The sequence below is a fragment of the Malania oleifera genome, chromosome 13 (genome assembly GCF_029873635.1).
Source record: "Malania oleifera isolate guangnan ecotype guangnan chromosome 13, ASM2987363v1, whole genome shotgun sequence".
NCBI lineage: Eukaryota > Viridiplantae > Streptophyta > Magnoliopsida > Santalales > Ximeniaceae > Malania > Malania oleifera.
Genome location: NC_080429.1, coordinates 4417499 through 4489587, shown reverse-complemented (window position 1 = coordinate 4489587; position 72089 = coordinate 4417499). Strand labels below are relative to the sequence as shown.

Genomic DNA, 72089 nt, shown 5'->3' with positions numbered 1-72089 from the left:
CATTTCCCTCATCTTATCTCTTCATTTATAGCTTTGATTTTTTTCCAGATCGACGATCGGAAGGTACCACACTACTCCTGGGAAGATTCTCTTCAAATCTACTGGAGTGGTTCGTTGGTTAGGCCAACTAAGGCACCATACCAAAATCAGGGTAAGTAAGAGATTTAAGGGTATTATGAGTTGTTTGGAGTATTTGAAATGTAGATAGTATTATACTAATATTTTGTGGGAAATGAGGTGAATAATTTGGTTAAAATATGAATTTTTTTTTTTTTAGGCTTTTGAGTTGGGAATGCCGAGGAGAGTCAAATTGGGTGTTTTTTTTTTTAAATGGGTTGGAAATTATGTGAAAATGGTATATGATAGTTTACCTGAAATTTATTAATAATATAAATATCAGATGAAATTTGTGTGGCATATGAATTATATTGGAAAATGTTTAAACTAGGATAATCGATTTATCCTATGGAATATGTGATATTGAAATGTGTTATGATATGAGAATTGAATTGTGGGAAAATGTTGAAAGAAAAATATGCAGGAAATGTATTTTTTGAGAAAATGAGGAAATGTGAAATATGTGAATGCATTTGAGAAATATTGAATATTTGTGAAAATAGATATTTATATGATAAATATGATGAAATGATTCATGAACTAAGAAAGGATTATTGAAATGATAAATGTGTTAAGAATACTGGTTTTGAAAAGTGTATATTGCAATGTAAAATTTTGCAATATGAAAATGCAAAATATGATTATGGGAAATGTAACTATGTGAATTGTAAATATTGCATGTTAAATTTGCATTATTTATTCTAAATTGTGAGAAATGAAATGAGGAATTCCGCGCGGGGAATACATACATGCAATGGATGAAATTCCAATACCACAAAATGATTGTTGGTATTTGGCAGTGAAACCTTGATGAATGGATATGAAAACCCTAATGATGGGTTATGATATTGAGAGCACGGTACTTGTAACAACCTGCTTATTCAATCATATAATTAAACAAATTTAATAATAAGATAAACTCGAACCTGTGGATAACGAGGACACATATGACATTCACAGCAGAAATTTAAGCAGCAGTAAATGTAAATCACATTCTCATAACCACAAAATACATAATACCAGAGTTAACTATAATCCAAATCACTGTGTTTATATACAATCTCCCAAAAATACAAAAATATCTCTAGGATCCCACATCAAAATCTCCTTATCCTAGCTCAAACTTTCCCTTCTAACGGGGTTGCACAACAGAATCAATGGGGGCCTCAATCTGCCCGTCATTTTGGGTTTCCTGAAAATTATTTAAGTTCGGGGGTGAGACACTTCTCAGTAAGGGGAAATAAACTAAATACAGTTATGTGACAACATGAATATTTGATGCAACTATATATATATAGAGTACATTTCATATACTTGAAAACATTCATCATAACATACTGAATAATCATATACTTTTGTATTTTCTAATAAATCATATAGGTCATAAAATGTCTGATATAACTGGTAATATTGAAAATTCACCCAGGATGTATAATTAGCTGATGTTATGTATTAACCCCCATGACGGGTTGTGCAGCCCGAAGGCGGGACCCGACAATGGCTGGCCGACCACAGCCGAGTCAAAAATGTTTGTAAGTACAATGGGCCCGCCACACCCCGGTCTGGATTTCCAGGTGGACGTCTACAACTCTACACTGAAAGTCATATCGACTATCCATCTTCCATCCCCTTATGTGGCGGTTAGCACAAGTTTAAACATAGTAATCTAATCTGTATAGCTACAGTACCGTGCTCCTATAACTGAACTGAACTATCATCTGGGTTTTGATAACATGTAATACATGATAATGTATTTGTCTAACATAAATAGATTGATATCATTTTCTAAAATAACATACATACATATGGCCTTACACCAGTTTCTTTCATATCTGCGGCCTTGCGCCGAAATCATACGTAAAACACGGCCTTGCGCCAGCTATCAATCACGGCCTTGCATTGAATATTTCATACATATCATTCTAAATAAATAATTCATTTATCATGTATTTTAAAATCATGATGTGCTGCATTATTTCATAATCTTGAAAAAACATGATTTATTCATAAAATTGACATATCATATTACTTCTTATATAAAATTTTATTCTTGCCACACATTGCTGTATAAAATCATACATTATATTCTAAAATCATAATTCTGGCATTTCATACATATATATACATTTCAACATAATAGTAGTATTTTCTTAATTATGCATTTTATCCATAATATACAAAAATAATACATGCTTTCATGAACATAATTCTTCTAATTAATAATAATTTTCATGAAAAAATAACTGTTTTAGTTTATTCTCTTACCTGATTTTGAAAATAGACCCCCTAAAAATACGCTCGTCCTACACCCGCAGGATTCCCTGTTCAACACCCAGAATCCAACAATTCCCAGAACTAAATTTTGGTATTTTTCCGTGAATAACATTTCCTATAACTATGGTAAGACCAAATTTTGCATAAAAAGTATTACCTTAACCCAGGGATGAATTTCAACTCAGTCCCACCAACGATCTACTCCGACAAATTTGGAGAGAACTTTCCCAAGAGCATCGTGGTGGCCTCAAATCATCGATCCAGCGAACGACGGAGCAGAAATCGAAGAGAGAGGAGAGAGAAACCGTAGGGAGGAGAGAGAGTGAAGATTTTCTAATTATTCTACATAAAAATCCGAGTTTTAAGCTATCTATACTATGAGATTCATCGACAAGCCATGTCACCATGTCGACAAGGTCAAGAGGCAACTCGTCGATGAACTCTCCCCTTCATCAACGAAATTCAGAGTCGCCCAAAACCTGCTGCCTCCTTATGCTACTGTTTCCTATTTACCCTTTTCTTTATTATTTAAATACCGTTATTGTTCTAGTCATTACATTCTCCCCTCCTTATAAAATTTCGTCCTCAAAATTTACTATTCATATAATTCATCATCCCTTAAGGCAAAACAGTATACTTATTTTATTATTTACCCTCACTTATGGCGGAGGAATACCGTGGTTACATTCTGAGTCCTAGGAGATAACATGTCACGACCTGCTCATTTTCCATATTTTTTTTATAATATCATTATAAAATCAATACCACACATCTCACATTCCAGCTCAGCAGGTCACAATCCACCTGGACCCGTGGGTACCAGGGATACATCAAAACATACAGCAGAAGCCTAAGCAGCAGAAAATATACAATCATATACATACCGTCATATCATACATCACAATACCATAGTTACTACAACTACTATATCTCAATGTATACATTCCAAAAATGAAATCTAGGGATAATTCCCACAAAGCCATACTATCCCTACCAAAAACTTACCCTTCAAAAAGGGCAAATAAACCACACTATGTCAACATGGCTTTTCCTGCTCTCCTATCTGGGGCTCTTGAAAAATTTGTAAAGTCTAGGGGTGAGACACCTTTCAATAAGGGAAATAAACTAGTACTAGTGTGTGGAAAGATGAGTATTCTGTGTTCAACATATATCATACATAACATGCTCAGTACTGTTTATCAAATATGGGAAAACATACATATAACATCAAAACATGGCAGAACATACTGCATTTTTCATAATCATATTTCATCTCATATAATAATAATAACATAAAAACATTCCTAGTAAGTTAGCTAACTGTTGTCATGTATTACCTCCACATGACTGGGTTGTGTGGCCTGAAGGCGAGACCTGACAATGGTTGGCCAACTACTGCCAAGTCAAATAGTAGTCTGTAGGTCCGATGGGTCTGCCAGACCTGGTCCGTACACTAGGGGCGATCAGCACACTTCTTATAAACCACATCGACCATCCAATCTCACACTACTGCATACAGCAGCGTTAACACAAATATCATGATCACGAAGACTATGGACACATAGCAACGATACCATGCAAGTGCTAGCCTAAACCAAGCCAACCAGGTTCTGATATCATATACATACACTAAAACCGTAATACATAGATATCTCATATCATTTTTTTTCACATCAATCATATCATTTTGCATACATATACGTGTATCATGAAAATCATCGGCCCATACGCCGGTATTATGCATTTTATCATAACTCGGCCCGTACGCCTGCAAATCTCATAACACAGCCTGTACGTTGGCAAATCACATAGCTCAGCCCGTACGCTGGCAAATCTCATCCACGTAGTACGGCCCGTACACTGGCAAATATATCCACATAGCACGGCCCGTACGCCGGAAAATCATATATATATATATATATATCTTAGCCCATACGCCGGTTTTCCATCATAAAAACCCGTGCCATAATCACATTCCCAGAAAAAAATTTCCCATACATTTTATACTCATACCATACTGAACATATTTTCCACATATTCAATATATCATCATTTAACAGTATTTTTCCAAACATAAATAATATATATATAAATATATTTATTTTTCCAGAAACCAGATGCTATATATATATTTACATGCATTTTCTCAAAAACAAAACTAACTTAGTTTATCCCTTTACCTGATTCCTGCAAAGTTCTTAAGAAAATCTTCCCCGCACCAGCAAGGTTCCTAACTCAACACCCTGAAAATGAAACCCCCCCACTATTAAACTTCAATATTTCTACATGCATAACATTTCTTATAACTACTGTTAAGTCAACTTTGGCTTAAAAAGTCTTACCTCAACTTAGGGATGATTCCCAACGTTTTCAATCAACACCCCTAGAAACGAAAACTCCCAATATTAAACTTTAATATTTCAACACGTATAAAACTTTTCTCAACTGCCACAACTTCAAATTTGACTTAAAAAGCCTTACCTCAACTTAGGGATGATATCCAAATTGCTTTCTCCAACGATCTGCTCCGACAGATTTACAGAGAACTTCGCCAGGAGCGTCGTGGTGGCTTCGATTTGTCGATTCAACGTAAAACTAGCCCGAAATCAAAAAGAGAGAGAGAGAGAACAATGGGGGTTATATATATATATATATATATATATATATATATATATATATATAATAATATATATTAATATCATAATTACTTACTAGTTGAAGCAAAGCTTCTTGGAGAAGCTTATGCAACTTTATATATATATATATATATACCTTTAAGTTATATATATTAAATATATATCATAATAACTTACTTATATATATATATATATATTTCTTATCATACTATTCATTTTACTTGTTAATTTAATTAATTTATTTTATTTTATTATTTTATTATTTTATTATTATATTATTTTTTTAAAATTTTATTTTTTCCCGGTTATTACATAACATATACAAAAGAAAATTCTCCCAAAACTAAAATATCACTTACTAACTAAGGTATTACATGTATCTGTAAAAGAAATACTACATATTTATTTACATTTCCTAATTACACCTGAACTTCTTAGAACAATCGTGGGTATTTCTGTCTAATCTGTTCCTTGAGCTCCCAAGAAGCCTATTCTATTGCATGATTTCTCCATAAAACCTTTACCAGAAGAATATTCTTATTATGTAGTTCATATTCTCTTCTATCCAGAATCTGCACTGGTACCTCCTCATAGACTAACAAATCACCAAGCTCTAATTCACTATAACTGATAATATGAGAAGGATCTTGGATGTATTTTCTCAGCATGGAAACATGATATACGTCGTGCATCTTGAATAACGCATGTGGTAAAGCTAACATGTAGGCAACCGGTCCCACTTTTTCTAGAATCTTAAACGGACCGATATACCTAGAGCTAAGTTTACCCTTTCTTCCAAACCTCATGAACCCTTTTAATGGAGCTATCTACAAGAATACATGATCACCAATGTCAAATTCTAATTTCCTGCGGCGATTATTGGCATAACTCTTCTGTCGATTTTGAGTTGCACTAATTCTCTCTGATGAGCCAAACCTTATCGTATGCCTACTGCATAAGCTCTGGTCCCACAACTTATTGCTCACCCATCTCGTCCCAATACAAAGGAGATCAACATCTCATACCATATAAAGCCTGAAATGGTGTCATGCCAATGCTGGCCTAATAACTATTATTATATGCAAACTCTACTAGTGGCATGAACTGAGTCAAACTACTCCTAAAATCTAATACACATGCTTGGAGCATATCTTCTAGTATTTGTATCATCCTCTCAGTCTGCCAATCTGACTAAGGATGGAATGTCATGCTAAATGATAACTGAGACCTTAAAGCTTCCTACAAGCTTCTCCATAACCGTGAAGTGAAACGTGGGTCTCGATCTGACACTATGGACACAGGCACTCTGTGAGAACGGACTATCTCCTGGATGTAAATCTTTGCCAAATGGTTAAGGGAGTAGCTGATCTTGATAGGAAGGAAATGGGCAGTTTTAGTCAACCGATCTACTATCACCCAAATCGCATTCTGACCATGCGATGTCAACGGCAGCCCTGAGACAAAATCCATAGATATATGATCTTACTTCAACTCTGGGATAAATAGTGGCCGCAACTAACCCGCCGGCCTCTAGTGTTCAGCTTTTACGTGCTGGCATGTTAGACATTATGCTACATACTCAGTAATTTCTTTCTTCATACCACTCCACTAATAAAACTCTCACAGACCCCTGTACATTTTCGTACTGTCAAGATGAATTGTATACAAAGATTTGTGAGCTTTCTCCAAAATAGTCTTCCTGATCCCAACATCAGAAGGAACACACAATCTGGAATGGAACGGTAAAGCCCCGTCATCCGAAATGCAGAATGCCTCTCCTTGACCAGTTTGCACTATATTTATCACCTCTGCTAATTCTGGATCTTCCTTATAAGCAGTTTTAATTCTTTCCTGCAGAGTAGGCGGTACTACTAAACCAGCGATACATACTAGAGGATCACTCTTTACTAACTTTATGCTGAGTCTCTCCAGATCCATCATGATTGGATACTGGATCTCCACAACTGCTAACACTAGTCTCTCCGACTTCCTACTCAACGCATCAGCTACCACATTTGCTTTCCCTGGGTTGTAACTGATAGTGCAATCAAAATTTTTAATAACTTTAACCACCTTCTCTGTCTCATATTTATTTCCTTCTAAGTAAAGAAATACTTTAAACTCTCGTGGTCGGAGAAAATCTCACCCCGCTCGCCGTACAGGTAATGCCTCTAAATCTTCAATGCGTGTACCACTACAGCCAATTCAAGATCATGGGTAGGGTAGTTCTTCTCATATTCTTTCAACTATCTAGAAGCATATGCCACCACCCTGCCATGCTGCATCAATACACAGCCAAGTCCCTTCAAGGATGCATCACTCTAAATGACATAACCCTCACCCCTGATGGGATGATCAGCAATGGTGCTATGACTAGCCTCTGTTTCAATTCTTGAAAACTCTACTCACAACTATCGCCCCATTCAAATCTGGCATTCTTCCTAGTCAATCACGTTAGAGGCCCTGATAAAGCTGAGAACTCCTTGACAAAACAACGGTAGTAACCAGCCAACCCCAAGAAACTCCTTATCTCTTGGATGTTCTTCGGTCTAGCTTAATTCACTACCGCCTCAATCTTATTGGGACCCATAGAAATTCCATCTCCTGAAATAACATGCCCCAAAAATACAACTTTCTCGAGCCAGAAGTCGCATTTATTGAACTTGGCATACATTTCCTTCTTCCTGAGTGTCTGTAAAACTCGCCTGAAATGTATCTCATGCTCCTCATGGCTCCTTGAATAGACCAGTACATCATCAATAAAAAAAAACAATAAACTGATCTAACTATGGATGAAAAATTCTATTCATCAAATCTATAAATATCGCAGGAGCATTCGTCAGACCAAATGGCATAACAAGGAACTCGTAATGCCCATATCTGGTCCTAAAAGTCGTCTTCGATACATCTTCTGCTCTTACCTTTACTTGATGGTAGCTTGACCTGAGGTCGATCTTAGAATATACCCATGTACCCTGGAGTTGGTCAAACAAATCATCGATATGGGGTAGAGGATACTTGTTCTTGATTGTGACTTTATTAATCTCCCTGTAATCTATGCATATCCTCATAGACCCCTCCTTCTTCTTCACAAATAGTACTGGAACTCCCTATATAGATACACTAGGTCATATGAAACCCTTATCAAGTAAATCTTGCAACTGATCTTTTAGTCCTGCCAATTCTGTTGGCGTCATTTGATACGGTGCTTTAGAGATCGGCACTGTACTTGGAAATAGATCAATGGGAAAATCAACCTCTCACAATCAGGTGGCAAACCCGGTAATTCATCTGGGAACACATCTGTGAATTATTTCACTACTGGCGTGTTAATAAGCTTCAATTCACCCTCCGATATTTCTTTCACAAAGGCTACAAATCCATGGCAACCATTCTGGAGCAGTCTCCTTGCCTATACAGCTGAGACCATATGGGATAGAGATTGTACTCATGACCCTGTGAATCTAAATTCTGGTTTTCTTAGAGGTCTGAATATCACTTCCCTCGCACGACAATCTATAATGGCAAGATTAGGTGCTAGCCAATCCATGCCGAAAATAATATCAAACCCATGCATATCCAACACTACCAAATCAGCAAATAAAATTCTTCCCTGAACATCAACTGGACAACCATGGAGCATCCTACTACACCTCACCGCTGACCCGGTTGGTGTAGTCACTAATAATTCAATATCTAATAATTGTGTGTCTGCCCCACACAATTTAACACACTCCATAGATGCAAATGAGTGTGTGGCCCCTGAGTCAAATAGTGTAATAATTTTAAATGAAAACATATTAATTGTACCTGTCACCATGTCACTGGCTACCTCAACATCACCCGTCATTAGAACAAAAACCCTGACTGGAGCCATATTCCTTTGCCAGCCTCCACGTGGCACCTAGTAGCCTTCTCAAGTAGGTCTAGGAGAAGGAGTAGCATCAATCTGAGCCTAATAATCCCTCACCATATACCCTGGCTCCCCACACTGGTACCAGATACCTCGCTCGGCACGACACTCCCCCGGGTGTCTTTTCCCACAAGTCAGCAAACTGGAAGTGGCTGAATACTCGAGAAATCATGTGTCTTTTCCCACAAGTCAGCAAACTGGAAGTGGCTGAATACTCGAGAAATCACGAGTCCATATCTCCTGCCTCTAGTCTCTGCAGTAGCCACATCTCTTCCGCGAACCGCAACTGACTCCTTGCTAGAAACCAGAAGGTGTAGATCTCTTCTTCTGTCTTTGCTCCTCAGCCTCCAATCACCCCCCAACCTCTGCTATAGTGGCCCTATCTACCACTTCAGCAAACCTGCAATTTTAGTATCGACACATGCTTATATATTTCTCTCCTCATACCTCTTTCAAATTGCCATACCTTATTCGCCTCATCTGGAATAATGTACGGGGCAAAGCGAGATAGTTCGATGAACCTTGCCGCGTACTGCTGCACAGTCTGTTGTCCCTATTTCAGATTCAGGAACTTCTCTATCTTAGCTGCCCTGGACGAGGCTGGAAAATACCTATTGAAAAATGTCTCCTTAAACTGCTCACACGTCATTTCCACAAGCACTGTCCTCTATTGCTTTAAGAGTTTCACTGCCGTCCACCATCTCTCGGCCTCTCTAATCAAAGCGCCCTATCACTCCAGCAGCTAGTTTCCCACAACCAGCTGGGCCCAGCAAGCACAGCCACCTACTCCCGCCGCTGCCGCTCTCCACCGAGACACTAGCACAGGCAGCGACGCCATCTCCTCCAACAACTCCAGCGACTAGCCGAGGAGGCCAGCCACCATTGCTCCACAACAACACTAGCAAACCTTTGGCAACGACCCAGCGTTATCTCCTCCACGCATAGGCAGCAGCGGCAGCATCCTAGGCAGCAACCACCACGGCCAACCTTCTCCCAGCCTCCCTCCAAAAGCACCCCGCGGTAGCCACCTGCACACACACACACACACACACACACACACACTGTACATAGATAGAGCACACACGCACTCACACTGTCACACACATGCCTATATACATATACATATCTTTTTTTAGATTTGTTTGGGGTTTTGACATGTAAAGTTTAAATTTTTTTATTGTTCATTTAATTGGTGTTTTATATATGTGTATATCTAACATTAATCAATTTTTTGCAGCATTTTTCCACCTTTTGCAATAATATTAATTCAGGTTTCATATATATATTTGACGTTGTTTTATTTTTTGCAGGGTTTATTTTTTGTCACAGTATTCATTTAGGTTTAAATTTTTTTTGTTTATATTAATGCATGCTAAATAATGAATATTGTTGTCTTTTAATGTGATAATATGCTATTCGTGTTTTTTTTTTTGTAGGATTTAAGTTCATTCTTCTTAGAGTTGTATACTAATTTTGGTGATTATGCACATTTTAAAATGTAATATATTCATTATTTCCTTACCCTTTCATTAGTTTCCATGTTTTAATTCTAAACTTGGTTTATTTCCTTCATTAATTATTTCCCTATTAGTGTAGTGGTATTTATAGGATATTAGAGTTGTGTATCATTTGGAGAATTATTATCATTATTTTTTTTACTTATTGTGGTATTTTCATTATTGTGTGATGTTTTGGTATTTTGTTTTATAATGTTTGTTATCATGTTTATATCGTTCTTATGTTCATCTTATATATATTGTGGTATTTATTAGGTTTATCTTTATCATTATGTTTACATTACTCTTATGGTGGTATTTATATTTTAGTTTATAATTATTAGTTTATTATTATGGAATTTTAGTATTATTATTAGTTTATATGGTATTTTTAGTATTTAAGTTAATATTATATGTTTATTGTCATTATTATGAATTATATGGTATTATTACTTTGTTTATATTTAGTATCACTATTAGGGTATTTTTAGTATTTTAGCATATAGGGTACTACTTAATATGGTATCTTTAGGATATTTAGTATTACCTATTAGGATGTTTTTAGTATTTTCAATATATAAGGTATTACTTTTTTTTTTTATAGTATCTTTAGTATTGTAATATATATGATATTTTATTGCCTACTTTGACATTTGTAATATGTTGGTAGATATGTGTTATTATTAATATTATATGCATTGTGATATTTTAATATCTTAACTTATTATCCTATTAATATATGTTAAAACCCCTCATACTAGTATTTTCCTATGAATTTTTTTTTTTAATACAATTTCAAAATTTGGGAGTGTATTTTCTTAAACATTTTCTTGATTTTCAATCTCTATGATTGCAATTAAAAAATGTACAAGTTTTTTAAAGCTTCATGTACTTCAGTTCTGAGGGAGTATATATATATATTACATATATTTTTGTATTATTTATTTATTTATATATTTTTGTGTGCATTTCAAAATTTCTCTAATAGGAAGTAATTTTAAAGACTTTTTAAATTAACTAGGAATAATTCCAAATTAATTAGGTATCGTTCGTAAGAACGGGCACGTAGAGAGTGCTAGTACCTTCCCCTCACATAACCAAACTCTCGACCCCATCTTTGGTAACGTAGACCCATTCTACCCTCAATTGGGTAGTAATTATGTGTTCTAAATTAACCATACTAAAAAGTTAGTGGCGACTCCAACCAATATTCCTATTTTTTCCTGAAAATTTAAACCACCCATTTTATTTCGCCACCTCAAGGCACCCGTGCTCCGGGACGTCGCGACAACATGCATGATATAGATAAAAGCTTAGTGATGACCATAGACTGACCATAGGGGGCTACAGAACCTTAGAGATCACTTTTTGGTCGACCGACGCCAGATTTTAGGGGTTATCTCATAAAGACCATAGTTTGTCTTTAGGACCCTAAATTTTGCATAAAATTACCCCTCATAGTCTTGAAAATAAATATGATATAAATAGGGACAATTTAATAAAGGAAAAAAGATCGGAATGCCCAAGGATGGTATATTCAATCGATCGAACTCAGTTATACTGAGATCTTCGGTTAATTGAACCCCCACTAGGTCAGCATGTTGACCGTTCGATCGATCGATCAGATATATATAGGCAAGACATGGTTAATCGAACCCCCATCGGGTCAACAAGTTGACTGCTTGGTCGACTGACTAAGATTATATGGGCAACATCCTGGTCGACTGAACCCCCACGTGAAAAATGCTCCCGCCCGGTCGATCGAACCTGCTAGTTCAAAAAGACCCGTTCGATCGAACCACGTGGATCTGAAAAATTGCCCTTGAATCATGAAAATTCGGTCGACCATCCTTTCAGTTCAAATTTCTCCCAGTCGACCAAACCCAGTCACTTGGTCAACTAAACCTCAAGTTTGGTCGACAGTACTCTTGGGTTGGCGAGAATTACTGAGGTTGAAACATAGTTAAATTTTATTAACCTCGGTTAAACTTTTTCAAAAAAAACACTAATATGTGCTCAAAGATTATAATTTTGGGGAATCCAATATATACCCCCTCATTTGCAAAAATTAGTCAAGGATTAGCAATCTTAATTAGCAAAAATCCTCTAAAATTCAAAAAATCCTACTTCCATTTTTAAGCCTCCTACACTCATTCTTACTCATTTTTATTGCTTAAATCTCTTTGTAAGTGTGAATGAGTGTTCTTCTTATAAGGCTTACACTCTCACTTGTTTGGTGATTGATTGAAATTTCTTTATCTTAAAAGTAAGCCATAAGTATTTTTAGGAGACTTTGTTAATAAGTCTTCCCTAGGAATACTTCATTGAGCCTTTGAGTTTTGCATGGTCATTGCAATACTCAAGGTGGTCACATTGGATTTTGATTGCTAAAAATATTTTACAAATCATTTTAAGAAATATCTTTTGTGCTTATCATTGAGAATTATATTTTGAGATATTTGCTTAAGTGCTAAAGATCTTTGTTGGTATACCTTTTAATAGAGATTATCATTTTAATACAAAGATCAAATAAGACTTTACATATCTTTTTTGAATATCTTTATGGTTTATATTGAGAAAAACATTTGTTGTGATATTTGAAGCATACTTGTGATCTTTGTTGCTGCATTGTGATTGAGAATATTATTTTGACACAAAGATCTTATCACTTACACTCTCACATACTGATTGCAATATTTGCATTAATCTTTGAGAGTAGATACTAAGGCTACATTGAGTTTATCTTATCATATCATTCAGTAGTATATTGATTACTTTGGCACATAATCTACTTATTTGAGAAGCATATTTGTTGTACGATAATTTTATTAAGAAATCTGTTGTATTCCAGGTGTGACCTGAGGGGGCGGTAATCTAACCCGGTAAGGATTAGTTGTTAAAGGTTGAGGTCAACCTTGTGTTAATTTGATCTGGTTGTAAGGGTTGAGGTCGACCCTGTGCTAATTGACCTGGTTGTTTAGGTGTCGCTCCACCTGTGAAGTGAGCTTATAGTGATAATCCTTGTACTTGTTAGCCAAGGCGGGGATGTAGGCAGTTTGCCAAACCATGATAACATTTCTGGTGTCGTCTCCTTTATTGCTTTATTGTGCATGCTTGGTTAAATTTTTATATATTGTAGTTTAAATTTCGCTGTATATTTACATTGATTTATTTTATATACACTAAATTGACCTTAAGCTTGTGTAATATTGTTATTAGTGGATTGACCTAGGGGATAAAATTTTTAAATACCAATTCACTGCCCACTTGGGATTGCACCAAAGCTAATAAAAAATCTGCTCTGATTAAAATGACGAGAATTAGAGTGAGGACCCCATGGTGGTGTTCGATCATCGATTTGGCTAAAGATTTAAGGAGAGAGAGAGAGAGAGAGAGAGAGAGAGAGAGAGGAGAGATAAGAGAGAGAGAGGTTACCTTACCTCAGAAGTGATGCCTACGTTGCTTCTACGACAAATCCACTCCGGTTAAAATGTTAATGGCCGAGAATGGAACCCAGTGATATTTTCTGTTTTTCAATCAGTGCACGTATCGGCGAGAAATTGAGAAGAGAGAGGGGGTTGAACGGGGAGAGAGAGATTGGCGTTCATGGGGGGCGTCTCAGCTTATGAGATTGTAAATTTCAATCTCTAGAGAGAAAGATATATATATATATATTAATTATTATAATATTATATTATTTAACTAATAATAATAATTAATTAATTAATTAATTTTTTTAAATCACTACATTCTCTTGTAATAATTATTTTTGGGGTGTTACAGTGCAAGTACCTTCCTCTTGCATAACCGAACTCCTGAATCCTACTCTGGTAATGCATATCGATTCTACTCTTAATTGGATAGTGATCAAGTGTTTTAACCACACTAAAAGATTAGTGGCGACTTGGTACACATTGTTTTCCACAAAATTATATTTTTAAAATCCACCTTTTACACTTTTTTCAGTTCGCCTCACTCCGCGCAGGAACGTCACGACAGGGACCTATTGAGATGTTTGGTAGTTGAGAAGTAACCTATGAGCTGTACATCTTCAGTGGGGGATGAAAATATTACATCTACCCTTTGACACATTCCTAGTAATTTACGAAGCAAACCGTGGCGGGGAATCAAACTTGGGGTCTTGAGATTATCAAAATTCAACTTCACCTTTACCATTTAACCAAACCTAGTTAAGTAGTAATATATATATATATATATATATATATATTTTTTTTTTGATGACCTAGAACTCCAACCTGAATAAGCCCTTTAGATCTACCCAAGTGGCATTAAATTGGGAGATGAAAACATTGTCGCCCTCTCATTGACACGTCCGTGGTAATTTATCAAGTAAACCACACGCAAGGAATTGAACCCGAGACTTTGACATCACGAACGCTCAACTTTATTCTTATCATTTGAGCAAACTCAACTGAGCAAATATGTTAAATAATTTTCAAAACCAAGTTATTTTTTCAACTAAGTAAATTATCCATATTCATGTCCCCTTACAAATATTAGGTGATCCCTTCATGCACCCACTCAAATTATTGCAAAATTTACAATTATTTAATAAAAAAATTTATTCTCCACATTAATGCATTTGAAAAATATTTTTTTAATTGCAAGAAATGATAAAAAAAAATAATGGACATTGTTAGTATGTTTAATGTAACACTTGATGGATGAGTGAAAATTTCTCCTATCTTTGATTTATGTTGCAAAAATTTTATGAAAAAATATAAAATAGAATTATAATATGAATGTGTATATTTTATGTGTGTCATACATGTAAATTTAGAAAATATGTGGCTGTTAAAAGGAAAGGAAAATCCTATTTAAAAATTCATATTTTCTTACTATGTCAATAAGTTGCTCTTTTTTTTCAAAAAGAAATTAATATTCACTTTATATATATATATATATATATATATGTATGTATATTGCCCTTCAATATAAAACTTCTAATTTCTCAATATTTTTAATTAAAAGGGTAGAGAATAAAAAAGAACAAAAAATAATGTGTCATTTTTGTAATTTAAAAAATTAAAAACAAAAATTAATTTATTACCCGCAAGTAGTGACAATTTTTTTTTATTGTTTTCCACTTTTATACAAATGCGTAAAACTGAAAAAATAAGTTGGGCTTTTTTTTCAATTTTTTGATAAATTAAAAATTAAAAATATTTTTTGCTCTTGTACCTACTTAAATTATAGTAAATTATACATTCTTCTCAGTAAAAAAAGAAAAGAAAAAAAAGACCATGTTTATTCCCTATACTAATATGCTAACACATTTCATAATTTCTAAAAACTAAAATATTCTTTGGTTTGTGTCCCACAAACACCGACATAATAATAAAATTGTGAAAGAAAGGTATGTGCAGACATGGGAGAAGCCTGAAAACACAGTGGAGCTATTGCCTCTGCCGGATTAATCGCCACCTACCATCTCGGGAATTTTCATTTACTGTCTGAAATATGATCAGATCTTTTGACAATGGAATGGTTTGATGATAGGCGGCAAGAAGGAAGAATAACTCATTGTGCATATATATATTGCAGGTACGACGTCTATTTTTCTGAAGATAATTTTGTCGTCTTTCTTTTAGTTCATTCACTTTCGAGAAATACTTGGGCGTTAATTCAGAGCATTGCTTAGAAATATTCGGTTAATTTTTCTGTGCATACCAGGTGTTTGATGCATGGTTTATATGAGTGCTGATTGTTTCCCTCCAATATAGTTGATTTTTCTTTTTCTTTGAATCTAATTCTAGCTGCAAATGAATAAAAGTCTAAACCCAAATGCAGCAAAAACAAGGCAAAGAGACATTTGGATCCAACTAACACGACAGACACAGGGAAGGTTAAGTTGAATCCTCTCTTTGTTCCACAATTTCATCAACTGGGCACTTCTCTCAAGCCCATTAGATCATTACAATTTAGAACAACCAAGCTTCAATGATGAGCGTTTTCTTCAACCCCACGTTCAAACAGATGCTATTTTGCCCAAAAAAAAAAAACCCAAAGTAGACCAATCAAATAGGTGATGGCTGCTGCCACCATCAACATTGTACCACAAAAAATCAAATTTTCTTTTGGGCGTCAAAAACTAATAAGAAACAGAGTAGCTCATCTGCTTCTTAAATTTTCACTACGAAGTTATTGTGAAAGAAAAGCAAACTTGCCCAATCTACCCTACTTAGCAAATACCAAAAGATTGAAAGATCAACTTTACTCTACTTAAATTAGCCTGGTCAAAGGAAAAAAGCCTACTCGACTCGGCTAAATGCCTGCATAGTTAGAGGTAAAGGAGCATTGTTCAGCTTAGGCCTTAGGGACAAGACGCCAAACAGAAATGAATTTGGTCAAATTTTATTATGCTTAACTTATTCATAAAATAGTTTATCCAAAGAAGAAGAACCTAGTCGGCTCGCTTGAAAAAATAGAACTTGGTTGTCTTGGTTTATTGGTAGAGCCTGGTTAGCTCAGTTGAATGATAGGGCCACTGCCACCATCAACATTATACCACAAAAAATCAAATTTTCTTTTGGGTGTAGAAACTAATGAGAAACAGAGTAGCTCATCCGATTCTTAAATTTTCACTACGAAGTTATTGCGATTATAAATACTTAAAAAAAAAAAAAACACAATGGACATGGTGGTCAACTTTGTCTCTTATTAGTTTTCTTGGAAGACATCAACAAAAGATTGGCACCTCTTATACATGCACATTATGGGGTTTTTTTTTTTGTTCATTTTAGTTCTAAAAGTTCAACAAAACTATAAACTATGTGTACTCATTAATCAAAATGACCATTATGTTGTTATCCTAATTACAAGAAGAATTTGAACAAGTTTTTGAAAATAAAAATTACAAACAGCAAAGGGATAATATACAAAGTGCTTGCTATTTACATTCCTTATTATAGCAACATTGTCTCCAATGGTCAAGAAATACTGAAGACACTTGGTCCAAGTAAATAGTGAGAGAATTAATTGCTTTTGTAGATTGAGAAGGTTGGCTTTTACTGACATATCTTGTACAGTGTTCAATACTAGACTCCTTAATTTTCACTTGTATCATTTTCAATAATATCTAAGCTTATAGAATCTATAGAACCACTCGGTGGAACTTGTAGTTTTGTATGGTTTGTGTTGACTCCATTATCCTCATTTTGCATCTCTTGCGGAGAGATGAAAGGTTTGGGAGGCATTTGCAATGCTTCAAGTGTTCCTTCAAGCATCTCCACAGCTTTGTGCATTGAAGGACGATCACTGGGCTTCATCTGTATGCACCACAAAGCTACAATTATCATTTTCTTCATGATTTTCTTTTCCTCTTCTGTGGCATCTCTTATTTCTATGTCCTTCCCTTTACTAAACTGATCATATACCCAAGAAGGGAAGTATATTTGGCTTGCATGCTCTTCAAAAGCATTCAAATTCTTCCTTCTACCTGCCATTTCCATCAACAACATTCCAAAACTGTAAACATCAGCCTTATATGAGATGCCACCAATGTTTTTGTAGAATAGTTCTGGTGCCATGTATCCCATTGTACCTCTTGCTGCCGTAAGAGATACAATACTATCATCTGTTGGATATAGTTTCGCAAGCCCAAAGTCTGAAACTTTTGGAGTGAGATTCTCATCAAGAAGGATATTGTGGGGTTTGATATCAAAATGCAAAATCTGCATTGCACATCCTCGGTGTAGATATTCAATCCCACGAGCCACGCCTAAAGAAATCTCATACATCTTGTCATTACTCAGGGAGATATTTCCTTCTTGAGGAAAGATGTACTTTTCAAGAGACCCATTGGGCATAAAATCGTATACAATAGCACGCTTAGATTGTTCTGCACAAAAACCAATGAGGCGGACAACATTGACATGATGAATCCTTCCAATGGTAGCGACTTCATTGATGAATTCTTGCCCATTAGCTTTGGATTTACCCAACATCTTTATTGCTACATCATAACCACTGCGGAGTTTTCCTTTATATACAGAGCCATAACCTCCTTCACCTAGTTTGTCCTTAAATTTATTGGTCATCTTCTTGATTTCTGAGTAAGAGTACCGTATTGGCATGAGGTTATTTTGATTCTGTAGGAACTCTTCAACATTGTCATACATTGATAAGTGCCTTCTTCGAAACTTATAGATAAAAAATGCGAACATACATGAAATTCCGCAAAAAGTTCTTATTCCAAAATATACTCCTATCGCTCCTGTTCAAGAAATTTAGAAAATAAATAGTAAGGAAGATTTATATAAATTATTTTCTTTTTCAATTAATTTGGTTGTTTTATGCTAATTCATCCTCCATACTACTATAGTATACATGAAGTTTCTTATTGTAAATTGCAACATCTTGCGTCACTCAAGTTTGAGGTTTTGGCACATCTCTTTGAATTTGTTATTATTTTGTTTGTATTTTGACTTTTGATATAAATTTAATCCCAATAGATTTAATTTTGGGTAGGTTGTGAACAGATCCATTATTTTATATTTTAAAATTTGGATTCGAAATACTTGATAAGAACTTATATTAGAATGTTATATATTTAGTGGATATTTAGTTTTAGTATCCAACATGGAGAAGAATTGTGTTGATTCATGAAGAATGTATGTTGTCTCTATGTTTCCTCTAGTCGTAACATCAGCAAACTAGTGATGCTAATGAGCGTTGAGTTTCATCTTAGTGCAGGTGATTTTAGTGGGAGCGCTTTTAAGGTAAAAATGTGCTTGTGTATGTTATTCATTTTTTTTATTAATAATTTTTAATTATTTATAAACAAAAATAAAATACTAAAGTTTTTAATTATTTTAACAATTTATTATTACAACATTTTAGTTTTCAAAATTAATTTTTTGATTAAATTATTTAGTTTATTTATAATTTTTAATAAAATTAATATAAAGAGATTGTATAAATTTTATTATATAATTAGAATAAAATCTATTTACAAAATAATTTCACTATGATATTTTTAATTTATATTAATAATTAAGCATCATAAGATTGTTCCTGTTAAAATACAATAATTAAGCAAATAATTATAAATTTTTTATTATGGTATTTTTAATTTAAATTTTATTTTGGATGCTTCTAGTTGAAGAAAATGAATATTATGGTTGGAAGTACAGGAGCCCTAGACCTATTATGGTGTGAATTTTTAGTTTTATTTTTTAAATAGCAAGTATGACTCTTTTGCTCAAAGTTGTCCAATCCCAAATTTAAAGGTTAAATTTCATTCTTCCAAACACAATAGCAAGTATCATTTAGTACTACCCCCATGGTGTGGCTTAGGTGGTAGTACGGGTTACGGGAGTGCCTCTCACGTAATATTTTTTGAAGAATGTATGTTGTCTCTATGTTTCCTCCAGTCATAACATCAGCAAACTAGTGATGCCAATGAGCTTTGAGTTTCATCTTAGTGCAGGTGATTTTAGTGGGAGCGCTCTTTAGGTAAAAATGTGCTTGTGTATGTTATTCATTTTTTTTTTTTATTGATAATTTTTAATTATTTATAAAATAAAATAAAAAACTAAAGTTTTTAATTATTTGAACAATTTATTATTACAACATTTTAGTTTTCAGAATTAATTTTTTGGATTAAATTATTTATTTTATTTATAATTTTTAAATAAAATTAAGATAAAGTGATTGTATAAATTTTATTATATAATTAGAATAAAAGCTATTTACAAAATATTTTCACTATGATATTTTTAATTTATATTAATAATTAAGTATCATAAGATTGTTCCTGTTAAAATACAATAATTAAGAAAATAATTTTTAATTTTTTATCATGGTATTTTTAATTTAATTTTTATTTTGTATGCTTCTCCTTGAAGAAAATGTAAATTATGGTTGGAAGTACAGGAGGCTTATGGTGATTTTTTTTTTTTGAAAAAATAGCAAGCATGATTTTGTACTTGTTTTGCTCGAAGTCTTTTTGAAACTCAACATGCTCAGTTGGAACTCTCTCCATCATTAAGTTTGATAGTGAAGGATAAGAGAAATGTCTTACTAGTTATCCAAACTCCAATTAGCCAAATTCCTGTTAAAAAAAAAAAAAAAAAGGAATTAAATTAGAGCTGGAATTAGTAATTTCTTGAAGGGTTCAGAGAGAGAAAGAGAGGGAGAGAGAGAGAGTGGTTACTATATGAGACATAAATCTCCGTGTTCGACCATGGAAGCCGAAGAAGCTATGTCGGATGCTCAAAGGACGATCCTGCAAGCCGATCGAAAGAAGGATTGCAAGACGAAGTCTATAATCTACCAAGGCCATGATGAGGCCACATTCGAAATCATCGCCTTCGCCTAGACATCCAAAGAAGTTTGGGACTCTCTCCATCGAACACACAAGGTGCAGACAAAGTGAAAAAGATTTATCTTCAAACATTGCGAGGTAAGTTCGAATCTCTAAAAATGAAATCTACTGAATCTATTGCTGACTACTATATACAAGTTAGGGTAATATCAAATCAATTAAGAAGAAATGGAGAGACTCTCAATGATAAGAAAATTTGTGAGAAAATTTTGCGATCTTTAGATCCAAAATATGATTATATAGCTGTGACCCTAGAAGAAACAAAAGATTTGGAAACAATGTTCATAGAAGAACTTATGGGCTCACTCCAAGCTCATGAGCAAAAAGTCAACAGAAGGAGTGATGATAAAGCACTGAAGCAAGCCCTCCAAACGAAGTTGTCCTTCACTGTAGATAGATACGACAAAGGGCGGACGTCACAGTAAGGAAGAGGACAAGGTTGAGGATCTAGTGGATGAAATTCTAGAAACTTTGACTCCCGAGGAGGTGGCAGAAGCGGAAGAGGTCCCACTAGAGGAAGACAAAATCAACAGAACTATGTCCCACGAGGCAGAGGACAAGGAAGAAGAGGAGGATACAATAACCGCTCGAATGTATACAAAAGAAACATTCAATGCTACAACTGTCATAAGTATGAACACTATAGCGATGAGTGTTGGGGACGACAACAAGAAAAGTTTACCAAGGAGGCTAACCTTACTGAAACTGAACCTGTAGATGGAGAGTCGTTGATGTTGATGGCATACAATTCAACTCCCTAGGACCAAAGTGTTTGGTATCTTGATTTTGAAGCCAACAACAATATAACTCGTAGAAAGAACCTATTCTTTGAACTTGATGTGAAAGTTCAGGGGAGATCTCTTTTGGCGATAACTCTAAAATCCTAGTCCGAGGGAGAGGAGATATTTTGATCAAACAAAAGTCTGGAGATCATGCTTACATCTCCAACGTCTATTACGTGCCAAATATGAAGACTAACATACTTAGTCTTGGACAGCTCGTGGACAGAGGCTACCGAATTAGCCTTAGTAATAAATAGATGGTGATTACAGACGCTCAAGGAAAGCTTGTTACTCAAGTTCAAATGGCAAAGAATTGAATGTTTCCGCTTGCCATCCAACATGATATGCCAAGGTGTTTGAGCGCTATCATTAGCGACAAAGACTGGCTATGGCATCTAAGGTATGGGCATCTAAATTTTGAAAGTTTGCAACAATTGGGAAGCAAGAAGATGGTGAAAGGCTTACCCAATATCCACCATCCAAATGTAATATGTGAAAGTTGTATTCTGAACAAGTAACATAGAAACAGTTTTGGAAAACAAGCCGACTGGAGATCTACTATGCCGCTCCAACTAATACACACAGACATGTGTGGTTCACTAAGACCATTTTCAAATGGACAGAATCAATATTTCCTAACCTTTGTTGATGACTACAGCAGGAAGACCTGGGTCTACTTTCTGAAAAGGAAGTCAGAGGTGTTCGACAAGTTCAAATAGTTCAAAGCTCTTGTGAAGAAACAGAGTGGCTACCGCATCAAGTCACTTCGGTCAGACCAAGGGGGAGAATACAAAGACGAAGCTTTCCTGGAATTCCTTAGGCATCAAGGGATTCAAACAAAATTCACACCGACCTACACTCCCCAGCTAAATGGTGTAGCCGAAAGGAAGAACTGCACAATCCTTAACATTGTCAGAAGCATGTTAAAGGATAAAAATGTGCCCAAGAGTTTTTAGGCAGAAGTAGTGTCATGTGCAGTCTATTTGCTCAATTAGTGTCCTACAAAGAGTCTTTATTCAAAGACACCCGATGAAACCTGGAGTACTCACAAGCCCAGTGTGAGTCATTTTAGGGTGTTTGGCTCCATAGCCTACGCCAAGATCCCAGAAGCAAGAAGGACAAAGCTGGATGATAAAGGAGAGAAGTGTAACCTTGTAGGATACGGCGATAGCACCATGGGATATCGACTCTACAATCCAATCAACAAGAAAGTCTTTCACAGTCGGGATGTCATCTTTGAAGAAAATGAATCCTGGAAATGGGACTAAGATGAATGTTCCAAAGATGTGAAATTGACACTTGAAGGAGAAAAACCTACACAGACAAGAGAAGTGGCTATCGAACCACAAGTTCCTGAGCTGCAAACACCTCCACATGGTTCATCATAGAGGAATGAAGCTCCATCACCAATAGAGCGTGCAATCTCAGACATGAGACCTAGAGGAGCTTGAAATATAGTTGATCTGTATCAAACTACAAAACCAATAGAAGAGTTTGTTACTCTATACTATCTATTGTTGACCAGCGACCCGGTTAGCTTTGAGGAAGTTAACGAAGAAGAAAAATGGAGAAAAGTGATGGATGAGGAGATTCAATCCATCAAGAAGAACAAGACTTGGGAGTTGACAAATCTCCAGAAGGGCCACAAAACTATTGGAGTGAAATAGGTCTACAAGACCAAGAAGAATGCTTAAGGAGAAGTTCAAAGATACAAAGCAAGACTTGTTGCCAAAGGCTACAAGCAAAAAGAAGGGATTGATTATGGAGAAATATTTGCCCTGGTTGCCAGACTTGAAACCATCAGATTACTAATTTCACTATCAATACAAAATGGATGGAAGATTTACCAGCTGGACGTGAAATCAGTATTTCTGAACGGTTTTCTAGAAGAAGAGATCTATATCGACCAACCACTTGGATATGTGAAGAAGGGCAAAGAAGATAAAGTGTATAAGATGAAGAAAGCACTCTATGGCTTGAAGCAGGCATCTCGTGCATGGAACATGAGGATTGATGACTGCTTCCAGAAGAATGGATTTGAGAAGTGTCCCTACGAGCATGCGCTATACATGAAGATGGAGAGAAATGGAAGCATGCTGATAGTCTGCCTATATGTTGATGATATGATCTTCAACGACAACAATCCAGAGATGTTTGCCGCTTTCAAAAGGAGCAAGGTCAAATAATTCGAAATGACATATATTGGCCAGATGACTCATTTCCTTGGCATAGAAGTCGTGCAAAGCGAGAAGGGAATCTTCATCTCCCAGAGCCACTATGCAAAAGAAGTACTGAAGAAGTTTGGAATGGAAAAATGAAATCCTGTGACAACTCCGGTTGAAACTGGATTGGAATTAAGAAAGAATAAGGAAGGAGATGTTGACCCCACATATTTCAAGAGTCTGGTTGGAAGCTTGAGGTATTTGACATGCATTAGACCAGACATACTCTATGGAGTTGAACTTATCAGCACGTACATGGAGACTCCTGACCAGTCTCACCTGAATGTAGCAAAAAGGATACTCCGATATGTCAAGGTTACCATCACCGATGGTATGTTCTATTCATCAAGAGGTGATTGCAAACTTATTGGCTATTCAGATAGTGATTAGGGAAGAGATCTTGATGAAAGAAGAAGTACGACGGGATTCACATTTTTCATGGGAGATACAACATTTACATGGTCTTTGAAGAAGCAACCCATCGTAACGTTGTCTTCATGTGAAGCTGAGTATGTTGCTGCCAGCTCAATTGTTTGTCACGTTATATGTATTAGAAATGTACTGAAGTATTTGGGATTTCTTCAAAATAATCCCACTGAAGTCTACATCGACAATCGATCAGTGATTGCACTTGCGAAAAATCCAGTTCACCATGAAAGAAGCAAACATATTGATACTCAGTATCATTTTATCAGAGAGCATGTCAAGAATAAAGATGTGGAATTGATATCTTGCAGAACATATGATCAGATTGCTGAAATTTTCATGAAACCACTCAGGTATGATATTTTTACGAGACTGAAGAAAATGGTGGGAATGAAAAAGTTTGGAGAGTCAAGTTTAAGGGGGGATGTTGAAATAATAAACTTGACGGTGGACGGTGGCAGCAATGGTTGACGACGGCTGTCGACCAGCCACTTTTGTTGAACGACGGTCACCAACCTCACCTACCTGCAACTTATGTTGATTATTTTGTTTTTATATCTGCTATAAATAGGTGTGTGTATGTAATGTATTGTGTGGTGTGTTGAGAGTGAAAAACCAGTGAGCGTGAGAGAGAGTTTTATTTTTGAAGTTCTCGGTATCCATTTTGAGATTGAAATACATTGTTGTTGTATTTATTCTCACTGAGTTTCAGTTACAACTAGTAACTGAGTGTCCCTCTCCACCCATCAGTGGTATCAGAGCGTTCAGATACGCCGGCATTCGCTAAACAAAGGTGAACAGAGGAGAAATTCAATTTTCTTCCCAGTTTTGAAGTTGCTCAAAATCCAAAATTGAGTCTACCATTGTGCAATTTGACTTGAGACGATTCCAACGGTCGAAACCACATCCCAAAGGGACTTCGGGAGGCTTTGCACGCGCTCACACGTGCCTAAGATGGTTTCAGCGCCTTTCCTATGCGCTACACGAGCCGATGAAGACTCCGGCCTCCGGCGACGCGCGCCCACACGCTTTGCACGCGTCTTCCTCGCTCGCTTGGTGAGATCCAACCCGCCAGCAAACCGCAACCCGGCTTCACGACCTGCAACTCGGATCCATACCTGAGACCCGACCTGCTTCCGAATTGTGTCCCAACTGCCGACATGCGGCACACGCAAATACGACCACGTGGACTAATGGTTAGCATAACGCCGTTAAACGGCCGTTAAATTGAACCGGCCAGTTTAAAAACCACCCAAAAATTCCTATATCTGGTTCAGTGGATTTTGAACCAGTTCTTTGCAACCCAAAATCGGTTCCTAAGGTTTTTCGACCTTATGAACACATTGGTGGCATTAGATTTGCCAAAATCAGCCCTCATCTCTTTGTTTTTATATATTACACTCAATGGCTAACAGTACTACGAAAGCGGTCATTCCAAAGTTGACCCGGGAGAATTATGACAACTGGTCGATTCAAATGAGAGCCTTTCTAGGTGCTCAGGATGTCATGGACATCGTTGAAGATGGGTACAGAGAAAGCCTATCAAAATAAGCCGAAGCAGTTATGTTGGATGCTCAAAGGACGATCCTGCGAGTCGATCGAAGGAAGGATTGCAAGGCGAAGTCCACAATCTACCAAGGCCTTGATGAGGCCACGTTCGAAATCATCGCCTCTGCCTAGACATCCAAAGAAGTTTGGGACTCTCTCCATCGAACACACAAAGGTGCATACAAAGTGAAGAAGATTTGTTTTCAAACATTGCGAGGTAAGTTCGAATCTCTAAAAATGAAATCTACTGAATCTATTGCTGACTACAATACACAAGTTATGGTAGTATCAAATCAATTAAGAAGAAATGGAGAGACTCTCAATGACGAGAGAATTTGTGAGAAAATTTTGCGATCTCTAGATCCAAAATATGATTATATAGCTGTGACCCTGGAAGAAACAAAAGATTTGGAAACAATGTCTGTAGAAAAACTTATGGGCTCACTCCAAGCTCATGAGCAAAAAGTCAACAGAAGGAGTGATGATAAAGCACTAGACCAAGCCCTCCAAACGAAGTTGTCCCTCACTGCAGATAGATATGACAAAGGCGGGACGTCACAGCAAGGAAAAGGACGAGGCCGAGGATCTAGTTGAAGAAATTCTGGAAACTTTGACTCCAGAGGAGGTGGTAGAGGTGGAAGAGGTCCCACTAGAGGAAGACGAAATCAACAGAACTATGTCCCACGAGGCAGAGGACAAGGAAGAAGAAGAGGATACAATAACCGCTCGAATGTAGACAAAAGAAACATTCAATGCTACAACTTTCATAAGTACGGACACTATAGCAATGAGTGTTGGGGATGACAACAAGAAAAGGTTACCGAGGAGGCTAACCTTACTGAAATTGAACATGCAGATGGAGAGTCGTTGATGTTGATGGCACACAATTCAACTCCTTAGGACCAAAGTGTTTGGTATCTTGATTTTGGAGCCAACAACCATATGACTCGCAGAAAGAACCTATTCTTTGAACTTTATGAGAAAGTTCAGGGGGAGATCTCTTTTGGCGATAACTCTAAAATCCCAGTCCGAGGGAGAGGATGTAACGACCCGACCCTTTATATAGACCCAGGTGTCACTCATTCATACATAATACCTATACCTGTTCAAGATATGGAAACAACCCGCCCTTAACAGGGACATACGGGTGTAAAACATACATAATCATGATGTAAATGTCGCAGAAAAACATAAACATCCATTGGGATTTCTACTAGCCTTATACCAGAGTTCACTATTACATCCATAATTTATATACATTCGGTCTTAGAATAATCGTCATATTACAACCCTCCAAAAAGGACTTTCATCAAGTTTAATACAAGATTTAGATGCTTACGTAAGCTAACCAAAATAACCTCCCCAATCCCTTTATATACTAGGACCGACGCATGAACGGACCTGAAAACAAAGGTTGTAAGATAGGGTGAGACACCTCTCAGTAGGGAAGAAAGAGTTACAACAGTGTGTGACTACATACATGCATATTTTCATTCAACATCTAGAATATAAATCAAATATTTTCAATACAGTATTGCATCAGGTATATCATTATTCATATTACAAAATTCCCACATCTGTCTTTCGACCATTTAATGATTTATCAGATGCCCAACAGCAAAATATCCCTATAACCAGTGTTACCCTGTGGCTCGGGTTGTGCACTCGTACTCATCCAATGCCCTGTTTGTGCAAACATTGTCGAGTACCTACATACGATCCGACTGCCTCCATTGGCCCAATATCAGCCAATGGTTTCACCCTGTTAGCCGACCATCTTGGTACCCACATCGTTTAATACGTGTGGTTGCACGTGTACATCTAGTTACGATATCATGTCGTATCATATAAGAGTGGTTTCATTTCACCCTGCAAAAAAAGTATTTTTCAACCCTCTCGGGACTCTTAAGCTGTGGTTCCGTGTGTTATAAATTCAATTTATACAAATATGATTTATTTCCCATAATCTATATCAATAGTATAGAAATAATCCCATTGTGTTCAAACCGGCATCTTTCCACTCAGTTTACCCCTCTTTGTTTACTGATTTAGTTCGATGTATCACCGACCTCTATTTTTCACATTCTCAGTATAACAAATTGGGATTTTATTCCCATATTCCATATCAATAGTATAGAAAATTTCATTCATTTCCATTTCAACATATATCACACAAGTTTACTTCAAGAACCAGCTAAATGATAAAAATCAATGGTGGAAACCACATCAAAAATGGACTTCAGGAGGCTTTGCATGCACTCACATGTGCCTAAGACTGTTTCAGCACCTTTCCCATGTGCCGCACGCGCCGACCAAGACTCTAGCCACCGGCGACACGTACCGACGCGCTTTGCACCCGTCTTCCTAGCCCGCTTGGCGAGATCTGACCGGTCCAGCAACCCACAATTCGGCTCCGCAACTCGCAACTCGGATCCGTACTCGAGACCCGACTCGCTTTCGACCCGTGTCCCAACCGCCGACATGCGGCACGCTCAGATACTACCATGTGGACTAACGGTAAGCATAACGTTGTTAAATGGCTGTTAAATTGAACTGGCTAGTTTAAAAACCACCCAAAAATTCCTGTAGCCGGTTCAGTGATTTTTGGACCAGTTCTTTGCAACCCAAAACTAGTTACTTAGGTTTTTCGACCTTCTAGACACGTTGGTAGCATCAGATTTGCCAAAATCAGCCCCCATCTCTCTGTTTTTATATATTACACTCAATGGCTAACAGTACTACCCAAGCGGTCATTCCAAAGTTGACCCAGGAGAATTATGACAACTAGTCGATTCAAATGAGAGCTCTTCTAAGTGCTCAGGATGTCATGGACATCATTGAAGATGGGTACAGAGAAAGCCCATCAAAATAAGCCAAAGCAACTACGTCGGATGCTCAAAGGACGATCCTGCAAGCCAATCGAAAGAAGAATTGCAAAGCGAAGTCCAAAATCTACCAAGGCCTTGATGAGGCCACATTCGACATCATCGCCTCGACCAAGACATATAAAGAAGTTTGGGACTCTCTCCATCGAACACACAAAGGTGCAGACAAAGTGAAGAAGATTTGTCTTCAAACATTGCGAGGTGAGTTCGAATCTCTAAAAAGGAAATCTACTGAATCTATTGCTGACTAGCACTACCATACATATCTGCAACAATATTGTGCCTTTTTCTAGACCACCAGAGTTCTCAAACCATACATTATAATTTAACATTATCAAACACATGCAAAATAAATCATATCACATTTTAATTCTTAATACATTTCTAGTATTTTCTGCATCTCATACATATATCATAGTTCAACACAGAAACTTCATATTACTCATGCCACACAATTTAACAACATATATTTATACGTTCACTGAAAATAAGCCAACCCATAATCATTGTTGTCAGGATCAAGCGCTACCGGTTCTTTTAAAACCAATTGATGGTAAAAGGGGCGCAACCTTTTCCTTTAAACAGTAGTGCAGAGCCCCGCACTAAGCGTCGGGTGGACATGAGGGGCTGCACCAATTCTAAGCAGGGGTGCCGACGGCCTGGCACACCAAGCACTGTCGAGCTGAGGCCCACTGCTACAATCCCTCGCAACAGGGTTGACTGCTGACTTCCCATAAAGCCAACAATCACCCCCCCAGCAGCTACCCTGGGAGCGCTCGAACCCGTGACCTCACTCTGATACCACTCGTCAGGATCAAGCGCTACTGGTTCTTCTAAAACCAATTGGTGGTAGAAGGGGCACAACCTTTTCCTTTAAACGGTAGCGCAGAGCCCCGCACTAAGTGTCGGGTGGATATGAGGGGCTGCACCAATTCTAAGCAGGGGTGCCTACGGGCTGGCACGCCAAGCACTGTCGAGCTGAGGCCCACTGCTACAATCCCTCGCAACAGGGTTGACTGCTGACTTCCCATAAAGCCAACAATTGTTCATATACTAAAAATATACATTTAATTCCATACACAATTAACAGAAAATCTACCATTTTAACTTTCCATTTTCACAAATAATATCTGCACAACTCTAGGCGCAAAAATTTACAATTCAAACGGTTAGCTTTTTAGAACTCACATGAAAATCATATACATATATACATAAAATTTCAAATTTTCACTAGTTAATTCCTCAAAAATCTTGATTTAATAAATTCCCCTTACCTAATTTCCCGAACTATGCCAACAGGAACCCCAAAATGATGTCTGTGATGCTCACCTGGACCCTACATAAAAAATCCTAGTTTAATCAAATAAACCCCAAATAACCTATTATTTCAACATTTTATCAACCTATAAACCTCGAATAAGCATTTAATACCCCAAAAATTAGGAATCCTAACCCTTACCTCAACTTTGGAGCAATTCCTGAAAAGCCCAATTTAAAAATCTGCTCTATTAGATGTGTAGAGAATCTCCTCTAGAACACCGTAGCGATTTTCATTTGTTGATTCGAGCTGAATTCAAGTCGGAATCTTAAAAAAAAGGTAGAGAGAAACATTTTAGAGAAAAAAAAAACGAAGAAAAAGTGATTTCTTCGCATAGAAGCTTCCTCAAATCTATTTATACATGATGTTACCACGTGGCTTCGCCGATGAGAAGACAGGATTCGTGGACGAACCATAGAAGTGACTCACTCGAAAAATGAGCAGCTCGAAAGCTATCCCAAGTATAGGAATTACATCGTGTAATATTAAGCCCAAGGGCTAGATCGTTTCCTCAGGGAATGCGTTTTAATTTCAATTTCACGTTCATCCAATCGAAAACAAAAATGCACTGAACTCGGTTCAGATTCGGGTTTTCAAGATTGTGGAAACTTAAATGAAAAGACAAATTAAAGTCCTAAAACTAGCACGCACGGAATTAAATAACAATAATAAAAACCCTAATCTACTTAAGGAAACACTAGAGCATACTAACTAAAAATGGAAACTTTAAACATGGAATTAAAAATACGCAACCACAATCACAATTTAAACACGAAACAAACAAAACTCTAAACCTAACATGCAATGAAATTGAGAGCAAAAACGGAAACTCTAATCTACTCAAGGAAACATTGGGACACGCGTTAATTAAAAATGGCAACCTAGAACATGGAATTAAAAACACACAATGGAAACTAAATTAGACACACACTAAAAAAAAACCAAACCTACTAAAAATCGAACCTTTAGCACAATTAAGAGATCAAATCAAGACTCACAATTTAAATGTAAACATGAACTCAACAGAAATTTAAAAGACATAAACAATAACGGAACACAATAAAAGCACAACCTTTACTAATCATAGACCCTAACTAAATCGAATTTCGGCAAAAAAAATATCTGAATTTAATTAAGAATGCTAAATTAAAATAACTATCAATTAGATAAACAAAAAGATTAATTTAACAATAATGAAATACCCAACATTACTCAACTTAAACAAAAAGAAAGAAAACTCCAATAACATTAAAAAAAAACTAAACTTTCTTCAATATTCCAAGATTCAAAGAAAAGTAAATAAAAGAAAAAAAGAAAGGAAAAGAGAGAGAGAGAGAAACAAATCCACGGAGTCGTGAAGTTGCTGCTGCGCTTTGGTGGTCTTGCTATGGAGTCGGCTAGTGTTCTGCTGTGCTTGGGGACTGCTGAAGATGGTGGAGGAGGCTGGCCGTACTGCAAGAGGGCAGAAGAGGCCAAGAGAAACAGAGGAAAGGGGGAGAGTGAGGGAGGAAAGACAAAGGGAAGGAAGAGAGACAAGGGGAGAGAAGCAGAATTGAAAAAAACAAACTAAAGAAGAAGAAGAAGAAGAAGAAGAAGAAGAAGAAAAAGAAGAGGAGAATGGGGAGCCATGGGGGCTGCCTACCTAGGGGGAAGAAATAGAGGAGCTTAAATAGGAGGCATTGGGTGCCCTAGACCCAGATGGAAAGGATTGACCCGGATGGGAAAGGGTTGACCCGTCAACTTGATTTTTTTCATTTTTTTCATTCTCTGTTCATCGCAAATTCTACTCTTCTGGAGCCCGTATCTCACAGAACTCAAAACACAAAAGTGTTAGATGATCCTTTTCTCTTTCTCCAGAAATTTGAATTGTCTCAATCGGAGCTCGGACAGAAAAGTTATGCATGAAATACGAACAGGTGTCGGTTTTGGTTCTCGGGAATTTTCCTGCGACAAAAAAATACCAAAACTTCATAAATAGTGCAATAAAGTTCAAGAATGATGATTTTGGCACTTTATTAAAATATTGGACAAATTTATACATTTAATTAAAAATATAAACCGTAAAGCCCGGATTAAGATGTCCAATTACGCAGTTTCGGTGCGTAATCAAGAAGGAAATTCATCGACGAACCACAGAAGGAAATTCGTTGATGAAGACTAAAATCTAAAATTCACTCTCTTAGGATATCTTCGTCGATGAGGTACTGAACTTCGTCGACGATTTCTAAATGATCACTCGTCGACGAAGGCAAGAGATTCGTCGATGAATTCTGCTATCTTTTCCTTTAGAATTTTCCCTTTCTCCTCTTATTATTTATTTATTTATTCTATTTATTATCTTTCCTAATTATTTTAATAGTTATAATTTTTTGAGTCTCTACATTCTCCCCTTCGTCAGAAAATTTCGTCCTCAAAATTTTGCTAATCATTCATTTTCCACATTTCTACAATTCACTAACTCACTATATCTCATACAGTTCAATATATAACATCATCTAAAATTCTATATTAATTACAATCAAATAAAACCTTCATTATTTTAAACATAAACTCATACTTGCCCTCTTGGCATTATCTGCCTCATCTGGGGTCATTGTATACACACATGCTGTACCACCTCCACCACGAGGTACTTGCTGATTTCCCCTAATTTGGTTTGGTGCAGGTGCAATAGACAATAGTTCATGACAATTCCTTCTAATGTACCCTGGTTTATCGCACCTATAACAGTTAGGACCCCCTGTCACGCCTCGAACCAAAAAATGGGGCCCATGGGTGATTTAATAACCTAACATGTCCCTGTATCATACAAACCATCCAAAGATACAAGATAATAAATAAAGGTTCGACCTTGTGGGGTTCCCAGACACCCTATACATATCCATACACAACAGAATCTACGTAGTGGAAGAAAAAGTCATTCTATAGATATACATGGTACCATACCAGAGTCTATACAGAGGAGTCAAAACTTCACAAAATAGCACAATCCCAAGTGGCAGCCAAAACTCCCAAAAGACCACCCAGCACAAGCTTAGGACTTACCTAGGTACCTCCCACAAATCACCGACTACTACGCTCCTACACCCAGAAGCTAGTTCCAGTTACCCAAAGGACTTGAAAAATATGTATGTATAGTAAGGGTGAGACACCGCTCAGTAAGAAAGAATACAAGTTATATCGATGTTAGACAGTTAAATGCAGTTCCAGTACTTGTTTTAACACAGTGCATACAAGCACACACACATACGATCAAATCCCGTGTCGTCACACCCCTCCGCCCAAAGCCTGTCCACGATACCCGACGTCCAACATGAAGCCGAGCCATAGTATCCGAGGTCCCCGGTACATGGCAAGTCCCGAAGTCCCATGACATCATATCGGTACAAACTGGTGGATCCACACCCTTCGGTGATCAACTTGTAAGGCTCACGCTCTCGGATATAAAGCCGGACACTCTTGCCAAACATGACCTAGCGATTTCATATGCCCACGGATATAGAGCTAGACACTCTCAGTACTCAGAACAACTCAGAATCCAGTTCCAAGTGCATTCCACAAAACCCAACTATGCATGCTCATATAACCAAACATACCACATCCATTTGGTAATCTAAAATCATGGTTTTTCAAACATAAACAGTTTAAATAAAGTCAAGGTACGGCCATCCCTAATCCACAGTATAAATCAACATATACATACGGTTTTCAACAAAACCAGGGATGTAGCCCAATACCCCTTTTTTCCCAAAACTGTAATCATGAAAAACCCATAGTTTTCCCCATTAGATCTCTTCAAATGAGTAATCAAAACGTACATAGGACCGCGAACCATAGTTCTACCGAGTCCGATTTCAAAAATAACTAACATAAACTTATTCCCCTTACCTTTCCCAAAATGGCAAAAACTCGAACTCCGAGGTCCCTAAACAGCGAACCGAGTTCCAAAACCTACAACGTACAGTATAGAATATACTCACAACTCAATTTTCTACAAAACTACTAGAACAAAAATGAAAATTAAGCCTTACCTTGATTTTACGCCAAAACCCGAAAATAGTTGAATCAAAAATCTGATCCATAGAACTTGTAGAGAATTCTTCCACGATCATCGTGGTAACTTCGGATTTACGATTCTTGCTTCTTACGGCGAAGAAATCTAGAGAGATGAGGAGCATGTTGAGTTTCTAGAGAGATAGAGAAAGGATTTGAGATTTCTTAACTGAGAAGTAATGAAAGTAACTATTTATAGTACCCTTGACTCAACAATTCTTGTCGACGAATTGCGTCCTCGTTGATGAGGCCTTATAGTCTTCTCATCGACGAGACCATGACCTCGTCGACGAGCTTGAGATTTTCGATTTTTCGAAACTCCTCGACTTCTCCTCGTCGATGAGACCTGAATTTCGTCACACTTTACAATTCCTCTCAGCTTCTCCTCATCGATAAACATCTGCTCCTCATCGAAGAGAAATATAAGGCCTTCGTCGACGAGCTCTAGCTTCGTCGACGAAGCCTGTTTAATTACCTTTTTACCCCTCTCCTCATTAATTAAACTCATATTTCACGGTTTAGGTTCTTAGAACCTCCCCTCGTTACAAAAATTTCATCCTCGAAATTTGCCATCTCTTATTCATAAACTCATCATACAAATAATACGTATACGCAATTCTAGAAAGAAACTGGCGACTACTACAACGCAACCCCATCACAATAGATATATATACTCTCACTTATGGCAGAGGAATACCGTGGTTACATATACAACTGTCTCAGGAGTTCACAATACACACACTCCCAACGACTAACCACCTATCCCACCCCAAAGTAGGGAAATGTACACATACTCAAAACAACTGTGGATACTTCCGGCATATTTTCGTTTCCAATTCCCAAGAAGCTTCTTCAACCTCGTGATTTCACCACAATACCTTCACTAATGGTATATCCTTGGTATGAAGCTTCTGAACTTTACGGTCCAGAACTTGAACAGGTATTTCCTTATACGCTAAAGTATCCCCAATCTCCACATCCTCGTAGCTAATAAAATGTGAAGGATCCAACACGTACCTTCTCAACATGGATACGTGAAACACATCATGGATCCTCGAGAGTGCTGGGGGTAGTGCAATCCTGTAGGCCACCTGACCCACTCACTTAAGAACCTCGAATGGTCCGATAAACCTCAGACTTAACGTACCCTTCTTCCCAAATCTCATCACCCCTTTCATCAGAGCCATTCTCAGAAATACCTTACCCCCCCACTTCGAACTCTAACTCACGATGGTGAACATCTTCATAACTATTCTGCCAACTCTGAGCGAATTTAACCCTCTCCCAAATCAAACCCACCTTCTCAGACGCCTGCTGCACAAGTTCAGGTCCTAACACCTGACGTTCATCAACCTCATTCCAATACAGAGGAGATTGACACGTCTGATCATACAGAGTCTCAAACGGTGCCATCTCGATACTAGCTTGGAAGCTATTATTATAAGTGAACTCTACTAGTGGCATAAACTGTATCCAGCTACCACCAAAATCTAACACACAAGCTCGCAACATATCTTCCAAGATCTATATTGTCCTCTCCGACTGTCCATCTGTCTAGGGGTGGAACGTTGTACTAAAAGTAAGCTTTGTCCCCAGTGCCTCTTGCAAGCTTGTCCAGAATCAAGAAGTAAACCTCAAATCTCGATATGATACAATGGAAACTGGTACCCCATGCATCCTCACAATCTTATGCACATACATGTCTGCTAGCCTATTCAAAGGATAGCTAACCTTCATTGATATGGAATGAGCAGATTTTGTCAATCTATCCACGATCACCCAGATGACATTCTGCCCGTGAAGTGCTAGCAGAAATCCAATCACAAAATTCATGGAAATATGCTTCCATTTCCACACCAGAATAGGAAAAGGCTGCAACGGCCTTGCTGGCCTCTGATGTTCAGCTTTCACCTGCTGACACGTCAGACATCCCTCCACGAACTGAGCAATCTGCCTCTTCATACTAGACCACCAAAAGGTCTTGCGCAAGTCTCGACACATCTTTGTACTACTAGGATGTACCGTATACAACGAATGATGTGCTTCCTCCAAAATCATCCTTCTGATCTCATTGCCGTTCGGAGCACATGGCCTGGTGCCAAACCTCAACACACCTCCGTCAAAGATGTTAAATTCTGTAGCCAATCCCTGCTGTACTTTTTCCATAACCTTTGTCAACTCCGCATCACTAGCCTGCGCGGCCTTAATACACTTAAACAAAGTCAGCTGGATTACCAAGCTATCCATGAAAGCTTGATGATCCCTAGATACCAACTCTACACCCAAGTTCCCTAGATCCTGTTTGATGTGATGCTGAGCTACATTTGCAGATACCACAGCATGTTTCGACTTCCGACTCAATGCATCAACTACCACATTAGCTTTACTAGGGTGATAGCTGATGGTGCAATCATAGTTCTTAATCAACTCAAGCCACCATCTCTGCCTCATGTTCAAATCCTTCTGCGTGAAGAAATACCTAAGGCTTTGGTGGTCAGTAAAGATCTCGCATTGCGCACCATACAAGTAGTGTCACCAGATCTTCAGTGCATATACAACAGCAACCACCTCTAAATCATGCGTAGGATAATTCTTCTCGTATTCTTTCAGTTACCGAGAAGCATATGTTACTACTTTACCCTACTACATAGGCACACACCCTAGACCCTTCAGAGACGCATTGCTATAAATCACAAACCCGCCATCCCCCGAAGGAATGGTAAAAACTGGAGCAGTAACCAGCCAATACTTTAACTCCTGAAAACACTGCTCGCAATCATTGGTCCACTCAAACTTCATCCTTTTCCTAGTTAATCGAGTTAGAGGCCCAGACAGTTTAGAATAACCTTCCATGAATTGACGATAATAACCTACCAGTCCTAGAAAACTTCGAACCTTCTGTACATTCTTCGGCCTCACCTAGTCGACAACAGCTTCAATCTTGCTAAGATCAATTGAGATACCATCTCCAGATACTACATGGCCTAAGAAAGCAATCTAACTCAACCAGAACTCACACTTTTTTAGTTTAGCATACAACTTTCTCTCTTGTAGAACCTGTAATACTAACCTCATATGGTTCTCACGTTCTTCCGAATTCCCCGAGTATACCAAAATATCATTAATGAACACCACTACTAACCGGTCCAGGTACTTATGGAAAACCCTATTCATCAAATCCATGAACACTGCCAGAGCATTCGTCAACCTGAACGATATAACCAAGAACTCGTAGTGGCCGTATCTGGTTCAGAAAGCAGTCTTCGCAACATCCTCAGATCTGACCCTCACCTGATGATACCCTGATCGTAGGTCAATCTTCGAAAAGACCTATGTACCTTGCAGTTGGTCAAAGAGATCATCTATACGAAGCAAAGGGTAGAAATTCTTCACAGTTACCTTGTTAACCTCACGGTAATCAATGCATATACACATTGACCCGCCCTTCTTCTTCACAAATAGTGCTGGAGCTCCCTAGGGCGAAACACTAGGTCGAATGAATCCCCCATCTAGTAATTCCTGCAACTGCTCCTTCAACTTCCAAAGTTCTGCTGGAGCCATCTGGTACAGAGCTTTAGAGATCGGTGCTTTGCCAGGCAGCAACTTTATCGCAAACTCCACCTCATGATTCAGAGGTAAACTAGGAAAATCATGTGAAAACACATTCCTGACTACCCGAATATCCTTGAGCCTCAACTTATCCCATGGCGGTTCCCTCACGCAAGCTAGATATCCCTAACATCTTTCAAGAGTAATCTCCTCGCCTGCAGTGCCAATAGAATTTGTGGCGTCAAACGCACACGTGACCCTATAAACTCGTACTCCTGCTCCCCAGGGGATCTGAATACTACCACCCCCCTACGACAGTCGATCACAGCATAATTGGAGAACAACCAATCCATCCCTAGAATAACATCAAACCCTGACATGTTGTATACCATAAGATTTGCCTGTAGTAGTTTCCCTTGAATTACTACTAGGAAATTTTCCAACATCCTCCTATAGAATGATATGCTTCTAAATGGTGTGGTTACAGAACACCCTTCATCCATAACTTGGGTCTCCACTCCACACTGTTTCACAAAATTAACAGAGATAAAGGAGTGGGTCGCACCCGAATCAAATAAAACTACAGCTCTATTTAAAAGCAACATCAAGGTACCTGTCACCACATTCCCTGCATGCTCGGCATCCACTGGAGTAAGTGAATACACTCATGCCAGAGCTGTATTCGCCTGATATGCCCTCTGGGATACCTGATTACTTCCCCGATTCTGGCTCAAAGAAAGCGTACCCCTCCTTGGCGAGTGACAATCCCAAGCCATGTGACCTGACTAGCCACAATTGTAGCAGTTACCCCCAAATGGTGGGCACTCAACACTATGCCATTTGCGGCACCTGGTACAACGATCACCCGACTGGCTCACCTGAGAACTCTGACACTCAATATTCTGCCAGTAACCCAAGCCCCTATTCCTCCTTCTCCGCGATCCCTGATGAGATCCAGACTGAGAACCAGAAGGTGCTGACCTCTTCTTCAACTCTTGATCCACCTCGTCCTCTCGGATATCGGTCTCAATCACAGTGGCTTTATCCACCAAAATCAAGAACTCACGGATCTGAAGCATACCCACTAATTTGTGGATGTCCTTCCTCAGGCCCTTGTTAAACCTTCGAGTCTTCTCATACTCGCTCGAGATCAAACACGGCGCAAATCGGGATAGCTTTATATACTGAGCCGCATACCCCTGCACCATTATACTCCCCTGAATCAGAGTAAAAAACTCATCCACCTTAGCAACACGTACAGAAACCGAGAAGTATCTGTTGAAGAACATCTCCTTAAAATGGCTCCACGTCATCTCCACTAGAATGACTCTCTGCTTCTCCAGCAGACTCACCGCAGTCCACCATCGACCCACCTCCCAGATAGTTGGAAGGTAGCATCAAAAACTCTCTGCCTATCCATGCAGTGCAAGACCTCCAAGATCCTCTCAATCTTCTCCATCCAGTCTTGTGCTATCATTGGGTTATGTCCCCCAGAGAACATCAGAGGATGCATGTGTGTGAACCTCTCAATGGTGCATCCTGCAACAATAGGAGAGCGTTCGCGTCTCCTGATACTCCACCCGATCTCCCGCGGAACTTGCCTCGTCAAACCTCGAGGCACTGATGGAGACTCATCACTCGATGTTTCCTCTGAGTCACTTCCCATATCGTTATCCTTGGGCTCCATTCTGAAAAACACAGTAGAGTTATATCAAGATTCCTATAACATGTATAGACGTACAGTTAACACTAATCTTGTTAACTACTCCCTGTCAGGTCTATGTCTGTCCCATCACACAAACACGAAAGTCATCAATGGTCTACCCTACTTTTACTGAAATCGTCATTCTAGGAAAAACACAGAATACCGCTGAAAAGTCCCGGTCTAGCAACAGAACAACCCTTAACCAACTCTACCTATATCCAACATCCTATACTCAGGTATGTGCTCACAGCTAAGCCTAACCAAGTCTACAAGACCTAACAACTTGGTTAGTTCTGATACTAAGCTGTCATGCCCCGAACCCAAAAATAGGGTCCAAGGATGATTTAGTAACCTAACATGTCCCTGTGTCATACAAACCATCCAAAGATACAAGACAATGAATGAGGGTCTGACCCTGTGGGGTTCCTAGGCACCCTATACACATCCATACACAATAGAATCTATGCAGCGGAAGAAAAAGTCATTCTATATATACATGGTACCATACCAGAGTCTATACAAAGAAGTCAAAACTCCACAAAATAGCACAATCCCAAGTGGCAGCCAAATTTCCCAAAAGACCACGCAGCACAAGCTTAGGACTTACCTAGGTACCTCTCGCAAATCACTGACTACTACGCTTCTACGCCCGGAAGCTAGTTCCGGTTACCCGAAGGACCTGAAAAATATGTACGTATAGTAGGGGTGAGACCCCTATTAGTAAGGAAGAATACATGTTATATTAGTGTGTGGCATTCGAGTGTTGTCATGATACACAATACATACATAGTTAAATGTAGTTTCAGTACTAGTTTTAACACAGTTCTTACAAGCACACACACATATGATCAAATCCTGTGTCATTACACCCCTCGGCCGGAAGCCAACCCGTGATACATGACGTCTAGCCCAAAGCCGAACCACAGTATCCGGGGTCCTCTGTACATGGCAAGTCTCGGACTCCCATGGCATCGTACCGGTACAAATTGGTGGATCCACACCTGACTCACTCGAAAAATGAGCAGCTCGAAAGCTATCCCAAGTATAGGAGTTCTGTCGTGTAATATTAAGCCCAAGGGCTAGATCGTCTCCTTAGGGAATGCATTTAATCTCAGATTTTACGTTCGCCCAATCGAAAATAAAAATGCACTGAACTAAATTCAGATTCGGGGTTTTTCAAAGTTGTTCAATTTTACTTCTGACGAATTAAATAACACGTAATTTAAAAACCCTAAAACTAACATGCACTAAATAAAAGAAAACACGAATAGAAACCCTACGTCTACTTAAGGAAACATTGGCACACGCGTTAACAAAAACTGGAAACCTAGAACATGAAACTAAAACATGCAAGAATGGAAATTCTAATCTACCTAAGGAAACATCGAAACACGCTCTAATTAAAAATGGTAACATTAATCATGGAATTAAAGCATGTAATGGAAACTCAATCACACACACACGCGACCAATAAAAATCGGATCTTTAACAAAATCGAAAGCTCGAATCACAACTACAATCTAAATTAAGGCACAACCAAAATGTAACACTTAGACGATAACGAGAAAATAAAATAAAATAAAAACATGAGTTTTAATCAAGTCAATCCTAGGTAACCCAAACTCCGGTAAAAACTGTGTAATGGAAATCTTGAAAAGACAACTATTCTACGAACAAGATAAGTAAATAATAAAAGAAATTGAACTTCAATATAACATCAATATCCCTTAGAAACTATTAAGTTTAAATGGCCAATAAAAACAAGATAAATATTTCATTGCAATAAAAAAAAGTAGAAAATTAAAGAAACTAAAAGGAAAGAAAGAGATATCCATGGAGCTATGGGGATGTTGCCGGCTAGTATTTGCTTCAGGATGTGTTGGCCGAGAGCAGGGCTGGATGAACTTCTCAGCCGCTGTTGCTGAGTGGTCTCTTTGCTGTACGTACAGAGAGGCTGGAGGTCGGGGCTGCTGTTTGGTGCCTGTGTTCGGTTGCAGATGGTGGTTCACAGCGGCTGCAGCAACAGGTTTTGGTGGCTGCCTGCTGTGCTGCTAGATGGTGTGCAGCGGGTGTGGCTCTGTTTTGGAAGAGCTCTCGGCCTACTGCTGGTGTGCTACGAAGCTGGGGCAGCAGGTAAGGAATAGGGAGAGGGAGAGACTGCAAGAGATTAAAGAAAAAAAGGGGAAGAAAGAAAGGGAAACAGAGAATGGCAACGCAGCAATTGAAAGGAAAAAAAAAAACAAAACCAAAGAAGAAGAAGAGAAGAGGAGAAGAAGAAGAAGAGAAGAGGAGAGCAGAGGAAAACTTGGTGCGCAGGGCACGGCTGGGAAAGAGGATAAGAGAAGAATAAATAGAGATTAGGGAAGAAAGCCCTAGACCCGGATAGGAGACCCGACCCATTTAGAGGACCCGAATTATTATATTTTTTTGTTCTCTGTTCATTGCAAATTCTGCTCTTTTGGAGCCTGTATCTCACAAAACTCAAAACACAAAAGTTGTAGATGATCCTTTTCTCTTTCTCTAGAAATTTGAATCGTCTTAATCGGAGCTTGGACGGAAAAGTTATGCACAAAATACAAACAGGTGTCGGTTTTGATTCCCGGGAATTTTCCTGCGACAAAAAATTACCAAAACTTCATAAATAGTGCAATAAAGTTCAAGAATGATGATTTTGACACTTTATTAAAATATTGGACAATTTTGGACATTTAATTAAAAATATAAACGGTAAAGCCCGGGTTAAACGTCCAATTACGCAGTTTCGGTGCGTAATCAACACCCTTCGGTTATCATCCAGTAAGACTCACGCCCTCGAATATAGAGTCGGAAACTCTTGCCAAATGTGGCCTAGTGATTTCATACGCCCACGGATATAGAGCCGGACACTCTCAGTACCTGGAACAACTTAGAACCCAATTCCAATTGCATTCCACAAAACCCAACTATGCATGCTCATATAACCAAACATACTACATCCATTTGGTAATCTAAATTCATGATTTTTCAAAAATAAACAGCTTAAATAAAGTCAAGGTACGACCATCCTTAATCCACAGTATAAATCAACATATACATACGGTTTTCAACAAAACCAAAGATGCAGCCCAATACCCCTTTTTTTTTTTTTTAAACTATAATCATGAAAAACTCATAGTTTTCCCCATTAGATCCCCCTAAATGAGTAATCAATAGTTCTACCGAGTCTGATTTCAAAAATAACTGACATAAACTGATTCCCTTTACCTTTCCCCAAATAGAAAAAACCCAAATTCCGAGGTCCCTAAACAGCGAACCGAGTTCCAAAACCTACAATGTATAGTACAGAATATACTCACGACTCAGTTCTCTACAAAACTACTAGAACAGAAACAAAAACAGAGCCTTATCTCGATTTTACGCCAAAACCAGAAAATAGTCGAATCAAAAATCCAATCTTCAGAACTTGTAGAGAATCTGTCCACGATCCTTGTGGTAACTTTGGGTTTACGATTCTTGCTTCCTATGGTGAAGAAATCTAGAGAGATGGAGAGCAGGTTGAGTTTCTAGAGAGATAGAAAGAGGATTTGAGCTTTCTTAGCTAAGAAGTAATGAAAGTATCTATTTATAGTACCCTTGACTCAATAGTTCTGATCGACGAATTGCGTCCTCGTCGACGAGGCCTTATAGTCTTCTCGCCGACGAGCTTGGGATTTCCGTTTTTTCAAAACCCCTTGGCTTCTCCTCGTTGACAAGAAATATGAGGCCTTCATCGACGAGCTCTGGCTTCGTCGAAAAAGCCTGTTTAATTTCCTTTTTACCCCTCTTTTCATTAATTAAACTCATATTGCACGGTTTAAGTTCTTACACCCCTAATTCAGAATTCACCCTTATGCCTCTTATTACATTTCCGACATAAAGAGTAAGACAGATTATCCTGATAGCCAGAATAACCCTGATATGCCGTCTCCTACCTTGGGTCCACAGTATCCTTCCGTCTCTTCCACGTTCCATGATTACCCTCAGCTTGAAAATTGGAAGGTGCAGGCCTCTTCCTTTGCTCTATCGACTCTATACCGCCTTGAATGCTCTTCTCCAGCACCGAAGCCTTATCTACCAAGTCTAAAAAATTATGGACCTAGAACCCTACTACAAGCTCATAAACCCTTCGTCTCAAGCCTTTTTCAAACTTTCTAGCCTTCCTCGCCTCGTTCGGGATCAGGAACGGGGAAAAACAAGATAGTTCGACAGACTTAGTGGCATATTCCCCCACAGTCGTATTCCCCTGTGTGAGATTAGTAAATTCTTCAATCTTTTCCTCTTTGATAGATAAGGGGAAATACCTATTGAAGAATAGCTCCTTGAATTGATCCCACATCAGAGCTATCTTTACTAAACTTTGTGCCTCTAACAGATTCACAGAAAGCCACCAACGTTTCGCATCCTCTGTCATTTTAAATGCAACATAGTGGACCTTCTGCTCGTCCATGCAGTGAAGTACTTCTAGTATCTCCTTAATTTGTTGAACCCAGATTTCTGCAGTCACTAGATTTGGTCCTCCTTTAAAAGTAGGAGGGTTAAATCTCATAAACTCTTTGATGCTACAACCCTGATCTACCACTAGACAGTTCTGCCCTATACTATCCTTCCTCATTTCTGCCTTGACCTATCGGGCTATACCCCACAACATCATGGAGGTATTAATGTCCTCTTCACTAGAAATCGCTAAATCATCCCTTCATTCAGCCTCTATATCCTCATCCCTAGGATCCATCCTAAAAATAGAACAAAAGAAGATAAGAATTCCATTATCATCACCCTATCGACACAATCATTAATCTAAATTCCAATAGACACCCAACTTTTCAATTAAGAACCAGTCTCATAGCTCAGAAACGAAATCATCTAAGGTTTACAGCGGCTTTTCTGAGGCCGTCGACTACTTCAGAAAAATCACAGATAATCATCGACGTATTTCTACCTCCAGACCACAAGAGAAAATCCTATACTTCTCAACACCTAACCTACCCATTTCCTATCCTCATTATCACCTATTCCTATACCATGGTATTAATCATCCTTGGGTCTATAGAATCCCAAAACCTAATGCTCTGATACCAAAACTATAACGCCCCGACCCTGAAACTAGGATCAGGAGTGTTATTAGAAATATATCTCTGGTACCACCTCGTGACGCCCCGAACCCACCAAATGAGGCCCGGGGTGCCACATGTTCTATTACCTATACCTGGCTCAATATCAATTACGCAAAGAAAATAGTGACAACTCCTCAATAAAATACCAGAGCTTCTACATCTATGTACATCTCAAAAACATAACCCATATCCTGTACTCACAAAATTTACAACTGAACGACTTAGAAAACATAAACAAACCCAGAAATATACACATCCAAAACTCTATACCCTCTCTCTCAAAAATGCTACCATAGCCTCGAGCTATCTAAGCTCGATCCCACTAAGGTCTTGAAAAAGATGAAATTCAACTATTGGGTGAGACACATCTCAGTAAGGATGGTATACATTAAATCAATGTGTGACAATCATTAGACTTAAGTAATATATATATATATATATATATATATATATATATATATTATGAAATCATTCTCTATTCCTACTCAAACACATGTTGTAACATCCCTTTATTTCTTAATGTATACTATAGCATAATAAGTAAAATGGTCAACCCAAACCCATGGGTAGCGGGGATATCTATCAAACACAGTGGAAAACCTAGCAGTAGTAAACATAAAATCTCAACATCCAATCATAAAACATAATACTAGAGTTTACTACATCATCAATATACTGTTTATATGTACAATCTCCAAAAAGTCAAAAACAACACTAGGACCATACAACAAAAATCTCCTAGTCCTAGTTCAACGCTTACCTTTCTAGTAGGGGAGCTCCACTCACTCAACGGCGGCCTTTACCCACCGGTTTCTCTAGGTTTCCTGAAAAAAAAAATATATTAATGTTGGGGGTGAGACACTTCTCAGTAAGGGAAAATAAACTAAATACAGTTGTGTGGCAACATGAACATTTTTAATGCATTTCTACATATACAATACATTTCATAAATCGAAAAAACGTTCATCATATCATGCTGAATAATCATACATTTTCCATATTTGTTAATATCTCATAACGTACATAAAACATCTGCTATAACTGTAATACTGAAAATATACCCAGGATGAATAGCTAGTTATTGTCATGTATTACCCCCAATGGCGGGTTGTGCAGCCCGAAGGCGGGACCTGACAATGGCTGGTCGACCACTGCAGAATCAAATATGTCTGTAAGTACGATGGGCCCGCCGCACCCTGGTCCAGACTGCCAGGTGGACGTCCACACTCTACTGAAAGCCACATCGACTATCCATCTCCCATCCCCTCGTGGGATGGTTAGCACTAATCTGAAGTAGATATCTGATCTACACATATAGCTACGGTACCGAGCTCATGAACTGAACTAAACTAACATCCGGGTTCTGATAAAATATAGTACATAATTTCATAAATACGGCTTCGTGCCGAACATTTTATAAATACGGCCTCGCGCCGATAACATAAATACGGCCTCGTGCCGAATCGTTTCAAGTATTTACATTATGAAAATAACTCATTTATCATATATTCATCAAACTCAATATAGCATAACTCGTCTTTTCAAAATACCTGAAAATATGCTTTACTCATAAAATCATTCATATCATAATTCACTTCACATAAAAATAATATTCATGCCACACATGTGCTGTTAAAGTCATACTTCATATTCTAAAATCATCATTTCTGGCATCTCATACATACATATATGTTTCATCATAATAGCAGTATTTCCCAAACATACATTTCATCTATTATATACAAGTATAACATTTGCTTTTCTGAAAATAAATTTACTCATAATTAATAATAAATTGCGTGGAAAATAACTGTTTTAGTTTATTCCCTTACATGGCTACTGAGAAAGCCCCCAAAATATCCTAGGCTAACCCCTGTATGATTTCCTGATCAATACCCTAAAACTCAAAACTTCCAGTATTAATCATTAGTATTTTCATGCGTACATCAATTTTTATAACTACCATAAAGTCTAATTTGGCTTAAAAAGCCTTACCTCAACTTAGGGATGATTTTCAACTTCATTTCCCCAACGATCTGCTCTGGCAAACTTGTAGAGAACTTCGCCAGGAGCGTCGTGGTAGCCTCAAATCTTCGATCCGGTGTAAAACTAGCCCAAAATCGAAGAGAGAGAGAGAGAGAGAGAGAGAGAGAGAGAGAGAGAGAGAGAGCCGAAGGGGAGAGAGAGGAGAGAGAGTGGAGCATTAACAATGAATAAAAATCAAATTTTTACATATATATAGACAGGGTATTTCCTTGGCGAGCCTGTCCTTCATCGATGAATTATTCTTCATTTCGTCAACGAAATTCAGTCTTCGTCGACGAAATTTAGTCGGCACCAAAACCCCTCTTGGTATTTCTTTGTCGAAGAAGCCCTGTTTTCGTCGACGAAATCCTTAAAGACTTCGTCGACGAAACCCTGTGTTCACCGACGAATCCAGGCAGTCTCTCAAAATCATTTTTATCCCCCAAATGCAATGTCGTCGACAAAGTGTACGACCTCCTTTTGTTTTTTTTTTTCTATTTCTCTCCCTCTAAATTAATCAAATTCCATTTTATTCGGGTCATTACACATATAAGGTATTTTACCACGAGATTTCCCAAGGATAGGGGTGATTACCAACCCATACAAGTAACACTCCTTTAGTCTGATACCTTAAGCAACCTACGGTCACAATTAAAGCATAACAAGGCACTTACCTTACTCAGTAAGCCCTCAAGTGGTTAGTTTATCTTGTACTCACACATTCACACAAAGGTTTACTAGTAGAAGTTCCCGAGAATAGGGATGATTATCCGTCCATACAAGTAGCTTCCCTCTGCCCTAATACGTTATGCATCTCACAACTACATCTGATACCTATCAGGGCACTCGTCTTTCTCAGCAAGCCCTCGGGCAAAGAGTATACCCCACCTAAGTACATGTAATACTATTATATTTAATACTGATAATACTTTACTACATTATTCTTTATGTTGTTATTTTTATGTCATTCATTACATTTGCATTCATATTCTACATTTCTCATTTCTATATTCATGTCTACTTTCACATATTATGTTTTCATATCATTTTCGTCTGCTATTCTTATATCTGTGTTTCCCATATATGCAATTTTTATATTTCTTGTTCTCATATTATCCATGGTTAAACTTACAATTATGTGTTTAGAACCCTTTATAAAAATCATAGTCATGCTTTTGTCTTATGATGGGTTGTGCGGCCCGAAAACTGGACTTAACCTTGGTCAGCCTATCAGAGTTAAATCAACCACATTCTACAGTCTGTAGGTCTGATTGGTTGTTCCCATAATAGTCTAGACTCTAGGGGGACAATACCCTTCCCAGCATAATCAACCATCCCGTCTCCTCACTCTATTTAAGACGTGTGGGTGCACTAGCACTACCATACATATCTGTAACAGTACTGTACCCTTTTTTGGTCCACGAGAGTTCTCAAATCATACATTGTAATTTAACATTATCAAACACATGCAAAATATATCATATCGCATTTTAATTCTAAATACATTTCAAATATTTCCTGCATCTCATACATATATCATAGTTCAACACAGAAACTTCATTTTACTCATGCCACACAATTTAACAACATATATTCATATGTTCGCTAAAAACAAGCCAACCCATAATCATCGTTCATACACTGAAAATATACATTTAATTGCTTGCATAATTAACCAGAAGATCTGCCATTTTAACTTTCCATTTTCACAAATAATATCTAGTAACACAGCCCTTGGCTTAAAAATTTACAATTCAAATGGTTGGCTTTTTAGAACTCACATGAAAATCATATACAAATATACACCAAATTTCCATCTTTCACCAGTTAATTCCTCAAAAATTCTGATTTAATATATTCCCCTCACCCAATTTCATGAATTTTGCCAGTTGGAACCCCAAAATGATGTCTATGGCGCTCACTCGAACCCTGAATCAAAAACCATAGTTTAATCAGATAAACCCCAAATAACCTATCATTTCAACATTTTCTCAACTTATAAACCTCGAATAAGAATTTAATACGCTAAAAACTAAGAATCCTAACCCTTACCTCAACTTCGGAGCGATTCTTGAAAAGGCTAGTTTAGAAATCTACTCCGCTAAGTGGGTAAGAATCTTCTCCATAGACACCATCGATTTCCTATTGTGTTAATTCAGGTCGAATTCATAACCAGAATCTTAGAGAAGGAGGTTAGAGAGAAACATTTACGAGAGGAAAAAAACAAAGAAAAAGTTGATTTCCTTTCTTCACAAGAAGCTATCCTAATCCTATTATACATGGATGATTCCACATGGCGTCGTCGAACGAAAGGACAAGGATTCGTCGACGACCCACAAAGGCCAAAGGTTCAATCTAACTAAGGAATTCGTTGTGTCGCAAACCTAAATCGGAAATTCACGGATGCTCTCGGAGGAATAAGGCCTTTTTCTGTCGCATGAGTGACTAGACAGAATGTCGATATCCCTTCAGGACCTCCAGATTCGTCGAGAAGGGCAAGAGATTTCGTTAAAGGAGGTCTACTGTCTTTTTCTTTAAACGCAGGAGCCACATCCTTTTGTACTTTTTGGAGTTCGATCCCTACTTTTAATTATGACCACGCATGTTTCTAATATTGTCCTACGCCTTGAACAATTATCATCAGCTCACACACTGAAAGGGTGAAATGGAAGCTAGAAAGGACTTACGCACAATTAATCCTGCTTGATTCTGATAAAAGATCAAGGTAAAAAGAATAGATATTTTGTTTTAACTGTTATAGATATTTATAATAGTATATAGAGATATTGATATTTTTAGTTTCATAATTGGGTGCCTGTAGAACGAATATAGATAAGCGTGGCTTGTAGCTAACTTGCATCACATGCATAAGTGGTATTTATACTCAAATAACGTGAATTGACCATAGGCAAACCAACTTACTAGGGCACCCTTGTTGAATGGACCACCGAATGTTTTAGGGGTTTGCTCTCAATGACATGAGATTGGGGACGTTAGGTCCCTCAAACATCACAAAAAAAGACACATTAAAAGGTCCCCCAGTTAGGGATTGTAAAATGGTTAAATCCCCCATATAAACATGATTGCTTCTAATAGAAGTCAGGATTCATACCAATGAACAGTGTAGGGCTTTCGGCAACCGGACCTATACTGCAAGTGCAATTCATATTCGTCAGCCAAAACCAAACAAAGTCCACATTTTGCTATATACCGTGCGCGTTTGTTTTTTTAACACATGTGCTTCGTTACCGCAACTACCCATGTGTCGACACCCAACGTGTTACGAAGGAAGAAAAAGGAGAAAGAAAACGAAACCACATTTACTTTTATTTGACCACAGTTGACCAAATTGTATAAATGGTCGACTGAACTCCTTGTGGATGCCTCAGGAGACCGCCGAACTGTTCCAAATTGCCTGATACGGGTCGCCATATTTCGTCTGTTTAAAAAACTCAACGATCGATCGAAGCTCAGATAAAGCTGAAAAATCAGCCAACCCTTAGCAGTCGACTGAAACTCTCGGGTTGCTCAATTTTTACTGAGGTTAAACCAGGGTCATTTTTTATTAACCTTAAAATTTTTCAAAAATACCAAATGAGTCCCGAACAGTTATATTTTTTGGAGTATCTATATAAACTCCCTAATTTGGTTTAATTAGCAACTGATTAGGAAAATCATTAGCCCTAAAATTCTCTGAATTTTTTTTTTGCTCATACTACTCATTTTGAACAAATTCTTTCATTCTTTCAAAATATATTTGCTTACACCCCTCACTCTTTGATTTGAAAAACTATTCTTGAGGAGAATCATTTGTTCATACTCCTTGTTTTGAAAATAGATTTAAACTTGAAAGGGAGTTTGAACTTTTGAGTATTGTACATATTACCATCCATTTTGAGTGAGTGTCCTTTTGATCTTTCCTATTTGAACGTCTTCTTGGTACGATCTTTGTCTTTGATCCAACACTTCATGTATTTTTTACTTGTACTTAACATGATTTGGAAATATGGAATGCACTAGGAACAACAAATAGGTAATATCATCAAAACACAATAAACATGATTACGTAGCCACCAAGACTAATAGTAGTAATTTATTTTTTTATGAGCCAAAACTCCAACCTGGATAAGTCCTTCAGATTTATCCAAGTGGCACCAAATTGGAAGATAAAATATTGTCACCCACTCATTGATGCATCCCTAATAATTTATCAGGCAAACCATAAGTAGGGAATAGATCGAACCTAAGACCTTGGAATCACAAAAATTATTTGCTGTTTGAACAAAATCAACTAAGCAAATAGGTTAAATCTTTTTAAAACCAAGGCATGTAACTCAAGAGGTTAAATAATTTTTTCAACAAAGTAAACTATCCATATTCATCTACCCTTACAAAAATTAGGTGATCCCTTCATGCACCCACTCAAATTATAGCAAAATTTACAATTTTTTAATAAAAAATTCTATTCACCACATTAATGCATTTGAAAAAGAAATTTTTTCTTTCTTTATTTTTAGTTGCAAAAAACAATGAAAAAATATACATATCCAAGACTTTGATGGAATGCTTGCTCAACAAAAGTGAAAATTTCTTTGTTATGTGATTTATATTTATATTTCTTATATTTTTTTTAAGAAAAAAACCGACGTACTATAAAACATTAACTAATTTTTTCAAAAAAAGAAAATTGTCTAAGTTGATGTCCACATGCAAAATTTAGATGATCTTCTCATACCACACACCCAAATTATTATATATATATATATATATATATATATATATATATATATATTCATAGCATCAAAGCATTTGAAATAAATTTTTTTATTTTCTTAAGTTGTGAGAAATGATAAAAGATATAAATAGAATAAGTATATTTATCGTTACTTAGGTGTGATGCTAGCTTGAACATAAAAAATGATATAAAGTATAATTTTCATGTTGAGTGTTGAACCAATCGATAAAAATCAAGTTAAATTGTGTTGTTGTGGAACAAAAGAACGTCCATGCTTTGATTTATCACTGCAAAACAATTGATGGGTGAGTGATAATTCCTCTTATCTTTGGTTTAAGCCGCAAAAGTTGCAAAATAAAATTAAAAAAATATGTGGTAGTTAAAAGGAAAGGAAAATCCTATTTGAAAATCCAAATTTTCTTTCTATGCCAATAAGTTAATTTTTTTTTTCAAAAAGAAATTAATATTCATTTATTTATGTATATGTGGTGTGTGTGTGTGTGTGTGTGTGTTTGTGTGTGTGTATTGGCCCTTCTAAATAAAATTTATGAATTTTCAAGATTTTGAGTTAAAAAGGTAGAGAATAAAAAATTTGTTTAACAACAATTTATTTTTTATTTCTAGATTTTTAAATAATTACATAATCAAACTTTACTTTTTAAATTTACTAAAAATTATGTAAAATGTTTAAAATCTAGAAAATAATGAAAAATTGTTTACCTGCTTTTCTATACAAATTCAGAGAATTAGAAAATAATGTGACATTTTTATAGTTATTTGAAATATTTAAAAATAAAAATAAAATTATTTCGAAAATAGGAACAAAATTTTTAATGATTCATTTTTATACAAATTCCATAAAATTGAAAAATAAGTTGAATTTTTTTATTTTTTATTTTTTGAAAAACTACAAATAAAATAGAAATTATTTTTCACAACTAAAAAAGAACCTAATTGTCTAAATAGAAATTACAGTAAATTATACATTCTTCTCAGTAAAAATAAAAAACTATGTTTATTCCCTATACTAGTGTGCTAACACATTTCATAATTTCTAAAAACTATATTCGTCTTTGGTCTGTGTTTCACAAACACAAACAGAATAATAAAATTGTGCGCATGGGAGAAGCCTTAAAACACCGTGGAGCCGTTGCCCTTGCCGGATTAATCATCACCTACCATCTCGGGAATTTTGATCTACTGTCTGAAATATGATCAGATCATTTGACAATGGAATGGTTTGATGATAGAAGGCAGGAATGAAGAATAACTCATTGTGCCTGTATATTGCAGGTACGACGGCTATTTTTCTGAAGAGAATTTTGTCTTCTTTCTGTTAATTCATTCACTTTCGAGAAATACTTGGGCTTTAATTCAAAGCATTGCTTAGAAATATTCGGGGTGCACACCAGGTGTTTGATGCATGGTTTGTACGAGTGCCGATGATTGTTTCCTTCCAATGTAGTTGATAATCTTCTTCTTTGAATCTAATTCTAGCTGCAAATTAATAAAAGTATAAACCCGAATACAGTGAAAACAAGACGAAGAGACACTTGGATCCAACTAACAAGACAGAGACACAAGGAAGGTTAAGTTGAATCCTCAAACAGATGCTCTTTTACCCAAAAAAAAACCCAAAGTAGACCAATCAAATAGTTGGTGGCCGCTGCCACCATCAACATTATACCACTGAAAATCAAATTTTCTTTTGGGTGTCAAAAACTAATAAGAAACAGAGTAGCTCATCCGCTTCTTAAATTTTCACTACGAGGTTATTGTGAAAGAAAAGGAAACTTGCCCAATCTACCCTGCTTAGCAGATACCAAAAGATTGAAAGATCAACTTTGCTTATAAGTTCAACAAAATTATAAACTATGTGTAGTCATTAATCAAAATGACCATTATGCTGTCATCCTAATTACAAGGAGAATTGGAACAAGTTTCTGAAAATAAAAATTTCAAGCAATAGAGGGATAATATACAAAGTGCTTGTCATTTACTTTCCTTATTATGGCAACATTGGCTTCAATAGTCAAGAAATATTGAAGACACTTGGTCCAAGTAAATACTGAGAGAATTAATTGCTTTTGTAGATTGAGAAGGTTGGCTTTTCCTGACATATCTTGCACAATGTTCAATACTAGACTCCTTAATTTTTACTTGTATCATTTTCAATAATATCTAAGCTTATAGAATCTATAGAACCACTCAGTGGCATTTGTAGCTTTGGTTGGCTTGTGTTGACTCCATTATCCTCGTTTTGCATCTCTTGCGGAGAGATGAAAGGTTTGGGAGGCATTTGCAATGCTTCAAGTGTTCCTTCAAGCATCTCCACAGCTTTGTGCATTGAAGGACGATCACTAGGCTTCATTTGTATGCACCACAAAGCTACAATTATCATTTTCTTCATGATTTTCTTTTCCTCTTCTGTGACATCTCTTATTTCTATGTCCTTCCCTTTACTAAACTGATCATATACCCAAGAAGGGTAGTATATTTGGCTTGCATGCTCTTCAAAAGCATTCAAATTCTTCCTTCTACCTGCCATTTCCATCAACAACATTCCAAAACTGTAAACATCAGCCTTATATGAGATGCCACCAATGTTTTTGTAGAATAGTTCTGGTGCCATGTATCCCATTGTACCTCTTGCTGCCGTAAGAGATACAATACTGTCATCTGTTGGATATAGCTTCGCAAGCCCAAAGTCTGAAATTTTTGGAGTGAGATTCTCATCAAGAAGGATGTTGTGGGGTTTGATATCAAAATGCAAAATCTGCATTGCACATCCTCGGTGTAGATATTCAATCCCACGAGCCACGCCTAAAGAAATCTCATACATCTTGTCATTACTTAGGGAGATATTTCCTCCTTGAGGAAATATGTACTTTTCAAGAGACCCATTGGGCATAAAATCGTATACAATAGCACGCTTAGATTGTTCTGCACAAAAACCAATGAGGCGGACAACATTGACATGATGAATCCTTCCAATGGTAGCGACTTCATTGATGAATTCTTGCCCATTAGCTTTGGATTTACCCAACATCTTTATTGCTACATCATAACCACTGCGAAGTTTTCCTTTATATACAGAGCCATAACCTCCTTCACCTAGTTTGTCCTTAAATTTATTGGTCATCTTCTTGATTTCTGAGTAAGAGTACCTTATTGGCATGAGGTTATTTTGATTTTGTAGGAACTGTTCAACATTATCATACATTGACAAGTGCCTCCTCCGAAACTTGTAGATAAAAAATGCAAACACACATGGAATTCCGCAAAAAATCCTTATTGCAAAATATACTCCTGTTCAAGAAATTTAGAAAAAGAAATAGTAAGGAAGACTTATATCAATTATTTTCTTTTTCAATTAATTTGGTTGTTTTATACTAATTCATTCTCCATACTACTACATGAAGCTTCTTATTGTGAATTCCAACATCTTGCATCGCTCAAGTTTGAGGTTTTGGCACATCTCTTTGAATTTGTTGTTATTTTGTATGTGTTTTGACTTTTGATATAAATGTAATCCCAATAGATTTAATATCAGGTAGGTTGTGAACAAATCCATTATTTTATATTTTAAAATTTGGATTCAGAGTACTTGATAAGAACTTATATTAGAATGTTATATATTCAGTGGATATTTATTTTTAATATTCAACATGTTGAAGAATTGTGTTGATTCATGAAGAATGTATGTTGTTTCTATGTTTCCTCTAGTCGTAACATCAGCAAACTAGTGATGCTAATGAGCGTTGAGTTTCATCTTAGTGCAGGTGATTTTAGTGGGAGCACTTTTAAGGTAAAAATGTGCTTGTGTATGTTATTCATTTTTTTTATTAATAATTTTAATTATTTATAAAATAAAATAAAATAAAATACTAAAGTTTTTAATTATTTGAACAATTTATTATTACAACATTTTAGTCTTCAGAATTAATTTTTTGATTAAATTATTTATTTTATTTATAATTTTTAAATAAAAATAAGATAAAGTGATTGTATAAATTTTATTTTATAATTAGAATAAAAGCTATTTACAAAATTTTTTCACTATGATATTTTTAATTTATATTAATAATTCTTGTTAAAATACAATAATTAAGCAAATAATTATAAATTTTTTATTATGGTATTTTTAATTTAAAATATATTTTGTATGCTTTTGGTTGAAGAAAATGAATATTATGGTTGGAAGTACAGGAGCCTTAGACCTATTTTTTTTTTTTTTTTTAAATAGCAAGTATGACTTTGTTCTTGTTTTGCTCAAAGTTGTCCAATCCCAAATTTAAGGCTTAAATTTCATTCTTCCAAACACCCCTTTTTGAAACTAAACATGTTCAGTTGGAACTCTCTCCATCATTAAGTTTGATAGTCAGGGATAAGATGAATGTCTTACTGGTTATCCAAAGTCCAATTAGCAAAATTCCTGTAAAAAAAAAAAAAAGTAATTAAATTAGAGCTGGAATTAGTAACTTCTTGAAAGCTTCAAAGAGAGAGAGAGAGGGAGAGAGAGCGCTTACTATATGCGATTGGGACATAAATGGTCGTGTTTGACCATGGAGCTGTATTAATTTCCAAAGATTAATAACATAAGAATGCAAACATAATTCAATATGAAATTTAATTATTAGGAAGGTGGGGAGAGAGAGTACATTACCCCACAAGTATCTCTCGAGACCTACATTATCCAAGAAATAACAATGTAAGAACATTGGCATAATCGTTGTATATATGTATAGGCACACACAGACAATATTGAATCTTTTTTTAAATTGTTATATAATTTGTTCATATTAAAATTTAATTTCTTTACACAAAATTAAATTCCATTTTCTTCTATGACATAAAATATATGAATGTGCATGTTATGACTCTTAAGACTTACAAATTCGTATAAAAATATGCTTCAATGTTTTTAATGCTTTGTCAAAAGGAACATTCTATTAGACAATAATATGTAACTTTACTTTTAAAAATATCTTATGGAAATATAAATACATGATAAGATTGTTATATTTACACAAATTAATAACAAAATGGGTTATATTTATGTGTCTCTATTACATAGTAACTTAACACTAATCTTAAACTTTTGTCATTCATAAGAACTAACTCAATCATATTTTAATCTATACAATATAACATATTGCTCTGAAAAATTTAAAATTTAAAAATAATGCAATTGGTTAATTATAAACATTCGAAATAAAATATAATTATACCAAAATCTTATCATTTTGTTAAAAATATATGTCACTAAATTATTATGTAATGTCAAATTTAGAAAAATATTTCTTGCAATCTAACACAAATAAGAATTTGTACATGGAAATAGAAAGTGTGATCATTGATTTTTATGGTATTAATGACGAGATATTTATGAAATGACATTAACAAGGTTATTAAGGCTTTTATTTTTCTTAGTATTTAAGCTTATTTCACAAAACCAACAACTAAATAGTTATCTATCTGGACAATATTTAATGTAAATATATATATATATATATATATATATATGTATGTATGTATGTATGTCTTACCTATTATCGAATATAATGTCGCCATAATAACTGTGAAAAACAGACACAAAAAAAAGGTTAAAATAAGGTTTATTGATGAGGGAGAGAGAGAGAGAGAGAGAGAGAGAGAGAGTCCATACCATTTAGTAAAGAACCCCAGAAGCCTACATTTTCAATAAATAAATGTTAGTAAGAAGTTACTGTTTATATAAATATGAAAATGAGCTCTAAATAAATACTAAAAACTTTCACTCTTGCTTAAATTAAAGTAATTTAGCCTAAAGAGAAGAAAATGTGAGGAAAATTAATAATTTAATTAATCAAAATTTTATTTTATTCACTTAATCTTTTTCTAGAAGAAAGGAAATAAATATGAAAAAACTTTTCTTGCTTCATTATTTCGTAACATAAAGTTCTCAAGACATGCTTTCATGGTCAAGAAACCAAACTCCTAAATATTTCCCTTTTTTCGTTCCTTCTCTCAATGGCACCATATAATTACCTTCTAAAATTGTAAATTAATCTTAATACTAAAAAATCCTTTTCCCTCCCACTTTGATTGAAGTAATTGGTCCAAAGTTGGATGAAAACAATATATATATATATATATATATATGTTAATTTAATTAATTAAAATTATTATTTTGTTCTATTAATTATTTTATTTTTAAAAAAATTAAAATAAAAATGGGAAAAAACTTTTCTTGTTTTATAGTTCCATACATACTTACATGCATGTACAAAATTATTATAAATATTGGGTCCATTAGTTAGCATGCATCAAAACTATTCTATTTTCGTCATATATTTGCGTTTATAACTTATTTTTTATCATTATGATTATTTTTTTTATCTAGCATGACACACATGTTATTACACTATGTCCAACTTGTTTTCAATAAATTATCAAGTATATCACGTGTATAAATTGAAATCAACATGATTTCAATATATGCATAAAATAAATTAATATTGCTTATTTTAGTTATATACACTAATGATGAAATCATTTTGATTCTTGTGTGTACAACTAATGCATCTAATATATTTTTTTTCTTTAATGTTAACCATGTGTTGTATTTGAATTGGATTTGACCTAACATATCATGTACATGCTTTGTTTGCTATCTGAATTTAGATAAATTTTAAAAAAAAATTAATATAATTTTATATTATATCATATTTAAATATGATATAACTCCAAATTCAAGCCTCTTGTGCAGGGTAAGTATTTAAATTTTTTTTTTTTCGGTCATGGATGTACTTTCATCCATTTTCTCTTTCCCTTTCACTTTCCTTCTTTGGTTTAATTAATTCCACCAAACCCGATCTTAATTTCCAGCCGGAAAATGTAAATTAATCTTACTCAAGAGCAAACCTGGTTCAAAATAGTGTGAGCAGGCGAGGCTATTCGTGGAGGAGAGGTAGCAATAGCCGCGTCTTCCCCGCAGACAGTCGTCGCAGTAAAGGGAGAACCAGAAGAGCTCAAAACCGTAAGCCATGGCGGCGTGGATACCGGAGAAGGAGGTGGAGTCGATGGATCGGCCGTAAGAGGCAACCACTGTCTGAACTACTATAGTGCAAGAGGGGTCCAGATCCGACGGTCTGAAGCCTCCAAACACGGCATAAGAAGAACCGGGGGTGCCATTATGATTAGTATTGCACACAGGAGCATGCGTAGCAGCAGCAGCATCATCATCAGGAGACTTGTAAATGGTAAGGTTAGTTACCGGCGGGGCTTCACACTCCATCACTGTAACAACTTCGTACTGCTTTACACGTTCGACATAGTCTTCGTCGTAATAGAAGTCGCTCGCATGAGGTCTTATAGTGTACTGCATTTTTTCCCCGTAACTGAGGTTATAGATGGGAAGAGAATGAAGGGGCAAAGAAGAAGAAGAAGAGCAGTTGGGGATGAGGGTAGTAGTAGTAGTAGGGATGAAGACGCCGGGATCCACCACCCGAACGGAGTAGCTGCTGTAATTGATTTCCTGCACATAGAATTCTCCAATTGGCTTCAAGTGCAAGAGCGTGCGATTGTGAACGCGGTCACAGCTGAGCTCGTAGCTGAGGTGACCGCAGTAGGGAGGATCACCTTTCAACCGGAAGGGGTTACTTATGTTTGGGATGTTCCCGCACGACGATGGCTGGCACCTGCCGCTGCTTATTTCGCAAATCCCAGGTTGAAATCCGAGGAGGATGAAGACGGTGAGGATATTGTTCATCATCGATATCATGAGGGCAGTGAAGGGGAAAATAACATTCGGTATAATTAGACAACCGCAATTGATAATTTCTTCATATCAATATGCCATATATAAGTCGTAGACTTGGACCATTCCTCTTCTAATGGCTTTCTTTGGTCACAAAAGTAGGGCTGCAATCTGAATTTTAGCATGTTCATGTTGAGATTGTAGGTGTGGAGTCACCGATAGCCGCACTAGCCCAACCGCTAACTTGGACATCGAAGACCGGCGGCCACCTACTCTGCAGACTTTGCTGAAACTGCAGCCACCGTCTTTGAATTTTTCCCCTCCCTGTGTATATATATATATATATATATATATATATATATATATATATGTGTGTGTGTGTGTGTGTGTGTGTGTGTGTGTGCGCGTGTGTGCAGTAGAGTGCTGTGAGTAGAGAGTGGGTTCTAGTGAGCTGTGAGTTGTGTAAGTTGCGTGAAGAGAGTTGTGTTGTGTGCAAAGAGCAGAGAGCAGAGAGTTGTGGTGAGAGAGAGAGAGACAGAGAGAGTTGAGCAGTGTGGCTCCTCTTGTACTTTTTCTCCTAATATAGTGCTGTGGTATGATACCCCATGGATGAAAAACTTAAAAGATTAGATGTTACTATTCATATCAACAAGGTGCACCTTTTTTTTCGGGAACTTTCCCATAAGAATTTCATGATTAAGCGTGCTTGCCTTGGAGCAATATTGGGATGGGTGACTTCCTGTAAGTTTTTTTAGGAAGTGTGTGAGTGATGACAAAACACACTGAAAAGGACACGTGTTGGTTTGTGGGACCAGTCATTAGTTCGATAAGGCCCGCCCCGCTGTTGTTTGGTCCAGGTGGAGGAGATGAGATGCAGTACTCTCTGACAGACCCAGGTTGGGGTGTTACAAATGGTATCAGAGACAACACCCAGCCGGAAGTGTGATGAGATTCACATCGCTTGGGTTTGGAAATGTGGGTTCGCAATGATGACGTTGCGTTCTATAAGTGGGGGAGAATGTGATACCCCATGGATGAAAGACTTAAAAAATTAGATGTTATTACCCATATCAACAAGGTGCACCTTTCGTTTCGGGAGCTTTCTCATAAGAACTCCACAGTTAAGCGTGCTTACCTTGGAGCAATATTGGGATGGGTGACATTCTGAGAAGTTTTCTCAGGAAGTGTGTGAGTGAGGACAAAACATATTGAAAAGGATAGGTGCTGGTTTGTGGGACCAGTCATTAGTCTGATAAGGCCCGCCCCGCTGTTGTCTAGTCCAGGTGGAGGAGGAGAGACGCAGTGCTCCCTGGAAAACCCAAGTTGGGGCGTTGCAAATGGTGTGTGCTCCGTGGACATAGGTTGTGATGTCCCGATTTTCGTACAATTTTTTTTCAATAATAATAAATAATTGCACGTCATCCACAACACCAACAAATCGACAACGTCAACAATCCTACTATCATTCATACGAACCGACCCACATTGGGTACCGGGTAAAAAGTTATTTTATTATACAACCTAACAGCGGAAGACAATATATACATATCAGTCAGAATACAATACCTAGAGTATCAATATACACATATATACAATACTATCTTATACCTAAAAACAATACAACCCTAGTCCAAACTCACCCTATATATCGGGGTTCTAACTCCCTACAATCACGGAGTTCTATTAGCCGGTCGGTCTCTATTCCCTAAAAAAGTTTAGATAAATTGGGTGAGACACATCATAGAAAGAAGGAATAAATTATTTACAGTGTGTGGCCATATGAGTTCAGTTATAACATGCTTTACTTTTCAAACCATCGTTTAATCTAAGAAAATACACTGATATACACATTCTCATACTCATATAGATCTACAACACAAACTTTTATAAACTTTAAAATCATTTCTTAAATTGAATAATTTCAACACATAATTATCCGCGAAGTTCCCAAGAATAAGGAAGATTACCCGCCCATATAGGTACCTTCCCTCTATCCTAACACGTTATGCAGCCGGGCATGGTCACATCTGATACACTCACCTTACTCAGTAAGCTCTCAGGCGGAGAGTTTCACTTTGCCTCAATTATTTATGTCATTAACTTACACAGTTCATTTTTAATATTTAACATTCTTTATTTCTCAATTTCCATTCTTTCTTTCATTTCTCATTCTAGCTAATTTTATCATTCTTTCACTTTCCATTTCCAATTTTACTTTCCAGCTCATGAGTATCCTTTATATCAAATACCAACATCACGTCTGTAACTTATGGCCAGTCTGAGGATTTTTCTATCCATGCCATGCTTCCCCCCAGGGTCAAAGTTGTGTGGTCCGAAGGCTGGATCTAACCACGGTTGGCCGACCCGGTTCGATCAAATATCATATCACATATCGCGTCTGTAGTACGACTAGCCGGCTTATAACCCTGATTCGACTTAGGTGGCCCAACAACCCTACAAAATGGCATAGTCGACTGTCACGCCACATGCTCTAAAAGTCTGTGTGGTTGCACTAAAATCACTAGCAACAATACCGTGCTCAATATCACAACCATCCAACAGGGTTTGCCACCACATACCCGCATTCATTATGTGGTATTGACATTTCATCAATCATATTCCAGTATATCACAATATAGTTCAATATAAATATTTTTATCATTTTCTGTGCATATTTCATTATCTCGTAATATCATATATCATATTTCACGTATTTTTCACATTTTTCCAAAATACTCATATTAACAATTTGTACAAACTCATATCTCATGCAAATAATTTCCACTCACAAATAAGTACCACATTTCATTATTTTCCAATATCAGTAATTCACAAAATCTCATTTTTCAGGCAAAACATTTCTACTCACATATAAATACCATATTTCATTATTTTTCACTAATCACATCAGTAATTCTCATTTCAATATTTTCTTTGAAATTACTCATCGTTATATTTTACACTCCAAAATATCACAATTTACAATCACTCAAATGCCACACAATTTATCTGATATTTATATCATAATAATTTTCAGATAAAATATCATATGCTCATTTTCACATATTAATTCAAATAATAATTCTAAAAAATACTGCTATAATTTATTTCCTTTACCTGATTTACTGAGAGTCTCGTTAGAACCCCAAATCCCACACCCTTGGCGCTCGAAATTCAACTCTTGCAATTTACGTTTTTTCCAAATTAATTAATCTATTTCTCCAAAATAATACCCATTTAACCTTCCCTAGGTTCCATATACCTCAAATTAATATTTAAATTAACATCTAATAGCCCCACTTAATTTTTTAAATTTTATCTACGGGTCCAAAAATTACACTTGTAGCGCTCACCCGGTCCCTAAATTCCAGAAATCCTACTTCAACTCCAAATGCTCAACATTTTAGCATTTCTAAATTAATCCTAATTAATTAAAAATAAGCCCCTTAATCCGTACCCCAAATTTAGGGTTTTGCCCACGATGACCCCACGAAAATTCCGTCCCACTAGAAATTGTGGTTACAATGAGGGTTCTAGGAGATTATAATTTTTCCAAAATTCTCCCAAAGCCATTCATATTTCAAAACTAAAAACCCTATCTATCCTATGTTACACTATACAAACAAAAATATATAATATTATTCTTTTCATTTGACTGGCTCAACTCTAAGCTCCACTGAATAAGTGTGGATATCTTTGGCACATTTGATATTCTAGTTCCCAGGAAGCTTCCTCAACTGCATGATTGCGCCACAAAACTTTCACCAGTAGAATCTTCTTTGTACGTAACTCCTATTCCTTCTAGCCAAGAATCTGCACTGCACTTCCTCATAAGCTAAAGTGTCTCCCAACTTTAGTGCTTCATATCTGATCACATGGGAGGGGTCTGAGACGTATTTTCTCAGCATAGAAACATGGAATACGTCATGGATCTTAGATAGGACTGGTGGTAATGCTAAACGATAGGCAACTAGACCCACTCTTTCAAGAATCTCAAATGGTCTAATATACCTAGGGTTCAGTTTACCCTTCCTCCCGAACCTCATAACTCCCTTCATCAACGCCACCTTCAGGAACACGTGATTTCTTGCATCAAACTCCAATTCTCACCAGCAAGTATCTGCATAACTTTTCTGCCAGCTCTGTGTTGTTCAGATCCTATCTCTGATGAGTCTGACTTTATCCTGAGTCTGCTGTATCAGCTCTGGCCCCAATATTTGTCTCTCTCCAACCTCAGCGCAGTATAACGGGGATCGGCACCTCCTGCCATAAGGTGCATCATATAGTGCCATCCCAATGTTGGCCTGGTAGCTGTTGTTCTATGCAAACTCAACCAGTGGCATATACTGTATCCAACGACCTCCAAAGTCCAGCACACATGCTCACAGCATATCCTCTAGATTCTGTATCGTCCTCTCCGTCTGTCTATCTGTTTGAGGATGAAAAGTTGTGCTAAACGACAAATGAGAACCCATGGCCCCTTGCAGACTCTTCCAAAAATGAGATGTGAACTGTGGGTCTCTATTTGAAACTATGGACACTGGGACGCTGTGGAGCCTAACTATCTCCTGGATATATAACTCAGCTAATCTATCCATGGAGTAGCTAACTCTGATCGGCAAAAAGTTGGCAGTCTTCATTAGTCGATCCACAACTACCCAGATAGCGTCCTCTCCATATAATGCCAGAGGCAATCCTGAGACGAAATCCATCGCTATATGCTCCCACTTCCACTTAGGAATGTGAAATGGCTGCAATAATCCCTCCGGTCTCTGATGCTCAGCCTTCACTTACTAGCATGTCAAACACTAATCCACATACTCGCTATCTCCCTCTTCATGTTGCTCCACCAGAAGGACTCTTGAAGATCCTTGTACATTTTAGTGCTACCTGGATGTACAGTATATAGGGACTGATACGCTTCCTCTTGGATAACCTTCTTGATCTCAGGTCGGTAGGAACGTATAACCTGGTACGGAACCTCAAGGCTCCATCATCTGAGATGCTGAACTCTGGTTTTTGACCATCCTGTACCTTTCCTGTAGAGACCTCAATTTCTGAATATAAAAATGTAACATAATACATGGAAAAGTCAACCCGAACCCGTGGGTAACGGGGACACCTGTCAATCACAGCGGAAACCTAAGTAGCAGCAATCATAAAATTGAAATCATCTATCCATCAAACATAATACCAGAATTTACTACACATCATAAAATTGTATTTTATACATTCCCATAAACATCAAAATGACTTTAGGGTCAAACACAAAATAATTCTGACCCTAGTACAAAATCTTACCCTCCTAGAGGGGTAATATTCTTAACTCAACGACGGCCACGACCCACCGGTCACTCAAGGTCTCCTGAAAAATATATTAATTTTAGGGATGAGACACCTCTTAGTAAAGGAAAATAAACTAAATACAGTTGTTTGGCAACATGAATATTTAGTGCAATTGTACATGTACAGTACATTTCATAAATCGGAAAACATTTATCATATCATACGAAATAATTATATATTTTCATATTTGCTAATAACTCATAACGTACATAAAACATCTTCTATAACTGTAATATTGAAAATATACCCAGGATGAATAGTTAGCTAATGTCATGTATTACCCCCCATGACGGGTTGTGCAGCCCGAAGGCGAGACCCGACAATGGTTGGCCGACCACTGCCGAGTCAAATATGTCTGTAAGTATGATGGGCCCGCCGCACTCTGGTCCACACTGCCAGGTGGATGTCTACAACTCTACACTACAAGCCACATCGACTATTCATCCCCCACCCCCTCCTGGGGTGGTTAGCACAAGTCTGAACATAGATATTTGATCTATAAATAGCTACAGTACCGAGCTCCTGAAACTGAACTAAACTAACATCTGGGTTCTGATAACATATAGTACATGATAATATAGCATCTTTCATAATCATGGCCTTGTGCTAAACATTTCATAAATACAGTCTTGCGCCGAAAATCATACATAAATACGGCCTTGCGCCGAAATCATACATACATACGGCCTTGCGCCGATACGGCTTTGCGCCGAAATCATACATACACACGGCCTTGTGCTGGTATCATACATATATATACGTCATTCTGAAAATAATCATTTAATCGTATATTTGTCAGAATCATAATGTATTGTATACTTCTATAATTTCTCAAATTATACTACATTCGTATAATTATCGTACAATAATATTTTTCCATGTAAAATAATATTCATGCCACACATTTGCTGTATAAATCCCATTCATTGTATTCTAATTTCATAGTTTCTAGCATCTCATACATATATATACATTTCAACATAATAACAGTATTTTTCTCAAACGTACATTTCCTTCGTTATATACAGATAAAATATATGCTTTTCCTGAACATAACTTTTCTCATAAATAACAATAATTTGCAAGAAAGTAACTGCTTTAATTTACTCCCTTGCCCGGGTACTGAGAAAGTCCCTAAAATATCGTAGCCTAACCCCCGTAGGATCTCCTGATCAATACCCTGAAACTGAAAACTCATAGTACTAAACTTCAATAGTTCTACGTGTACATCATTTCTTATAACTACTGTAAGACCAACTTTGGCTTAAAAAGTCTTACCTCAACTCAGGGATGATTTCCAACTTGCTTTCACCGACGATCCGCTCTGGTAGATTTGGAGAGAACTTCCCCAGGAGCGTTGCGGTGACTTCGGATTGTTGATCCAGTGTAAAACTGGCCCAAAAATGATGAAAGAGAGAGAGAGCACCAAGAGGAGGAGAGAGAGAGTGGGTTATCTTAGTTGTGAAGTAACAAAATCCAGATTTTTTTGTATTTATAAAACTAAATTCGTCGACGAGCCACGTCATTCATCAATGAATCCTTCAATAATTTCGTCGACGAAATTTAGTCTTCGTCGATGAAATTCAGTCTTCTTCGTCGATGAAATTCAGTCATCGTCGATGAAGCCCTGATGATTCCCTTCGATTTTTCCTTCCAAAATACAATGTCGTCGACTTCCTCCTTCTGTTACTATTTCCATTTCCTTTCCTCTTTATCATTTAAATCCCATTATTATTCGGGTTGTCACATTTCCCATAACCTCTACTAGTTCTGCATCATTCCTCTAAGCTACTTTAATCCTCTCATGTAGAGTTGGCTGCAAAACCAAGTCAACAATGAATGCCTGGTGATCGCCCTCTACCAGCTCTACACTGAGCCTCTCTAGATCCATTTGGATTTGATGTTGAATCTCAACTGCAGATACAGATGAATCCACTGATTTCCGGCTCAAAGTATCAGGGACCATATTAGCCTTTCCTAGGTGGTAGCTGATAGTGTAGACATAATCCTTTATTAGCTACAACCATCTCCTCTGTCTTATATTCAATTCCTTCTGCGTGAAGAAATATTTTAAGCTCTTATAGTCAGTAAATATGTCACACCTACCCCCATATAGATAGTGCCTCCAAATCTTCAACGCGTAATCAACCGCTGCTAATTCCAGATCATGGGTAGGGTAGTTCTCCTTATATTCTTTCAATTGTCGGGAGGCATAGGTTATCACTCTTCCTCGCCGCATCAATACACATCTGAGCCCTTTATGGGACACATCACTATAAATTATGAACCCTTCTTCTCCTGAAGGAATCGTCAACACAGGCGCAGTGATGAAACGCTGCTTCAATTCCTGGAAGCTTTGTTCACATTCTTCAGACCACTCAAACTTCACTCCCTTCCTAGTCAATTTGGTCAATGGGCTTAACAGCCTAGAGAAGCCCTTAACAAACCTGCGGTAGTACCTAACCAATCTTAGGAAACTCTTGATCTCGTGCACGTTCTTTGGTCGTACCTAGTCTACTACCGCCTCAATCTTACTCGGATCAATAGAAATACCACCCCTGGATATAACGTGTCCAAGGAAGGTAACCTATTCCAACCAGAACTCACACTTCTTGAGCTTTGCATAAAGCTTCTTCTCTCGCAATACCTGAAGCACTATACTCAGGTGCTCCTCATACTCCTCTGGGCTCTTCGAATACACCAATATATCATCAATAAATACTACCACAAACTGATCCAAGTACTGGTGAAAGACCCTGTTCATCAGATCCATAAACACTACAGGAGCATTCGTTAATCCAAACGGCATAACTAGAAATTCATAGTGACCATACCATATTCTGAATGTCGTCTTCGGAATATCTTCCGCCCTAACTTTCACTTGATGGTACCTGGAGCGTAAGTTTATCTTTGAAAAGATCTATGTCCCCTGTAATTGGTCAAACAAATCATCGATACGAGAGAACAGGTATTTATTCTTGATAGTCACTTTGTTTATTTTCCGGTAGTCGATACACAACCTCATTGACCTATTCTTTTTCCTCACAAATAAAATCGGTGCTCCTGAGGGAGACACATTGGGCCGAATGAACCCCTTATCTAACAGTTCTTGCAATTGCTCTTTCAATTCTTTTAGCTCTGTTGGTGCCATTCTATACGGAGCCTTTGAAATTGGTGCTGTCCCTGGAACTAAATCAATAACGAGCTCTACCTCACAATCAGGAGGTAGTCCCGGCAAATCCTTAAGGAATAATTCAGGAAAATCCCTCACCATTGGGATATCCTCCATCTTCAACTCCCTTTTTGATACTGCCTTCACATAGGCTAAATATCGCTGACAACCTTCTGATAGCAATCCACGTGCCTGAATAACAGATAATAACTGAGGTGGGGTGCGCACACGTGATCCCACGAATCTGTACTCCTGCCCCTCTGGAGATTTGAATACTATCACTCTCTAATGGCAATCAATGTTAGCATAGTGGGCAGCTAGCCAATCCATACCCAAGATTATATCAAACCCATGCATGTCTAAAACCACTAGATTAGCCAACAAAGACCTCCCTTGAATATCCACTGGATAGTCCCTGAGTACCTTTCTACATACCCCTACAGCCCAGTCGGCGTAGCAACAGACAAACTAATTTATAACTGCTGAGGCTTAATCCTACACAATTTAACATAATCCCGGGCGATAAATGAATGCGTCGCCCCAAAATCAAACAAAATAGTAGCTTTAAATGACAGTATTGAAACTGTACCTATCACCACATCTCCCGCCGCCTCAACATCTCCCTGCGTCAGTGCATAAACTCGCATCGGCGTAGTATTCCTCTGTTGTCCACCATGAGGTGCTTGATAGCCTCCTCTGTATAGTCGAGGAGCAGCCGCCACCGCTGGTGGTGCTTGGCAGTTTCTTGCGATATGCCTAGGCTGATGGCATTGATAGCAGGCCACCTCCCTCGCTCGGTACTCTCCTAGGTGCCTCCTCAAACATCTGGGACAATAAGGGAGTATCGTCTGCCCTGTACTGCTTGCTCTCCTCCTCCCTATTGTCATTCTTCCCTGGTATCATATCTCTTCCACGGCCTTCGACTGGGCCTTGCCTGAAAATCAGAAGGCGTGGCCTTTTTCTCTCGCTTTGGGCTGCTATGCCTCTCTATATGCTGCTCCCAATCATTGAAGCTCTGCCTACTATCTTTGAGAAGGTATGAGTTCAAAAACGTACCACCTGCTCATACAGGTTTTGTCTCAGACCCTCCTCAAACTTCCTCCCCTTCATCTCCTCATCTGACACCATATACGGGGCAAACCGGGATAGCTCAACAAACCTCGCTGCATATTGTTGTACCGTCATAGACCTTTGTGTCAGATACAGAAACTCCAACACCTTCGCACTCCTAACCATAACAGGAAAGTACTGCTCAAAGAAAATCTCCCTAAAGCGATTCCATATCATAACTATAGGATTCGGCCTCTGCTCCTCTAGTACTCTCACTGATCTCCACCAGCGCTATGCCTCTTTAGTCAATTTAAAGGTAGCAAATAATACTTTCTACTCGTCTGTACATGAGAGAACTGCTAGTATGTCTTCTATGTCTTGAACCCAGTTCTCTGCTACCAATGGGTCCGCTCCTCCAGCAAAAGATGGGGGTCGCATACGCGTGAAGTTCTCGATCGTGCAGCTCCGCTCCCCTGAGCTCCTCGCCATCTCAGCCATCACCTGCTGAGTGACGCTACGCAATACCGCGTCAGGGTCTGCACCAGCCATACTGAAAGGTCCTACTACATCACCTTCCACATTCGTGTTGCTATTTCTCGGATCCATCCTACAAAGGAAATAGCTAATCTCAGCATACAATCACTATCACACAACCCATACACTACAATAACTCATAAATTATTCATTTATCCACATCCTAAATCCTCATTTAAGATTCAGTCCTATCACTTAGAAACAAGACCTAGCGGTAGTATCCATGATTTTCCTAAAATCGTCACCCTAGGAAAAACATAGAAACAACCTCTGTACCCCTGTCTCTAGGCCGCAAGATCGAACCCTAAATTCTCACCTTATCCTCAAACAACCACTAACTCACATTTCAGTCTACTCATCACCTATGTTCCTCAAAATCCACTCCTATACTCTAGTATTGTATTCCACTGTCTGCTAAAGTCTACAAAACCTAGCAACTTAGGCTTTGATACCAAACTGTGCTGCCTCGATTTTCATACAATTTTTTTCCAATAATAATAAATAATTACACATCATCCACAACACCCACAAATCGGCCACGTCAACAATCCTACTATCATTCATACGACCCGACCTGCATTGGGTACCGGGTAAAAAGTTATTTTATTATACAATATTAAAGCGGAAGACAGTATATACATATCAGTCATAATATAATACCCAGAGTATCAATATACACATATACACAATACTATCTCATACCCAAAAACAATACAACCCTAGTCCAAACTCACCTTGTATATCAGGGTTCCAGCTCCCTACTATCACAGAGCTCTATCACCCGGTCGATCTCTATTCCCTAAAAAAATTTAGATAAATTGGGTGAGACACATCTCAATAAAAAGGAATAAATTATTTATAGTGTGTGACCATATGAGTTCAATTATAACATGCTTTACTTTTCAAACCATAGTTTCATCTGAGAAAATATACTGATATACACATTCTCATACTTATATAGATAAACAACACAAGCTTTTATAAGCTTTAAAACCATTTCTTAAATTCAATAATTTCAACACATAATTATCCACGAAGTTCCCGAGAATAAGGAAGATTACCTGCCCATACAGGTAGCTTTCTTCTACCCTAACACGTTATGCAATCGGGCATGACCACATCTAATACCTATGAGGGCACTCTCCTTACTCAGTAAGCCTTCAGGCGGAGAGTTTCACTTCGCCTCAATTATTTATGTCATTAACTCACAAAGTTCATTTCTCATATTTAACATTCCTTATTTCTTAATTTCCATTCTTTCTTTCATTTCTCATTTTAGCCAATTTTATCATTCTTTCACTTTCTGTTTCCAGTTTTACTTTCCGGCTCATGAGTATCCTTGGTATCAAATACCAACATCGCGTCTGTAACTTATGGCCACCTTGAGGATCTTTCTATCCACACCATGCTTCCCCCCATGGTCAAGGTTGTGCGGCCCGAAGGCTGGATCTAACCGCGGTTGGCCGACTTAGTTAGATCAAATATCATATCACATATCGCGTCTGTAGTACGATTGGCCGGCCTATAACCTTGATCCAGACTCAAGGGGCCTAACAACCCTACAAAATAACACAGTCGACTGTCACGTCACACGCTCTAAGAGTCCGTGTGGTTGCACTAACACCACTAGCAACGGTACCGTGCTCAATATCATAACCATCCAACAGGGTTTACCACCACATACCTTCATTCATTATACGATATTGGCATTTCATCACTCATATTCCAGTATATCACAATTCAGTTCAATATAAATATTCTCATCATTTTCTGTTCACATTTCATCATCTCGTAATATCATATATCATATTTAACGTATTTTTCACATTTTCCCAAAATACTCATATCAACAATTTGTACAAACTCATTTCTCACGCAAATAATTTCCACTAACAAATAAATACCACATTTCATTATTTTTCAATATCAGTAATTCACAAAATCTCATTTTTTAGGCAAAATATTTCTACTCACATATAAATACCATATCAAATATCATAAAAATATTGGACGTTGCGACACTCATGGTTTGACCCTTTAGCCTAGGTCTAGTGAGCCTTTTTTTTTAAATAATAATAATAATAATGGGCTTTCCATTTTAAACAGTGGGTTTAGGTTTTTATTTAAAACGATGAGCTTGGGGCCTTTCTTAAAAGGTGAGCTTGGGCTTAAGGCTTTAAAAAACTAGGTTTGGGCTTTTGTTTAAAAAAATGGGCTTGGGGCTCGCAGAAAAATGGGCCTGGGTTTTTGTTTAAAATAATGGGCTTGGAGATTTTAAAAAAATGGGTCTAGTTTTTTTTTTCTTTTTTTTTTTTTAATTAAAAGCATGGGCTATAGGCTTTTTGAATAGTGTACTCTGAGGCTTGTTTCAAAACAAGGGCTTTTGGGGGGAAGGCTCTTTACTCCTGAGCTTGGGACTTGATTGTTGAACTATAGAATTATATGTCATTGGGATGAGTTGCATAGGAAGGGAGCTTCCCTTTGTTTTTACCAAAAACAAATATTGAAATTACGAATATGGAAGCAGGGAAAATATTAAACAAAACACTCACCTTAGTCATCCACTCCTTCGGTTCTTGTTATCCCTGCTTTCTGCCCTTCTGGATGCTCCCTTTCTAGCTAGTGTCTAGAATGTGCTTAGGCCCTCAGCCTTTGCCTCCTTTGGTTGTGGGAACCCTTCAGGCTGTGGCTTCTTCAATCTTTCGGCACTCCGACCCTCCTTTTTTCTTAGGGAGAATATAACTCTACCCTTCCCTCAACTGGTATTTCTCACTCTACTCTCAATACCATGTGTCTCTCTGTGTTCTTTTGTGTCCATCTCCCCTTGCGAAGGTCCCTATTTATAGGATTAGTGTAACACCCCGAACCCTTAAACCTAGGTTCAGTGTGTTATACCTGATAAAATCTTGATAATCCATAAATCAATACGTACACAATGGAAAATATAAACATAATCTCCATAAATGTAATACCAGAGTTTACTATTTCTACATATAATCCATATTAATCATTCATCCACCTATATTCAAAAATCTACATACCTCCAAAAACTCAATCCACAAACCAATATTCACAATTATTC

General features: G+C 37.3%; 2 protein-coding genes across 3 annotated transcripts; both read right to left on the bottom strand.

Annotated features, from left to right (window-relative positions):
* Positions 1-17331: 17331 nt before the first annotated feature.
* On the bottom strand, positions 17332-58980 carry LOC131145401 (rust resistance kinase Lr10-like). Of its 2 annotated transcripts, none has more exons than XM_058094423.1 (3): positions 57985-58980; positions 20482-20511; positions 17332-18672 (listed from the first exon to the last, which is right to left on the bottom strand). In XM_058094423.1, exon 3 carries the CDS (start codon positions 18620-18622, stop codon positions 17504-17506), a length of 1119 nt encoding a protein of 372 aa, XP_057950406.1. In that variant the 5' UTR covers positions 18623-18672; positions 20482-20511; positions 57985-58980; the 3' UTR covers positions 17332-17503. The 2 variants fall into 2 exon arrangements, with proteins under 2 accessions (XP_057950406.1, XP_057950407.1); XM_058094424.1 differs by having other exon boundaries at positions 20482-20548; positions 58013-58980.
* LOC131145400 (cysteine-rich receptor-like protein kinase 46) lies at positions 53105-58929 on the bottom strand. The gene is made up of 7 exons (XM_058094422.1): positions 58071-58929; positions 56833-56856; positions 56714-56743; positions 55831-55851; positions 55694-55735; positions 55570-55599; positions 53105-54473 (listed from the first exon to the last, which is right to left on the bottom strand). Exons 1-7 carry the CDS (start codon positions 58927-58929, stop codon positions 53314-53316), a joined length of 2166 nt encoding a protein of 721 aa, XP_057950405.1. The 3' UTR covers positions 53105-53313.
* Positions 58981-72089: the final 13109 nt, after the last annotated feature.

What these genes read in the sequence shown, in the direction of transcription:
- LOC131145401 (XM_058094423.1), bottom strand. Translation starts at nt 18,622, where the DNA reads ATGTTCGCATTTTTTATCTATAAGTTTCGAAGAAGGCACTTATCAATG.
- LOC131145400 (XM_058094422.1), bottom strand. Translation starts at nt 58,929, where the DNA reads ATGATATCGATGATGAACAATATCCTCACCGTCTTCATCCTCCTCGGA. An exon ending in CTGGGGTTCTTTACTAAATG is followed by an intron (nt 56,744 to 56,832) that starts GTATGGACTCTC and finishes TGTTTTTCACAG; the next exon opens with TTATTATGGCGACATTATAT. An exon ending in TCTCGAGAGATACTTGTGGG is followed by an intron (nt 55,736 to 55,830) that starts GTAATGTACTCT and finishes AAATTAATACAG; the next exon opens with CTCCATGGTCAAACACGACC.